Here is a 63799-nt window from a genome sequence, read left to right as displayed (position 1 = left end):
ATATATATAGCTGTCCATCACCTAGTGATATTAACTCCACAGTCTTCTTTGCTTAGAAGAAGTTCCACAAGGCAACTGGAAACCAGAGGAGACAGCAACTGGGAAGCCACGGCCCAGGAAGAAAGCACACTGGAAGCATGCTCTCGGACAGACGACGTTTAGTATCTTAATGGTTTTAGATTACCAGACGGTGACAACTAAGTACCTTAGACTTTGTGACTACCCCATGACGGAAGCTGGGAAGTTTAAGGTCAAAGGACCAGCAGATTCAGTGTTTGGTGAGGGCATGTTTCTTGGTTCTTAGATGGCCGCCTTCAAAACTTTTAAGCATTGTTTGATAGTTTAACATACTTATGTAGTGGGCTTTAGACATTGTTTGATAGTTTGACATGCTTACGAAGTCCTCTCTCTCACCTCTCTCCCTCTCCTACTGAGCCCCGCTTCCAGCAAGTCTCCCTCCTATTTTCATGCCATTTATTTATTTATTTATTTATTTATTGACTGACTGAGCTTTGAGTTCTTCCCAGAGAGAAAGTGGGAGGTTACTTGCTAGAGGACAGACACCCTTTTGGCTACACCAATAAAGAAAATGGATATCGTCTACTGTAATAGCTGCTAACTGACAAGAATCCCTCAAGGAGGGGTGTCGTTGGATCGTTCCACGACCTATGATGAAATGCTGAAGAGTCCAGTCGTGTGCAGGTCTTGTCCAGGCAATCACAGTTGTGCTGAGTTCATGTCTGGAAGAGGTCTGTTTGGATGTGTCCTTCCATAGCGGAAGGATGAAGGAACACTGGGGTTTCTTCACTGATCCAATCATAGGGTCTGTACCTGCACAGCCTAACTGCCCAGTAATATTGGGGACTAAGCTTTGACATAAAGAATTTGGGGGTGTCATAGATATCAGTTTATAGCAAAATGAAGGAAAAAAAGTGTTTATTTTGCTTAAACTGTGAAAGCTCTGTGGTTGAGACCCTAGGTCCCTGGACAGGGAGTGAGGAGCCACCTGTGTAATTCTGGCTGTGTGACAAGGAGTAATGATGCTGCAACTTGTAGCTCCACCGTCTCATAGATGGAGGTTTGGGTTTCATCTGTGTATAATAAACCTAAAACAAAGCCTGAAACTGTAATGGTGGGTCTGGAGTGTGTATGGTGATTTTCCTGAGGTTGTTAGGGCGAAGGTCTGATGGAAGTGGGTGGAGAAAGGTGTATGGAAGCTGGAGGGGGTCAGGAGCACAGAGGGACAGTTTGAAACACACAGGAGACTTGAGTCACAAAGGTGGGCAGGGAGAGATGGCTCATTGGTTGAGAGCACTGTCTGCTCTTACAGAGGACCTGAATTTGCTTCCCAGCATCGTAACTCTGCTCCCAAGGGATCCGATGCCCTTTTCTGGTCTCCACAGGCACCACACATGTATATGGCACATATACATACATATAGGAAAAGCATCCTTACACACAAAATAAAATGTGTCTTAAAAAATAGTCAGAGGTTGCCAAGAGGAAAGCTGAAAGCTTAACACTGTATCCACTGGCACTGTATCCACTGGCACTATATCCACTGACACTGTATCCACGGGCACTGTGTCCACGGACACTGTATCCACGGACACTGTGTCCATGGACATTGTGTCCACAGACACTGTATCCACGGACACTGTGTCCACGGACACTGTATCCACTGACAGTGTGTCTACTAACACTATGTCCACTGACACTGTGTCCACTGACACTGTGTCCACTGACACTGTATCCACTGACACTGTGTTCACTGTATCCACTAATCCCGTGTCCTGTAACACTGTGTCCACTAAACTCAGGAGGAAGACAAGGAGAGAAGGATCAAAATGTTGTCTACCCATTCATTTCAGGGAGTTAGTGGTAATGCCCTCGTCTTTAGTGAAATGAACAGAAGCATAAGTCGCCTTACCAAAGTGGTGGCATATGCAGAGTAAGGGAGAGGGAAGTCACTAAAGTGTCACTCCCAGGAGAGGGACTGCAGTGAGAACAGGGTGAATTTTGTAGTATAAACATCTAAATTACTTAACTTTAAAAAAGGGCATATGCATGTATGGTTTGCTAAAAAATAAAAAAGGAAGGAAGAGATAGTACCAAAGAAAGTATAAATCATTTACACCATAATAGCTGTCACATTTCCTTTCCTGTGATAAGGATGGGTTTTTTTTTTAACAATTCAAAAGGGAAGAAAAGCACGAAAAATAAGTTGAAATTGAAATCTTGGGATTTACCATCAGTGGTAAAGGGCTGTGTAAGCCCAAGAACCCGAGTTCGAGTCTCACTGAGTCTCAGCACCCATGTAAAAAGCTGGTACTCTCGTGAGAGCACATGGTGGTACTCCTGTGAGCCGAGTGCTGGGGAGATGGATGGAGGCAAACCCCCAGGGTTTGATGGCCAGCCCACCTAGTCTAACCAGCAGGCCCAGATTCCTGGAAGAGAACAGAAACAAAAGTGCACCATGCTCGAGGAGAGACAGGGCCTGAAGCTGTCCTCTGGCCCCACACGCACACAAATACAGTATCTTACACAGTCATCATTATATAATTAACACATCTATAATAATTACATATGCCAATAAAAACCCCTTAACTTGCAGCCTATAATAAGAGAGAGAGAGAGAGAGAGAAGAATCTTATCTGTTTTGCTGTTCTTCCCTTCTCCAGTGCTCACGGCAGCCTGGGAGAGGAGGCTTTTGAGAGAAAGGGAGGCAAAGGTGGTCTAACCTTGGGTCAGTTGAAGGCTTGAACACTTCCCTGAGTTTCTCGGAACTTTACTGTACAAAGCCGCCGTGAGAAGACTGGCTCCTCCGAGCAGGGTTGGGGTCCCTGCCTTGAGATGGCCAGCTTCTCCAAACAGGGTTGTGGTCCCTGCTTTTGCTGAAGATCCTTAAGGGTTCTTAGTGTCTGTCATGGCTCTCGACGTTGTTCAGAGAGCCCAGAGGGCACAGCAGAGTGTAGGCTGTTGGGTGGCACATGGATGCTGGGGAAATAAAGGCCACAGGCCCTTGAAAGTGCCAGGTCATGGCCACTTGCTGCCTCAGGAAGCTGATATGGAAGCTGTGTCAGCAGGAGGGGAACAGCTCATATATTCTGAACTTCCTTCCTTTCTTTCTTCCCCTCTTTCCCTCCCTCCCTCCCTCCCTCCCTCCCTCCCTCCTCCTCCTTCTTCTTTATTTTTATTTTATTTATTTATTTTTTTTGAGACACGAGTTTCTCTGTGTATCCCTGGCTGCTCTGGAACTCACCCTGTAGACTAGGCTGGCCTCAAACTCCGAGATCTGCCTGCTTCTGCCTCAGTGCTGGGATGGAAGCTGTGTGCCACCACTGCCAGACCTATTCTGCACTTTTCTAGTGGCGCTAAGTTCCAGGGAAGGTAAATCCACCTTTGCTTCAGTGCGGCTCAGAGCAGGTGTGAGCCCAACCGTCCTGAGCTCTGGGCAGTCAGTCTGTCCCAGCTGGGGGTCCTCTGTGGTTGCCGTCCTCGCTGGAGGTTGGCTGGTTTTATGCCACAGACATTTCCTCAGCTGGCCACAGAATCTGCAGATGGAACGCTCAGGACCGGGCATCACGGAGCTTCTCCCTGACTGGGACAGGATGGTCCAGTATTGATTCTTTCTTCACTCCTGTGGGTAATGTGTTACAATGTGAAGAATTTTCTTTAATCTTAGGAAAGTCTTGTTGTTGTTGTTGTTGTTGTTTTTCCCTTGATGGAAATACCGTTTCAGAAACTCTTCCTTTGTAATGTTTAGGAACTTCAGCATCAGTGAATGCTCTGTGTTTTTCTTATTTCTTTGTTTTGTGCCAAGGCTTGTGTTTCTCACATGGTGGAGGAAGAGTTGGGCCCGGGAGTCCCAGGCCTCCCATCACTTGTAGGAATCTTGTGGAGGCTTTAAACATACATGAGAGGTGGGGGTGGCTAGGAGTTGGGTGGAAGTGGAGGAAATGGTGGACATCCAGGTTCCTACTGAAATCCAGGTATCAAAACCTGTCACATTGGAGCAGTGTGTCTCACTAATGTGAGGAAGAACATGGCTGGGTGGGTTATGAATGAAAATGAGGTCATGACTCTTCCTAGGTGTGGTTGAGGAGAAGGATCTGTCTGTCTGTCTATCTATCTATCTATCTATCTATCTATCTATCTATCTATCTATCTATCAATCTTATTGTAGGTGTGAGGGAGAGAACACCAGATGCATCTGGAAAAGTCCAGACTGAATATGGTAAGCAAAATGAAAGGAGAGGGGCAAAGGCAAAGGGAGAGCAAGAGGGGAAGCGAAGAGAGGGGACCAGGGGAGGCACCAAGAGAGCGCTGGCCAACATGGCTGCTTTAAAGGAATAGAGAAGCTGGGAATGGGGAAGCTCAGGCTGGAGAGGTTTAGTGGGGGTGGGGGTGAGAAACACTGATTGGAGCCAGGTCTCCGGACCAGGTGCTTGCTATGCTGAGAGGACCTGGTGGCCAGAGTCAGCTTTGATAAGTTAACAGACTCCTCAGTTAGCCATTTTATTTGCTTTGAGACCTAACAATCTATGGAAGGCATTGGAAAAAAAGGTTAGGGGTTGGGGATGGGGGTAGGAGGGAGGTGGCTCAGAGGTTAAGAGCACAGGCTGCTCTTCCAGAGATCCTGAGTTCAATTCCCAGCAAACACATAGTGGCTCACAGCCATCTTAGTGAGATCTGGTGCCCTCTTCTGGTGTGCAGGCATACATGCAGACAGAACACTATACATAATAAAAAAATAACTTTAAAAAAAGAAAGCAAGCAAGGGAGGGAGGGACCTAGAATTCCTTTTTTTCTTAAAAAAAGAAAGAAAGCAAGTGAGGGAGGGACCTAGAATCCTTATACCAAGCTTAAACAGCAAGTTAACGAAGAAATGAAGTTTGAGATAAGAAGGCCACAGATCTGCAATTTAGAAATGCTACACTGTCTTCATTACATTTGCTGCTGTTGAGATGAAATGCTCCTCAAAAGCAGCTGACCAGCCACCTCAAGTTCCCGCCACCAGATGTCCTTGGCAGAAAGAACAATATTTGAAAACTGTGAGCCAAAGCAAGCCCTTTCTTCCTTATTTTGATTTGGTTAAATGAGCTGAACACTAGCGTTCAGCAGGACGCAGAGGGTGGCAAATGCTAATGTTCAGCCATTGTCACATTTTTTACTCAGTGTAGGACCCCAGCACATGGAATGGGGCCACCCACCACGGGCAGGTGTTCTCAGCTCAGTTAACCAAAGCATGGGAATGACCCACAGTATGCCAGAGGTCGGTTTCACAGGCCTTCTGGGTCTTATCAAGTTGACAATTGAAATGAAGCATCACACATCAGTGCAAAACCCAGGATGGTTCTTTCTCCCTTCCTTTCCTCCTTCTCCTTTCTCCCTTCTTTTCTTTTTTTTCTGAGACACAGTCTTATATATCCAAGGCTGACCTCAAACTTGCTCTGTAGCTGAGGGTAGCCTTGTACTCTCGATCCTCCTGCCCGTACCTCCCAAATGCTGGTATTACAGGTCATGGCACTAAATTTGGCTGTTTCTCCAAGTAAAACTACTCCATCTTCCCTTCAGGATCTCATCTGGTCCTGTGTTTGTATTTCTACATATTTAGTGTCCATTCTTTTCTTAGAGATCTAAGCAGGAGGCAGGAATTAGCCTAAGTGGCCCCTTGTGTTTTTGGGACTTACAGATGACATCTGATTTCTGGGCAGCAACAAGGAAGGGACCTGGAGATCGAGCGCTGCTACTGTCGGCCTGGAAACAAGGGGACCTTTGTGCCAGATGGGGTCTCTTTGGTTGCAAAAGATCAGAACAACGGATTCAAGGTGGGTTATAAACTAGAGGTTTATCTCCTACATCTGTCTTCAAGAGACTTGAAGGGTGATTGTATCAATCGGTCAAGCCAATTTCTTTGCAAGTATTTCCTTTCCCTTCAAGAAGCCATAAGCATGCCTCCATAATGACAAGCTATAGTGGTGTATTATTTGTGCTTTAATAAATAAAGCTTGCCTGAAGATCAGTTTAAAGCAGCCACACTAGTCAGCCATATAGGTCAGGCAGTGGTAGCACACACCTTTAATCCCAGCAGCCACACTAGCTAGCCATAGAGGCCGGGTGGTGGTGGTGCACGCCTTTAATCCCAGCACTAGAGAGGAAAGAAATATAGGAGGAGTCAGGTCTCAGCATCAGTCTGAGGATTTGTGGAGTTAGGATTGCCTATTTTCAGTTTGAGGGAGAGATAAGAGTCAGTGGCTGGTTGCTTTGCTTTTCTGATCTTCAGGTTGAATCCCAGTATCTGTCTCTGGGTTTTCATTATTTATTCTACAACAACCAGAGCAAGAAGAGAGACAGGGAACCTGTTCTTTTACACACACACACACACACACACACACACACACACACACACTTTTTTTTTTCTTGCCAAATCAGAAAACTTCCCTCTCAGTTCTTCTGAAGACGTCTTCGTCACACTAGCCAGAACTGGATCCTATCTAGAGGGCTTCTAGGTGTTAGGGTGGCTTGGAACCAAGTCTTCTGTGTTCTCAGCCTTTGTCGTGGAAGGTAGAGTTTGTCAGAAAGAACAGGCCAGAGGACTTGTGTGTGGTTGGGCCAACAGTGAGTGCTCTAAACCCAGGGACAGGAGCACGGAGCCCGAGCTGTGTGAGAAGAGCTTGGTGGGCCCAGCCTACACTCAGCTGCCGGTGCTCACGTGGGTGTCAATGGGACAAAAGCCTCAGACTTTTCACAGAGCCTGCAGCAGCCAGTGTCCGAATCACCGGGGAGATGGCACAGTGGGTAAGAGCATGAGGGCCTGAGTCTGACTCTCTACACCCACATAAAAAGCTACATGAGACTGGAATCCTGTTGTTGGGGCATGGAGACGGGAGGGTCCTAAGAGCTCACTGGATAACCAGTCCAGTTGGAATAGCAAATGTTTGGTTCAGTGAGAGACCCCTGTCTCAAGGCAACGAGGCAGAAAGTAAGAGGAAGACATTGGTATCCTGCTTTGGCCCAAACATGCTCATGCCCGGCTGTGCACACCTGGATAGCACATGCCTGAACACACACACACACACACACACACACACACACACCCTTCAAACAAACCAACAAGCATCAAAGAAAACAACAACAAACCAACCACTTTTAAGTAACAGAGGGTATCAACCGACCCCATTAAAGCTCCCACCACCTGACAGGATTTATGACTCACACTGGGAGTAACCATGGAGACTGGACCCCATCCACTCTCCAGATACTCTGCCATCTACACCATACCTGCCCAAATCACCAGGGTTCCCACTCTCGAGAGACTCGCAGGGATAGTGGACTTCTTTGTCTGTTATAGCATGCTCTGTGCACAGTATGATTCTCAACCAGAGAGGCTACAGGGAGAACACACTCCTGTGGACAGTTGAAATCAATCAATATTGCACCATACCCCAAGACACACGGTCAGGAGGAAGCCACTTACTTTCATATCAAAAGGGAAGTGTTTTCATCTCATCCCACATGCATATCTCAACACAGAGACACCAGAAATATGAAAACAGTAAAATCAAAACCAACCAAACCAACCCAAGGTGACTCCTGCCGAGGTTCATCGTCTTTAGGGAACGCTTTCCAAAGTCATCAAAGTGGAAGAAATGCCAGAAAATAAATTCAAAGGGTGATTCTGAAGAACGGCTCATGTGCTGGCTGTGGTGGCACACGTCTTAAGTCCCAGCACTTGGGAGGTAGAGGCAGGAGGATCTCTGTGAGTTCAAGTCCAGCCTGGTCTACAAAGTGAGTTCCAGGATAAATAGGGCTACTAAGAGAAACCCCGTCTGGAAAAAAAAAAAAAGGCCTGTGTGCTGGGATCCAAATCATAGCCAAGATTGTGTTTGGTGTGAGGAATTCCCTCCTATGCCCACACTGCTGCTGCTTGGTTGTGAAATCAAAGTCACCCATCTCTGTTTCCCTCCTACCTGAGCCCACCTTGAGGATGGTGCTGTGCCCTTGGACAGAATCCTTTTCTACTTCAAGGGGGAAAATTCCCTGGATGAGGTCAGGCGCTTCTGAAAGTGTGTGGAAACGAAAGCTGGGGGAAGGTGGGGACCAGACACACTTCATTTCTTGCATTTCTCTATGCGAGCACTCTGTCTGCAGCAGGAGAAGGCAGTGCGGGGTGGGGTGGAGTGGGGGACAAATGTCAGGGTCTTGTAGCTGAGGGTGCCCTTGAACTCCTGTTGCTCCTGTCTGCCCCTTTTGAGTGCTGAGGTTACATGTATGAGGTTTCATATCTGTTGGGAATTTCCACTTTTGCAAGAAGTAGCTGGACTAGGCGGCTGGAGGTCAGAGCTCACTGTGAGGGGCCTTTGGAGAAGAGGCATGGGAGTCTGGATGGGGTACTAGACAGAGGAGGGAGTACCAAGCAGGGTAGAGGCTTGAGAGTAGGATTAAAGTAAGGCCTGATTTTAGGTTGACCAACTAACTACTCCTGGGCATGAGACCTGCCCTGGAGTGTGGCCTCAAACTCACTCTGTGGCTAAGGTTGACTTCCAGATTCTCATGCCTCAGCTTCCTGAGTGTTGGAGTTATACACATGTACCCCACATCTAGCTGGAAATATCAATTTCTTTTGGTGCTTCCTGCCTCCGTTTTCTGGCTGCTAGGATTATAGATGTGAGACACTGCCTGATTTTAGAATTTATGATTGCATGTTATGTGAAATGCCATCCCATTTTTCCTCTCTGCATATTTATACCCGTACCACTTATGTACTAGGCTGTCATTTCCTACAGATCTACAGAGACTGCCCCCCACACCTACATCCTGTGCCTACCTCTCTCATGGCTTGTTTCTGTTTGTGTGTGCCTCCATTTCCAGTGTGCACACTTGTAATTCCAGCATTTCTGGCAGGTCTGCTTTGCTCTGTTTTTCTGTTTCTGTGTCGTTACACAATCTGTTGGTAGAGTGAGTTCATCGTCTTGCTAATTTTCAGAACTATCTAGACTCTTCCATATGCATTTCAGAATTAGTAATTTTGTTACATTGATTTCTCTATATTTTAATATTCTTTTGAGTTTGTTTATTTTATATGTGTGGATATTTTCCCTGTATGTATGTTTATCTGGTGCCCAAGGAGATTAGAAGGGGGAGTCAGATCCTCTGGGATTGGAGTTCAGACAGTTGTAAGCCACTGTGTAGGTGCTGGGAATCAAACTGGGTGCTCTGAACCGCCGAGCACCTCTCCAGCTCTCATTTTAATAATCTTGTCCTACAGTCAGTGACGTTCATAAAGTTTCTCTTGGTTGATGCAAATTTGCACCTGAGTCCAAGTAAATGATCGCTTTTAGGTCTCCTTAAAAGCCCCTGGTTAAGGCCAGGATGACCTTGGAGGGTCCTTGCTGTGAGGTGCAATTGTCCTGGACACCTACAACAGATGTCACTGTGCCCATGACCACTGCAGGTACTGCCAGAACCAACCCACATCAGAAACCCAGTGGGCAGCTCTCTGACTTTTCGGCTTGTTAGAATTTTAGAGCCAGCCCTCTTCTTCCTTCTTTGTGTCATAGTGGTAATTTTTCATTCCTTCCTCCCCAGTCTTTGATCTCCAAGGACTGAGAGAGCTCCGTACCCTTTCATGTACCTTCTCGAACTCTCCTGTGGTTAGAGATGGAGAGAGTCCCTAGGAAGCAGAATCAGGAAGTAGTGCCCTGCCCTTGATGAACTGTCACGTGGGTCCAGTGTTTTTTCCTGAGGACTACCAACGGTGAGGGAAGAGAGCTCTGACCTTTGGAGGGATCTAGTCTGAGCCCATGCTGAGAAGGCCAGAGATGGAGAGTGTCATTCTAGGTGACCGAGCTCTCAGCTGTGGTGGGTGCAGTTAGTGTTTGGGGTGGGAAGAGGAGCAGCAGCAGAGGTGGAAAGGGCTTGAGTAGGGCCGGGGTGAGAGATGGAGAGTGGGGAGATGAGGCCAGGACTGGGAGTGCAGTGGCACATACTGAACTTAGCCAGTAAGGACATAGAGTGCTTTTCTGCTTCGGTGCTAAGGCGCAAGTGTAAAACCCTTCACAGGCACTTTCCAAGTAAGGCCACAGCTGGGCAAGGCAGGTAGCCAAGAGGTAGCTGAGAGCTGGGGTATGAAAACTCCTGATTCCCAGAATGAGAGGGCTTAAGGGCGTGCACAGTCGGCAGTGGTTTCTCTGGTGTCTTCCTGGGCCACAATGTTGAGGATGGCGCACATCAGCTCCTAGGACCCCTCCCATCACTCCCTTCAGAGCTTCCACCCAGATCCCTCCTAGACTGTTGTCTTTCCTAGGTTCCTGTTTTAAATAGGCTGCCAATAGTGTCAGCTGCTAATTTGATGACTTAGCTATTTCAGGGGAAAGCCCCTCTGAGTTTGCTGTGGGACAAGTCTGGTGCTAGAAGCCGAGCACGTACACTTTTCAGTAACATCCCTTTCCTCCCCGAGTTCCCCAGGAGTCCTTACTGAAGCATGCACGAGCCTATTTAGGGGTTCAGGGAAGATCCTGACAGAAACCTAAACCCATGTCAGTCAAGGAGATTGAAGGTTCTGGGCATCTCCCCAGCACTGAGAAACTTTCGGGGCTGGAAGCAATCATGACACATGATGAAGGAACTGGAAGTGTTAACCATCGCAGCTGGAGAAGATGAAGCCAAGTGAGGTGAGGATTGAGGCTTTTGGCCTAACTGGAGGCCAGATCACCTACAGCTTTGGGTGGTCCAAATTTATATGCAAACAGAAATGGGAAACCCACACCCGAACTCTCTCTGATTCTCCCTCCATCACACTCTCTGCCTCTGTCTCTTTCTTTCTCTCTCTGTCATTGTGAGTGTCGTATGTGTTTATTAGTATGGGTGAGTACATGGGGGTATGTAGAGGCCAGGGATGATAGAGTGTCTTTTCTTGATCCCTTTTCACATATTTATTTATTTATACTTTATTTTTGTTTTTCTGAGACAAGATCTCACTCTGAAGCTTTGGCTGGTCTTGAACTCCCATATCCACCTGCTTCTGCCTCCCAAGTGCTGGGATTAAAGACATGTGCTACCACACATGCCTGTATATTTATATTTACCAATGGAGTCATTCTTCACCCCCTCCTTTAGTACCTTATTCTTGAAAGGTGCTTGAAAGGTAGTTAAAGATAACCAGAGGTTTAAAGAAAATGAAAGACTATTATTCTCCCAAACAAACAAACAATTGGAACTTGGAAAAGTAGTGTTCATGAAGACATGGGCAGAAAACTCATAAGCTTATATTTTTAGCGTCAAGAAAGATATTGTCTCTGAAACTAGATTTAAAAAGGAACATTCAGAGAAGAAAAAAAAACCTATTAACTACAGAACAGATTTGCTTCTGAATTTCCATCAGTGCTAGTAGGAGTAAGAAAGTAACATGAGTGCTGGAAGATGAAGGTGAATAAAGACTAGAACAAAAAACCAAGCAAACAAGCGAATATTTGGCCAGAGTAAAGCCCAACCAAGACTGAAAAGTCAGGCTTGCGTTCACACGGACGTTGGAGAAGCTGAGGAAATTCCCCTTCAATATCGTCATCATACCTGATGCTCATGTCCTCATTACCCCCGTACGCATGAAACGCGTTGGTCATGCTCATCACGACCTTCTCAGCTTCAGTGTTGTTCATTTTTACTGTCATAAGTCTGTAGGGAACAAAGACAGTGACCCTGGACCCCTCCTCACATGTGGCTAAGTGTCTGAGGACTGAGGGAAAGAACACTAAGGTAGGGTAGAAAGAGTTTATTGCTTTCAATGTCATGGAAAATTCTTGTTCGAAAATAGGAATGTAGAAATCTGCCTGGGACCTTTATTTATCTACTCAGGAACTAAGAGGACAATATTGGTGGGCCAAAGTCTAGCAGTGAACAGGATGCGAAAGCAAACAGAACTGGGGGGTTAATATAAAAAATGATTGAGCCCTAAAACAGTGTACCCAACCACACCGAATTTTTAGTAGACCCCTCTGTAGGAAGCATCAAAACCATCTCTTTCAACTTCAAGTCAAGGTTAGAGTGGTGTAAGCAGGATAATGACCTTGGTCATCTGCTCACTGACCAGCCTCTGTCGGGGATAAGACATTGAAGGTCTCCTCTTCACTATTGGCTCCAAGTGTGAGTATATACGTAAAACTGTAACTGGATATCAAAGCCCAGTCCTGGACTAGTTAGAAAAATTCCTGCAGCACCCTGGGAATAGGGAAACAAGTATTGATGGCCACAGTAGGCACCAGCTGAGCAGAAACGACTGTCTTGCTTCTTCTGCTGTTGGGTCAGGTTGTCTGTGTATAGAGGTTATTGGCATTATATATATATATTTTTTAAAGAATACGTGAGAATTTATTTATTTTTTTTAAATGTTCAAAAGATGAGATCACCCTTCTTTTATTCTTTTTGGCATTATATTTTTTGATATGGGATTCCCTTCTGTTTGCTGTGAATACTATTGGCGAATAACGAAACTGCCTTGAACCTAAAGCAGGGCAGAACTTAGGTAAGTGAGGGAAAACTAAACTGAATGCTGGAAGAAAGGAAGCAGAGTGAAAGAGAAGCCATGTAGCCCTGCCAGAGCAGAGACAGATGCCGCAACTTTACCCAGTAAGCCACTGCCATGTGACGATATATAGATTAATAGAGATGGGTTAAATTAAGATGTAAGAGTAGCCAACAAGAAGCTAGAGCTAATGGGCCAAGAAGTGGTTTAATTAATACAGTTTCTGTGTGATTATTTTGGTTCTGGGTAGCCAGGATGAACAAGTGGCCTCCTCATGGCAAATTGGTGCTCCAACATGGTTTACTAAATTCATATAAAACCTTAAAAAGCTTAAAAAGGAATCCTAGACACAAAATAACAAAGTTAAGCATGATTTGGTAGTGACATTTTCTTGGGTGGGCTCTGTTTGCTAAAAGCAAACAGAGGCATGGCTCCTTTAAGAGAAATTTTCCTGATTCAGCAGTAGCAGAAAAAAAGCCATGCTGTTTTGAAAACTGCAGCTTCCTGGACCGTACTTCTAGTACAAACTCTGACAAGGTCCTGCTATGGAACATTTAAATCGGGTTTGTGAATAGACTGCTACAACTTGCTTAATGGCAACAAAGACTGGCTTTGTGCCTAAAAATGGGGCTGTGAGCATGGCTCTCAGAGACAGAAAACATCTCTGCCATGCTGGACTGGAGGAGGTAAGCAGGCAGTGCCATATTTCCCCTAACAATGACACCACTTAAGTTCATAATAAGGGCTTAGCATTTTAAGAAACACTTCTGGTCAGAAGATAATTACAGATACACAAAAAAGACAAATTCAGATGAAAAAGACCTCTAAATGAGACACAGTGTGTCTAAAAAATGTATGTATGCTTGGGAGAGAGAAGAAAAAGAGTATAGAGAGTAGTAAATGGTTTAAAAAACTGAAACAAAGTCTTAAAAAGACAGAGTATAGACAGTCATAGAATAAAGGAGTAAATATAACAAAATAAATATCAAAAAGTAGTAGAGTAAAAATAAATAAGCCATGTAAAGATGGACTATACACACTGGATTATGTATATTATTGTGTTGTCTTTGAATTTTTTGACTTTGAATGAGCTAAGTACAGAGACATTTTCTTGTATGGGCTGCTAAGATAAACCAGCATATATATATATATATATATATATATATATATATATATATATATATATATTAAAGCTATCTTGAATTCAAAATATGGGTCTAAGGATATGTTGTTTCTTCTGTTTTCACAGAAGATGAGAACCTGTGGTTTGCTTCTGGATTAATATGATTTGACGGATCAAGATCCCCTGAAAGGTTTCTGTGAACACCCCCCAAAATTATTTCACCCAATAAACAGCAGGAAGCAGTTTGGAGGAGAACTACACCCATATTCCCTAATACTGTTCGTAAATGCTTCTTTACATTTAAAGGGTGATATGCTATAGAGATTTGCATGGGTATGGATCTTGATTTATTTATATAAATTTAAGGTCAATTTTGTTGTACTGTGTATGTGTATTTCTACTCTTGATTAAGGTATTGTGTTTGTGCATCTCATGTAAAAATGTAATGTATAATTAAGAAATCTAGGTTAATAGATAATCATCTATAATAGTCAAGCTTGTAGTCATGTTAATTAGGTTTTCTAGATATAATGAGATATATTTCATTTAGATAGGCATTCTTCAAACCTTTCAAAGACTACAGAATATGGCATTTTAAAATGCTTTAAGAACTTAGGGCTTTTCATGACAATGAGACACATCTGCTCCTGGCAGCACCGATCTACTTCAAGAGGAAGATGGGCATCAGAGAGGCTCCTTATGGAGATGGTTAGCCACTTGGACAAGAAACTGCTTTTGCCTGGACTGTTTGATGAACTGGACATGCAGGACCTGCAGCGAAATGACTGCTGAACTTGTCTAAAGGTGAGATGATCCTTAGGGGCTCCTGCTTCATGAAAGAGTCTGCTAGACATTCTGCAGGACACAGAAAAAAGTGATTGACAAATTGCCAGTATAGGTGGAACTGTCTTTGAAATTTCTTGCTTCATGGAAAAGTGTGCTGGATACTATGGGCCTATAGGCCGAAAATGAACAGAAGAACTTTGGGTGACTGTCCAGTCAGCAAGATGTCTCTGTTAATTCTGGAGTTTTGGAAGTTGCACTTCCTGATAACTTAGGCAATATTATATCCTTCTGGAGTCTTTGATGGAGTTGAAGAATTTATAGTTATAGTTTTCCTTATTTATGATAAAAGGTAAAATATACATAAATATTGCAACTGTAGTTATTGCTCGATACCTGCTTTTGTTATATGTAATTTTACTATTTTAAAGTTAAAAATCTTTTTTTTCCATTAAAACAGAAAAGGGGAGATGATCTGGAATTCCCCTCTGTATGCTATGAATACTATTGGTGAATAAAGAAACTGCCTTGGCCTGTTGTTAGGGCAGAACTTAGGTAAGTGGGGAAAACTAAACTGAATGCTGCAAGAAAGGAGGCAGAGTCAGAGAGAAGTCGTGTAGCCCACCAGAGACAGACGCCGGAACTTTACTTCGTAAGCCACTGCCACATGGCTACAAATTAATGGAGATGGGTTAAATTAAGATGTACGAGTTAGCCAATAGGAAGCTAGAGCTAATGGGCCAAGCAATGATTTAATTAATGCAGTTTCTGTATGATTATTTTCGTTCTGGACAGTCGGGATGAACAAGTGGCCTCCCTGCTACATTTTTTTTTTCTTCTTTCTTGGCTGGTGATGACAGGGCCGTGGCTAGCCTCAGGTCCCACAGGGCTTTCTATCCTGCAGGTAGCAGAATGGGCTAAGAGAAGGGCACAATGGCCCTGAGATACAAGAGGCAATTGCTGACTTTCTTGAGCCGAGGAAGGTTCTATGGAGAAGACAGGCGAGATGTATACACCTGGACACAGTTTGGGCCTTGTTGGGGGCTAGGAACCACAGGGCTACTGATGCAGTTGGCTTTCTGCAGCTTTACCCTACTTCATGTGGGTGAAACACACTTACCATGCTGTGCTAGGCATGTCCAGTGACCGGGTTCTGCACCTCCCAAGAGAACTTATTTGGAGCAGAAGTGTTGGAGCCCACAAGACTATACAGTGAATGCACAGCTAACAGACTGATAGGCAGATCCACGGGAAGTGTATACGTCCACGTCCACAGGGAGCAACCCATTTTTCAGAGCTGCAGGAACACTTGTCTTTTGGAAAAGTCACTGTCATATCTGTGGAAACCTTATGAAGCCATGATTCTTCCCTTCAAAATGGGATTCATTCCCAGAACACCTCAACAGTGTAACCTCTGCTTGGGCAGTGAAATAACCTTGCTCCACTTCCCACACCATGAGGCCTCGGAACAATGGCATTCACTCTTTGTTCTAACAGTCAAACTTACATAGAGTCAATTCCTCAGAATTACCTGCTAACTGACCACACAGAAATTTCTATTGAAGACAGGCACTGAGGCAGCGTACCCCACTTTACGAACAAACAAATACTGGAGATCCCCAAAGCTGATTATCACCAAAGAGATTAGATGAGGAGAAGGGTGAATCCAGGATTTGGGGATGTTTAGTAAGTTTATTTAATAGTTTGGAATATTAGGTACTTCCGCTTGAATGCTGGCTCTTCCGTGGGTCGGGTCACCTGTTCTGGAGTACTGCTTTGTCAGGCTCTATCTGCCCCTCTTTGTGATTTTGATATGCATATTATCATTGTCCTTGTCTGTGGAGTTTTCCAACTATGTCTGTGAAAACTGGAAACCTCGTGGAGATCAGACCTCACTCTTACTCTTCTCTTTGCGACTTCTCCTTCTTCCCCTTACTCCCTTACCCTTCTTCTTATTCTTCCCCTTACTCTTCTCTTATTCTTCCTCTCCTCCGCACCCCCTTCATAAAAATAAATAAGATGCAGAGTAACATGCTTAAGTTAATGTTTTACCCTCAGATCCTTGCCTGCCATAGACATCCAGTTCTGAACCCTGAGGGGGTACTGAGGCTGGTACTTAAGGCCCCTGACACAGAAGACTCTTGTCCCAACTTAATTTGGCACTTGGATGGCCAGCAGATGGGCAGATGAAAAAGAAACACTGGATTGCTAGGGTCTTTGAGCCTGTGAGGCAGCACTGATTGTTTGATTGTCCACCCGACCTGCTATACATTTCTACAGGTTTGTTCTCACAGCTAGCCAACCCCATGTCGATGTTCCGGGTCTCAGCTTACTTCCATTCCTTTTTAATTCTAATAATCCTAACAGCTAGGCTGTATTTTCATTTTAGCTAAAGAGCCCCTGGCATGTTCAGAGTTAGGCAAACTTCATAAGTTTACTCAGCAAACAAACAGCAGAAAATCCTACTTCAAAGCCATACTTGGGAGAAGTTCCCCAGGCTCATCAGCACCTGCTCTCTGGGAACCCATGGTCCAGGGAGAGGCAGGGTCACTTCAGTGCATCCTATGGCCAGATGCTTGCAAGGTCTTGTGAAGAGGGCAAGATGACACCGGTGCCGCTGTCCTCTGCTCCCCACTGTCTGGAGTCTGGAGCAGGGCATTAGGTAGTTCAAACCTGTGCAAAGCAGCCCTTGTAAGAGTTGGTTGTCATCCTGCTAAACCTGATGTGTCCCCACCATGCAGAAAAGGCTTCCTCCCCACCCTGGTTAGGTGGGCTTCAAGCTGTTTTTGAGGCCATTAGTATTCAGAATTATTATAGAAGGATGTGACCTGAGTGGATGGGACCAGGAAGGAAGAGCAGGTAGCATAACCTGGGTTTCTTAGTGTCTTAAGTCACTTTTGGTGCATAGAGTCCCTGCTGGGGTGGGCTGTGATCAGGGAGGGGGCAGGAGTCCCTGCTAGAGTGGCCTGTGATCAGGGAGGGGGACAGGTCAGGAGGAGGTGCTGGTCTCTGGCAAGCAACCATTTGGTTATTAGATCATCATTCCACATCTATAAGTGATATCTAGAGCTTAAACACAAATATTATAGAGTATTTGTATAAGTACCGAGAGTGTGAATTACATGATTTTAAGGTTTTCATTTACTTGTGTTTCTAAACTATAGAGACTGCAGTGGGAAATATTTTCTGAATTATTGCTTAAAGCCTCTAAAATTTCTTAGGATAAATTCCTGGGGAATGATAGATGAACCAAAGATATTTAATATTTTTTTTTTATGGTTCTAGCTTGGCACTTCCAGATAGTTGAAAAAACTGAGTTGTGTTTTTAGCATAGAAGCACTATGAGGTTGTTTTGTTAGGTTAACACAAACCGGGAGAGGCACTGGCTTAAGTCCTTCTATAACTAAGCATGCTATTGATGTCGTGGTTCTGGTGCTGGTTCTGAATCCTGGTGCTCTAGTCCACTCACCCTGTCCCGGTGAGCAATGCTGCAGCATCTCCCTTCGACGTCTGTGAAATCTTCCGAGTCTAGACGCCGAAACTGTTAGTTGCTCTTTGGCGCCACCTTCTGGGAGAAACACTCATCAGCCTGTGTGGGCCCAGGTGTGCTACAGGGGTTGAGAAGGCCCCAGAGGCTTGTACTGGGGTGTGACAGAGAGGAGAGCTCACTTGTTCCCTGAGAGATAAGTGGCACTTGTGTAGAGGCCAGCTCTAAGGGCTGGACTTCTCCGTGGAGTTACTTCCAGGTTGTAGCTGGCTGTTTTCTGGTGGTCAAACTGGTCCCTAACACTTTGCTTTGACTTCCGTATGTCACCCGGGCCACAAATGCAACCTCTCAGCTCTTCCCACACAGAAAGTCAGACTTCAGCACAGGGCCGTCACCCTTATCTGCCTGCTGCAGGGAGCTTTGGTCTTCTCAGCAATCACGACATCCTGCGAACTCCATGCCCAGAGCAGGGCATATTGCTCCACACCTCCAAGCCTTTGCCCAGGCAGTCCCCTATGCCTAGAACTCCTCCATTCCTGGAACAAATTAAAATTTCTCTTTGAGACACTACTCAAAAAGCACCTCCCTAAGTAAAACTTCCTTAATTTTTCTGGGAGAAGGCAGCTCTTGTTGAGTGTCCTGATTGCCCTATAGTTGCCCAGAGTCCGTGGTAACCATGTATAACTGTTAGCCCCGCCCCTTGAATTAGCTGACCCAGTGTCTTATTCATAGAGAATAGTAGAGGCCCTGGCATGGTACTCATGGAATAGTTGTTGAGTGAGTGGGTGAATGTGGTTCATCACTGGAGACTTGGGAGGTTCACTGTTCGGGGTAGGCTGTCCAAGGAAGATATTTTTAAGTGTGACCTTGGAGCCTGGGAGAGGGGGCGTGGTGGGGATGAGTCCTAATAGGAGGTAGTAGATGGATAATGAAACCTTTTGTGTTTCTTAGGTGTTTCAGATCCTGGAGGTAGGTCCCTAAAATCAGCTGAGTTTATCTTAGCAAGGAGTGTGATGATGTCATCCCAGGAATGCAGTTAAGGTTTGGTCCTGCTGTAGAAGAACCTGTGGAGAGTCACACACTGGCTCATAAATGAGTGGACCAGCAATGGGCAGGATGTCCTGCGCGGTGAGAGTTCCCCTGCTCAGAAGGCTGCCTTCTGTCTGATTTCCAGGATCACGCAGAGACTAAGCTGTGGATGCTGAACAGCCCAACACCAGGAGCAACAGGTCAGTTCCTCTTTCGAGAGCATCTCGGGGACGGTGTGGGCTGTGCAGGGTGTGCGCAGATCCTGGAGAGCAGAGATCCTCAGTTTGACTGTTCTGGAAACATGCAGTGTGGATGAGTATCCCAACAACGTGGTCTAGAATTTCAGAGGACAAGGACGTCTTTGGGCTTGTCCACAAAGACAAAGATTTGAGGATGAATCTAGGTGTAGTGGTTGTGTAATCTTGGTGAATTCCATAACTTCTTTGAATATCATTTTCTCTTCTGGAGAATGGGGTAGTGATGCTCAGCTCCTCAGGGCCCTGTGTGGATTAAAGGGGATAATGCAGAAGGCGCCTTGCCTGTCATCTAGCTGGCACAGAAGTGGGACGTGGGGCTGTAATGATTGCTGTTTGCACAGGGCGTATGAGGCAGCAGCTGCCTGTGATCCTGCCTCTGTAGGAAGTCTGGAGTAAGCAGCCATGGGCATCAGATGGGCAGTGCGTAGAGCTGTGGGAAGGCCCTGGGGCTACGGAGACCTTGCTGGGGACGGGGATGTCAACTCCTAGAAACCGCATGCCAGGTGTTGGTGGGGACAAAGGTGTCAATGCCTATGCTGTCTGCATACTCCAGGGAGAAAGAAAACACAAGAACAGTACAATGCCCGGCCTGATTCTCCGGTGTGGTTTAATTATTTTATACTGTACTTTATACCGGTAATTTATACTAGTGTTCCGCTGGTCCCATAAAGTGGTTTACTATAGGGGAAGGGATCTTGCCTTTTCAAGGACGTCAACATTTTCACTGAAAACAACAAAAATAGTGCCTTGCTTCAAACCATCTTTTGCTTGTTTGTTTCTTGGTTATTAGGAAGAAGGAGGCCCCTTCTGGACCCAGGAGGCCCTCGGTCCCAGTGTAGGGACTCAGTCCGAGGTCAGGCAGGAAGGTCAAGCTCACATGGGGCCAGTCAGAGCATGAGGAGCCCCCCCTTTCTGACACAGCATGGGAACGTAGGCAGGAGGGCAGACGTTGGCAGGAGGAAGAGTCCATCCTGTTCTGGACGCCTGCAGATCGGGGTCTGCCCCTTCCCCACAGACTTCACTGACCCAGTGCCTCCTCTCTGCTCTGCAGATCTGCCCACAGCCTGCTGGGCCCAGCAGTCATGCCAGACACACCGGTGGAGGACTCCCTCTTTCAAATCATACACTGCTTCCACCACTATGCCGCCCGGGAGGGGGATGTGGAGACCTTGTCCCTGGAGGAGCTGAAAGCCCTGCTCCTGGAGAGCGTACCGCGCTTCATGGACACCTTGGTATGTCAGGTCTGGGGTTGGAATGGGAGATGGGAGAGGCCCGAAGTGCCCAGGCTGTGCTGTTTGTGGGGTTGGGAGTGTGTTGAGGTGGCGGAAGGAGCTGACTCTCACAAGAATCTCCTGTTCCTGGAAGGAGGGTGGAAGAGGGAGGGTGTGAGGAGGGCAGGGTTTGCTTTATTTCCTGTCCTTACCTCTTCTGAAGTCACCTGCTTGGTTTCACCCCAGTCCATGAAGAGCCAGTCTCTGAGGCTCAGTCTGACACCACGCCTGCTGAGTCTGTCGTTGCCCGTGTCCTGTGAGCATGTGCTCAAAAGTGTTCTCTGTTCACAGCCTCTTTAGCCAGTAACAGTGCCCCAAACTCAGACTCTCTCTGTAAGCCTTGGAGCCTAAGTCCCTTTGCCAGTGTCTCTACTGGTGTCTGGTGGGCATGGGAAATATAACCTCTTGTACTTCCCATGCCTAAGACTTCTTAGAGTTGGTCAGGGCCAGCCTCAGGTCCTGGGCTTCCAGAGCCTGCTTGTCCAGGCTGTCATTCATCAGTCCTAACCCCCAGTACTGTGATCTTCGGATCTGCAGCACTGAAGAAAGCGCCATGTTGTTTTCTGAACCCTGTCGTGTCCCCTGCTCTCTGCCCTACCCTCTCTAAAGGAAATGAGACTTAGCTCGTTCCTGGGAAATAGCTTCTTCACTCACATCCTCTCGAGAACAAAATGTGAAAGACAACCTCATGCTCTCTGGAATGTTCCTCTGAGAGCTCAGAAGACAGTGGAAATTTCTTGCTATTTGTTTTTAGGAAATCCTTTCCCTTCTGGGAGCCTTCCTTGGCGGCTCTCCTGGGTTGCCCAGGTCCGCGATCATGGACCTGTGACCTGCCTTAGCTTCAGGGCTCTTGAGGATAGGGGCATAGCTGGCAGATGTGACAGGGATGGACATCGACGAGAGCTCTTGTCTTCTCTGGATGTGATGGGGTTGCAGGATGACGGGCCTGCTGCCGGGAGAGAAGCTGCTGGCCCTCCACAGGGGTTAGCAACTGCTCTCCAGGTCTGCAGCTACTTACACGTCACCTTCCTTCCCCCAAACGTTTCCCAGACGTTCCATTCTGAACTTGAGCGTGTCCACGCACACCAGGAACATCCTGCTGAAACCTGCTTTTCCTGTCACTCCCCAGTTCTCTTCCACGTCCACCTGCCCCATCCATCATTATCTTCTCTCAAAACAGAGCCCCCAGCTTTCCTCACACTTGTCTCCCGCCTCAAACAGCCCCTTCCTGTGCATTCTGATCTTCAGCCTCAGGGTCCTCTGCTCAGACATCCTGGACAGCTCCAGTGGCCGTTTCTCTGTCCTTCCCTGCTTTCTGTACCCTCTAGGTGAGCCAGTAGACTTTCATAAACAATGCCTAGGCGGGTAGCACGTGGAGATATGCCCTGCTTGGAGATGGTCCTGCAGTCACACAGGAGGTGGTGTATGCGTGCAGACAGGCTGACCTTCCCTTTAAGGAGCTCTCAGTGTGGAGAAGGAGGCAGTGTCTTGTCGGGAAGCTGGTACAGGTGTCTCTCTACGAGAGCTTGTATTGTAACTGCAAAGACAAGGCACAGCCACCGCGTGTATGAGAAGTGAACCCGGGGACGCCAGGCTGCCGAGTACTGTCCAGGAACTGCTCACGGTCCTTCCGTGAAAGGGACATTTTTGGTCTCTTGTTTGGGCCCATGCCACTCTAGGTCCAGTGACCCACGGTGGCCACCAACACCTGGGCCTCTTCAGCCTGATTTTGTAGCATGTGGTGATCTTGCTGCAGGACTTGTTTCCTGAATGCTCCTTGTAGGGGGACAGTACTGCTGGGATCTTTCCCTGTCCAGAGGGAGGAGGGGTCTGGCGGACAGGCGTGCTGGATGCTCAGTGGGTGTTGATCACCTTTGTATCCCCTCCCCCCCACCCAGGGCCGCAGGCAGCCCTACTACATCACAGAGCTGTTCCGGGCAGCCGACAAGAACAAGGACAACCAGATCTGCTTTGACGAGTTCCTGTACATCCTGGGCAAACTGGTGAAGGACTATCACCTGCAGTTCCACCGGCAGCTGTGCACACACTACTGTACCCAGCACAGCCTCTACTAGGGGAGCACAGGCAGTCTCTCACCACGAAGTCGGTCCCGGGAGGCATGGCCTGACTATGAACGGCTTACGGAGCTCAGCCACATATTTCTTCTTCGGTGTGCACACGTGTGTACAAAGAATATCACAGATATTTCTGGGAAGTACTCAGGGCATGGTTCTGTGTTTCTACTAGTATTCAGTAAAAGAAGTTTAGTCTTTACTATGTGGAACATGATTGGGTGGTCCCTTGCTTGATAGGGGAATACTGACCTTGAATCCAAAGTGCCTTTATCTGCTGCAAGAAACACAACCTTGCTAGCAGAAGTCTTATCTGAAGTGTGAAATGGCCTCTGGTCTGGCCTCAGTTTGTAGGGAAGGGAAGGGGTTCTTCTCTGGGGCAGGACACCGCCTGAGAAGGAAGTAAGTCCTCCCAGGGTTGTTATTGACCACACACTCACTGAACATGCAGGACATGGCGGGGAGCCACAGGGATAATGGTGTACAGATGGAGCCCTCCCATGTCTGCAGGCACAGGACACGGCCAAGTCCTGGAAAGGACCAAGAAGGGGGTAATTCAAGCAGATATAATAGCAGTGGAGACTCAGGTGCCATATCTGGGACTAGCAGAGAGCTGTCTGGAAAATAAATGTCCAAGGAGAACATGCAAACATCATTTACTCAGGTGGACACCAAGATTTGGATTTTATCCTTGAAAATGGGGTGGCGAAGTTTGTGTACCTTAGAGAATGCATCAGGTGGGAAGAATGTGGAGACTCAATAAGGGGAACCCTGCTCGTTGTTGAAGGGTCAGCTACACACAGGGACAGGAGGAAAGGAGGAGAGAAGGAGAGATGTGTAAACGTCAAAGTCCCAGTCCTCAAGGACAGATTGAGGGAGAGGAGGTGCCCTGCATGAGACCCAGGTATCTGTCCCTGGGGATCCTGGGGAAGAGGATGCTGGTTGTTGACCTGGGCGTGACCCGCATCAGCATGGGTGTTGCCAGTGTGCCCGGGAGCGCTGTCCACTTGGTTTTGTGTATGTTGAGGAGGGCGAGGCAAGTGCTGGCAAAGCCAGTAGTCCACAGTGGTCCAGCCCAACAGAGCAGCCACGCCTGGCCTGACACGGGAAGAGTGATGAGCAGAAGCTGGGACTTGTCAGCCAGGGAAGGCTTCCTGGAGGAGAGAGGGGCTGGGTGTGGGGATGACTGTGCTTCTCTGGATTCTGAGCTATTCGTGACTCAGTGGGCCAAGTCCTCCCGTGGCCCCTGCCCTCCTTGCTGCCTGGCTGTGTCATTTTTCCCTTTCTTCCCAGAAGCCCAGAGATCTGAGGAATATCCCAGGAAGAATTTGGTTTTTTTTTTTTTTTTTTTTTGCCTCCAGACATTTTTAGTGCCCATCTTGGTGGCCTGTCTCTGCTGAAGACTCTGGGTCCTGAGTTTTCTGAGAGCAGGGACTCATCCCATTGCTTTCCTCTTTGCAAGTGTTTGCCTCCGTGTCCCCTCAAGGTCTAGTTCTACAGAGGAACATCCTTTCCCCTCTCTGCAGCTGGCCTAGTGTCCTCCCATGATTGGTTCAGCATCTTTGAGGAAAGAAATCGGGAAGGGGACCCGTGGAACTGTAATCTAGTGACTTAGGCCCGTGGTCCTCCGGTGACAACTCTTGACTAGTTCTTGGTTATATCGAAGAGCCAGCAGTATCCTAGTTACTTAGCTGCTCTTCCTCAGGGCCCAGGCAGGTCCTGTTTGTTCCCTTGAGAGGCGGTGGGTCATATGACCTTTCAAGGTCACTAAAGCTCTGGGGCCGATCCCTCGGCAGGCCTCACCCCAGCCCTTCCTGGCAGTTTCCCCACCAGTCTTGCTTCCTCTGCCCTCATTTCTCCAGACCCTGGTATTGAGACACACACACGGGGACCCAGGCTTTTCCTGTAAACACAGCCAGGTAGCTCTCACTCGAGATTGCTCCACATTGTCAGGTAATTACAAAGTCTGCCTTTCCTTCAACACGGTTACTTCCTATTTTAATTGAACTTGGAGGTCATAACCTGTGTTCCAAGTCAGGTCTGGCCACCTATCCCCAATAAAGTCGATTAAAAGAGGAAGATCACAAGAGGAAAGCAGAAAAAGGAGATTTATTCATGTGGCCGCACTGGAAGTGCAAAGGGACTTGAGGAGCTCGCCAAGTTCCTGAAGGAGGATCAAAATTTAAATGGCGGCCCAAGGATATGCACGTGAAAGTAGCCCTAGTCTAGGTGTGGAGCTACCTACTATTGCTCTGGTCTTCAGTCTTGCAGGGTGCTCTGGGAAGTGATCGGAATGGTGTGAGACCCCTTTTCTAGAGTCAGGCCAGCTTTGGCTGGTGCCTTTGCTTCTCCTACCGTGAGCTCCTTGCATGGACTTCCCATTTTTTGGGGTCCATCATTTCAATAGTCTGATAGGTTGAGGGACAAAAAGTGTTTCTTTAGGATGTCTTCATTTCTGCCCAGCACACACATGTGACTCCTGCTGTCAACAGCCCTGCTGCCCCCTTAGAGAGATTATCATCGGGTGGTGAGAGCTCACGGACTCATTATCCTACTGGAAGCGCTGGCAGGAAGCCTTCCCTTACGGACACCTGCAGTTTCAAGGAACCCGAGAAAAGATGCTGAGCAGCACGTGTGCCTCAGTTTCCTTATGTTCATCTAGGGATAATTTTACCTATAAAGTTCACTCTACTAGGTTTCCAGGAATATCAAAGGAATCAGCAGATATAAACACACTTTGAAAAGAGATGTGTTGTTTTGGGGGTAGGTGGCGCCTGCCAAATCATCTAAAACAGCACCTGGTGGGGAAGAGGTTTGAACTGTGGGCTGATTATTGCTTGAAAACTTGTGATTTGTTGCATTGAGGTCTGCTTACCTCTTGTTATGGTGGATGTATACTAGTCTTTCTAATAAAAAAGGCGTAATGTGGTGAATGTGGTAGTTATTGCATTGGACAATGGATTAAGGCTTGGGTAGACAAAGGAAAGAGGATTACCTGTGCCGTTGGGGAGGACAGAGGGCCAGGATGGAGCAGGTGCCACTCAGCTGGGTGGTTAAAATAGGGAACTAGTCAGGACAGAGGCAGTCCAGGCTGTGGAGGATGCTGTCACATCACGTCCTAAGCCACCTCAATCCCATTGTCTCATGGAAGGTCTCAATTTCCTTCGTACAATGGGATTGTAACAGCCTGTGCCTCTTAGGATTGAGAGTTAAGTGGACTGATGGAAAGAAAGCACCGAAGAAGTCCTCACAACGGCACACACCCAGTAATTGTCGGCTATTAGCCTCCATTATTGGCTGCTATTACAGTTGTGGCTGCCGCATGTCAGTCACTGTACTGGGCTGTGGTAAGCTAACAATCCCTCAAGTGGGACAAGAAGGCCCCTCCTTGCCCTCCTAGAACAACAGGCTGACTAACCCAGGTTCCGGTATCTATGACACTAACAAGAGGTGACCAGGAGCCCTAGGAAGGACATACATCCAGATGTCAGCCACACAGCCCCTCTTCCTGCAGTATTTCCTGCAGCTCCTGATGAGCCTAAGGTGTCCCTGAGCCAGGTTCAGAGACTTGGTTCATTGATTCAGATATTAACAGTCTCACTCTGGTGGCCCACTGTCCAGTTACAGCCTCTCCTCTCCTCTCCTTTTCTCACTTCTACTTCCTTCCCCTCCCCCTCCTCTCCCCTCTCCTCTCTTTCTTCTCTTTCTCTTTCTCTTTCTCTTTCTCCTCCTCCTCCTCCTCCTCCTTCTTCTTCCTCTCTCTCTCTCTCTCTCTCTCTCTCTCTTTCTCTCTCTCTTCTCTGTTTGGGTTTTTGAAACAGTATCTCATTATACAACCCAGGATTGCCTTGAATTCATGGGAATCTGTAGTAAGGGCTGCGGGCAGGCCTGCTTTTTGTCTCACCCGGCTCCTGCACAGCTAGCTTAGCCCTGGAAATAACAACACACAAATTGTATTCATTTAAACACTGCCTGGCCCATTATCTCTAGAGAGTTAGTTACAGGCTAACTCTCACATCTTGATTAACCCATTTCTAATAATCTTTGTAGCACCACGAGGTGGTGGCTTACCAGGAAGGATTCAGCATGTCTGACCTGGTGGCTGGCTCCATGGCATCTGCCTCACTCCCTCATCCCAGCATTCTGTTCTGTTTCCTCCGCCTACCTAATTTTCTGTCCTATCAAGGGGCCAAGGCAGTCTCTTTATTGACCAATGAAAATAACACAATAGACAGATAACCCTCCTCCATCAGGAATCCTTCTGTTTCAGTCTTCCTGAATCCTGGAATCAGATACATTTGTAACTATACCAAGGTGTGTGTGTGTGTACGCGTGTGCACGTGTGCGTAAGTTTTTTGTTGAAACATAGCTCACATTAATAATAGCGTATAGTAATAACAGTAGGCTCTTCCCTGGGGCCTGTGAGCTCCCCAGTCACGGGCTTTTGACTATGGTTACAATACCAGACATGGCATTCGTTCTGTGGAGGAGGCTTCAAAATCCAGTCAGAAAATGGTTAGCCACCAATAACAGTAGTGCCCAGAGGGACTTCCTTTTGCAGAGAGCAGCAGCCAATGCAGTAGATGCTTAGCTGTCAGAATTCTGGGAATAAGAGGCTGAGTGCTTGTTACTATCAACCTCATTCCTGCCTACACTCAGGAAAAGAAGGCAGAAAGGAAGGAAATAGAGCATGTGGGCTACTTTTACGTCACTTTGTCATAGCTGGAGTAATTTTGGAAGGGAGAATTCTGAGTTGGGAGAATACTGAGCAGACTATGGGCAAACTTGAGGGTCATTCTCTCTCTCTCTCTCTCTCTCTCTCTCTCTCTCTCTCTCTCTCTCTCTCAAGATTTAAAATGATTTCTATTTTTGTGTATGTCTGGATGCCCGTGTGAGTTTACATTAACGGTGTGTAAGGTCCTTGTGGAGTCCGGAGCAGGGTGTCAGATCTCTGGACCTTGAGTTATAGGCAGTTGTGAACTACCCAGTGTGGGTGCTAAGAAAAGGACCCAGATCGTCTGCAAGGATAACAAGTTCTCTTAACCTGAGCCATCTCTTCAGTCAGGAGACAGACTTAGACATGGCAAATTAGTGGGTCCTGTTGTCTAAAGCTGAGGATCATTTCCTTGATTAGTGATTGATGTGGGAGGGTCCAGATCGCTGGGTGTCATCCTGCGGAAGGTGGTTATGGGTGCTATAAGAAAGCACGCTGAGAAGAGCATGGAGAGCAAGCCAGTAAGCAGCAATTCTCCATGGCATCTGCTTCAGTTCCTGCTTCCAGGTTCCTGCCTTGAGTTCCGGCCCCAAGTTCCCTGAATGGTGGACTGCAAGTAGTGAGACAAAATTAACCCTTTCCTTCTCCAGTTGCTTTTGCCGTGGTGTTCTTCACAGTAATAGACACCGACTGAGGCGTGAAGGGTAGAGAACCGCGCTGTGACACGCTGACTGCTAGACTTGATGTGGACGTCACATTCGTGAGCTCTCATAAGCTGTGGTCACCTCCTTAACACCCACACATTCTTGGCAGCACTGGTTGGACTTCTTCAAAAAGCTTGGAGGGAGAGGGTTTTGAGGTAGGGGGAGGTTGGAGGGGTAAAATGAAGCATGTATATGATATTTTATTGTGTATGTGTATGAAATTTCCACAGAATAAAATGGAAAGGATTTACTCTCTGGTATGTTGACCACTCACACCCATGTGTGTATGAGCAGCACTAATTGGCCTTAGTGGGTCATTATACGAAAAGGCCATGGAGCTGGGAGGAGGACACGGAAAAAATATAGGAGGAGCTAAAGTGGGAAGTAGGGAAAGGATATGGCCAACGTACATTGTATGGGTAGGTGACATTCTCCAATCAAAAGAAATCATGAGTCATATATTCATCTACTATTGATTCTCATGAAAAATTTTGCTTTATTTTTCATTTACTATTTTTAAATTAAAATTTTATACAGTATATTTTGATCATGATCATCCCCTACCTCACAACTCCTTCTTATCCACCAAATATGTGCGATTCCATCTTACACCTGTGGCAATGGCAAAGAGCAGCAATGCAAATGATGTGGAGCAAGAGGAGCACTCCTCCATTGCTGGTGGGAGCACAAACTCAGGAAACAACTATGGAAATCAATATGGTGGTTCCTCAGAAAATTGGGAATTGATTACCTTAAGACCCAGCTACACCACTCCTGAACATATACCACAAGGACACTCACTCAACTATTTTCATAGCAGCATTATTCATAATAACCAGAAACTGGAAACAGCCTAGATGTCCCTCAATTGAAGGAGGAATAAAAAAATTGTGGTATATTTACACGATGGAGTATTATTCAGCTATTGGAAAAAATAACAGGAAGCTGGAGATATGGCTCAGTGGTTAAGACTACTGACTGTTCTTCCAGAGGTCCTGGGTTCAATTCCCAGCACCTGTGTGGCAGCTAACAACTGTCTGTAACTCCAAGATTTGACACCCTCACAAGACATACATGCAGAAAAAATGTCAAACAAACAGATTGTTAAAAAACATAAAAATGACATTATGAAAATTTCAGGCAAATAGATGGAACTAAAAAAATCATTCTGAGTGAGGTAACCCAGACCCAGAAGACAAACATGTCGTGTGCTCACTTATAAGTGGATGTCAGCTGCTAAGTAAAGGATACATCATGGCTGTGCAGCTTGGTGTTTTTGTGGGACTCCTAGCTGTGGAGTAGGGGTGTCTCTGACTTGTTTACCTGATCTTGGGACCCTTTTTTTCTCCTACTGGGTGCCTCATCCAGCCTTGAGGGTTTGTTCCTAACCTTACTGCATCTTGTTCTGCCGTGTTTGGTTACTGTCCCTGGGAGGCCTGCTCTTTTCTGAAGGGAAATAGAGGGGAAGTGGATGTGGGGGAGAGGGGGTGGGGGGAGAGGATTAGGGGTAGTGGAGGGTGGGGGAACTGTATCAGGATGTGTTGTATGAGAGAAGAAAACAAACAAACAAACAACAAAACAACTTAAACAACTTAAAACCCAAAACAAAAGCAAACAAGCAAAAGGCCAGTGGGACAAACAAAAATGCCCAAATAAAGCAAAACGAGACAAAAAGTTGGCAAAAATACCAGGGAGTTCACTTTGTGTTGACCAACTCCTGGGCTATGGGGCCTGCTCTCAAGTGTGCCTGAGATACCATGGGAGAAAAACGGATTCTTCCCTTTGCTAGTAGGTGTGGACTGCCGACAGCTTCTTGGTTAGGTGTGGGAGCCTGTGTCCACGTCCCCCTCTCCCACTGCGGCCATCTGGTTTAGCCTGTGAGCTGCCGCAGTCTCTGTGAGTGTCCAGAAGACACTGTGTCTTTGGTGTCCCCATCCAATCTTTCTTACAATCTTTCTGCCTCTTCTTAGGCAGATCTTTGCAGCTCTGTTGAAGCCCTCACTTAGGACTGCATACGAAGCATAGGTGCAGGCATTTGAAAACTGGCCTGTGCTCAGTTACACGTGACAGCAGCTTTGCCACCTTTCCTTCTCCAGGTGTACACTCCAGTAAAGCTGCCGACATTCACCTTGGTGGACAGCTCATTTCTGGAAGTTTTTCCCACTTGCAACACGGACAGTGCTGCCCATTAAACCACCGTCCATTCCTCCTCTTCCCCTAGAGTGCCCATTCCACCTTGGCTCAACAAATCTGACTGCTGGAAACTTGTACAAACGGAACCACATGGCTTCTCCGTTCAGATCATCCATGTTCTGTTATGTGCCAGAGCCCCCTTCCTTTACAAAGGATCTTTATGGTACCGCGAAGCAAGCACACTGTTGACCCCTCATCTGTCGATGCACACGGTTATTGGCTCCCCTCTTTGGGTCTCCTGGATTTTTTTTTAAATTAATATTTATTGAGCTCTACCAATTTCTTGACTCCCCTCCCTGCCCCCCCTTCCCCTTTAACTCTCCCCCAAGGTCCCCATGCTCCCAATTTACTCAGGAGATCTTGTCTTTTTCTACTTTCTACTTCCCATGTAGATTAGATCTATGTAAGTCTCTCTTAGTGTCCTCATTGTTGTCTAAGTTCTCTGGGATTGTGGTTTGTAGGCTGGCTTTCTTTGCTTTATGTTTAAAAACCACCTTTTTAAAACATGATAATTGTCTTTCTGAATCTGGGTTACATCACTCAAAATGATGTTTTTGAGCTCCATCCATGGCAGGTTAGGAACTGGTCTAAGCCTTGGGAAGAAAGCTTCCCTCCTCAAGACTCCATCCACCCATCCACATACAAGCCCACAGCAGTACTCCAAACTGCACTAAAATCCAGTACCTAGGAGCAGCGTTAATGTTTCTGAGGTCTTTGGTACTTTGAGAAGCTGTCTCTCCTACGCACCCACACTCTCACAGCAACACCACCTTCAGTTCAGTTCAGAGATGGTAGACCGGACACAAAGGTGGATCAGCCATGGCAATAGAGCAGAGGGCGAAGACTGGGAATCTCTCTGAATGTGGGGATGGGATGCCAGGGACCCGTAAAAGGACTCATTGCCATGTCCCATCTTGGTTCTTCTCTGTCTCAACACTCCCACTTCCTCAGACTCAGATGCCTACTGTGCTCAGTGATTGACACATGGGCCCGGTTGGGAAACCGAGGCTGTGGCAACTCTGGAAGGGAAGAGTGCTGTCTCCATAGCCCGAGGCTGGCCAAACTTTCTGTTATAAAAGCAGCTGACACTTAGCTTCACATGTCCTCCTCTGTCAGCTCTGTCTCAGGGACGTTGGGTAAGCAGAGTTGTGGAAGTCTATCTCACACTGCAGGCTTCTCTTGGGGAGGGTGGGGAATGGAATATCCTCTGAGAGGGTGAGGAAGCTTGGGAAAGTCTGCAGCACAGATCAGATGCTTGAGGATGAAGGGAGTGGATTGAGGGTGAGGAAGAAGTAGAGCCTTCTAGCAGTGTCTAGTAGAAGAGGGCAGGGAGTGTTTGGTAGGGTAAATTCGTGTGTGTGTGTATGTGTGTGTGTGTGTGTGTGTGTGTGTGTGTGTGTGTGTACTGAAGCCCCTCCATCCTATCCTTTCTCCATCTTATCCCTTCTCATCAAAGAAAGAGACATTTTCCAGATTTAGTAATCTCGGTGGCACAGGCCAGGCCAAAGCTACTTCTTGGGTCACCAACCTTGTGACCATCCACTCAGTCTTCACTCTGCCGTGAGTAACTGCAGCACTCATCCCTTGGGGCTCTTCCTTTCAGGTGAGCAAATCTTCAGCTATCATGCTGTCTGAACTGGAGAAGGCCTTGGAAAACCTGGTTGATGTCTACCACAACTACTCCTTGGTGAAAGGGAACAAGCACGCCCTCTACAAGGACGACTTTCAGAAACTCGTCACTACTGAGTGTCCTCATTACATGGAGGTGAGGAGGTGCTGCATTCTCGGGGTTCTCTGATGATGCTGGGGTGGCTGCTCCTCCATGCCGCTTTCTACAGATGGTAGCCAGTGCTCAGCTACAGATAGCCATTGCTGAGTTTTCCCTAAAATCTTTACGGTCTGCCTTTCTCTCTCACTATTGACAGAATAAGAATGTGGAAGCCGTGTTCAAAGAGTTGGACATCAATCAGGACAATGCAGTTAACTTCGAGGAGTACCTTGTGCACTTGGTAAAGTTGGGCGTGGCAGCCCATGCAGACAGCCACAAGCAGTAGCAGAGCTTCTGGCCCGGGGCTGGGCCCCCGGACATGTCTACGGAATAATAAAGTTGTCATACCTCAGGTCTCTCGGAGTCTGTTGCCTTTACTGGGGGTGAAGGAAGGGTTGGAAAACTGGGAGGGGGAAGCCGTTGTTTTTGTCCTTACTGATTGCCAACCTTCAGTCCTTCCCAGTGACTGTCCCTTTCCCCACCATTCTCCAAACTGATATGAGTCTCTTTGGACCTCTGAAGTTTGAGCCACTGGTTCTAGAATTTAAATTTTTTTTAAAGTCTATAACTTAGACCCGATAGTTTTAGTGGTTGGTTCTAAATGGGAGATTTGGAAATAGAGGGATGCTAGGATACTATGGGACATAGCTTAGTTTCTAGCTAAATGTCTTAGATGTGACTTTTTGGGAATTAGGGTGTGTGTTTGGGAGTGGAGGAGGAGCAGAGGAGGGAGGGAAGGGGAAGGCAGGAAGGCAGGGAGGGAGGGAGGGAAGGAGAGAGGAGGGGGACTGATTTTCTGTGGCAGGTGGGTGGTCTTTAGTCAGACCTTTCGCGCTACTGGAGTCCCATCTGGCAGCACATCTCAGTGTCTTTTCATTTTCACTCCAACATCCCAACCTCAATTAAAGATATAGAAATGAGTAAGTAGGCCAATGTATTTCTAAAGCTCAAAGGACAGTTCTGGTCATCTGAGCACTGGCTAACTCCCCGTCACTACATCTGTGGATTTTGCTGGGTCTCTGGTCATCTGAGCACTGGCTAACTCCCCATCACTACATCTGTGGATTTTGCTAGGGCCTGATAAAATGAGAAAGCCAGAGACCTTTCACCAGAGCTTAGCCATTGAACTGGATTAATTTTCTTAATTCAAAAATTTATTTTTATTTTTAAAATAAAAATTTAAACTTCATATGTGTTCTGTATTTACGTCACTCCTTCTTCCTTCTCTCTTTGTCAACCTCTTCCATGTCATCCCCATACTCCCTCTCAAATTCATGGCCTCTTTTTCCTTAATTATACTTGTTAAATATGTATATGAGACTAAGTATTTAAATAAAACCTGTTAATCTAGTGCTGTTTTTAGGGGTGACCACTTGGCATTGGTAACCAGTTAAGAGGCTCATCCTTGGTAAAGACTGATTTTCCCTCCCAGCGTGACTAGCTGCCTGTCGGTCTTCATCTGGGGGCAGGGCTCTGTTCTCCTGCTCATATTGCCGTGCCAGTTGGGGTCAGAGTGTCCAGGTTTTGTTTAGGCAGTCACTGTTGAGATTTCAGGGGACGGCTTTCCTGTCCTATGTAGGAGACACAATCTCACAGCAGATGCTCTCACCCTCTGGCTCACCACAGTCTTTCTGAACCCTCTGCTGTGACGTTACAAACGTATCAGCTGTTGCTGGGCACCCAACCCCAGTTATTCTCTGTATGCATTTGACCGGGTACGGCTTCTGGAATGCTTCCTGCTTCTTTAATGAAGGGTGAGAGCTGCACTTCCCTCTGGCTATAAGGTAACGCTCTAGAATATTTGGAAATAATTTTGGTTTAGGAAAATGGCAGCTGTATGCTTTCCTCTAGGGTCCAAGAACCACAGGTAGATGGCTAGGATTGCGATATAGGCATGATTGTCCTCCTATGGGGTGGGTCAGAAGATGGTTGTTGGTTCCTGCCCCGACACTAAGAGCCACTATTGCACCTTTGGCGATATCTTGCCATACAAGTCCATGTTGGTTCACAGGCCTCACATACGGTCCCTTGCCAACTGTCATCATTCCTTCCTGTACAATGGAAGCTAGTCTTTAGAGAGGAGGCTTCTGGGTCAGGTTCAGATCAATTGCCCCAAATCTTATGTTTGGTGTTTCTGGCAGTAAGGATTTGTCTTCAAATTCTGGGAGACAGCCAAAGGCAACAGCTGCTGTTTGTGTTGCTTGGGATTAGCTTGAACTCCCATGGTCCAATAACTGAAGGAGGAATCTTAGGACTCCCAGTGCTGTGATGAAACACCACGAACAAAAGCAAGTTGGGGAGGAAAGGGTTTATTTTGTTCATACTTCCAGGTAAAAGTCCATCACTGAGAGACATCAGGGTAAACATCTAATAGTAGAAACTAATACAGAGACCGTGGGGGAGGGCTGCTTACTGGCTTGTTTCTCATGGCTTGCTCAATCTTCTTTAAACCACCCAGGGCCACCAGCCCAGGAGTGGCACTGTGTACACTGGGCTCAGCCTTTCCCAATCAACTGTCAATCAAGAAAATGGCCTACAAGTTTGCCCTCAGACCCATATCGTGGGAAAATTTCCTCAATTGTGGGTTCTTCTTCTCAAATCACTCTAACTTGTGTTAAATTGACATGAAACTAGCCAGTACAACTGACACCTTGTCAGTTCGACACACAGACACGTAACTGTTAAACCATTACCATTTCTTTCTTGTTTATCCCCACGATCTCATATTAATATGGATATCACAATATAAATCATAAATAACTTTAAAAGTCTATAGTCTTTATGAGTTTAGTCTCTTTAAATCACCCAAAGTCTTTTTCAGTGTTCAAATCCACCCTAAAATATTCAAAGTCTCTTTAAAATTCCTAAGTCTTTTAAGTGGGAGTCCCTATAAAATCAAAAAGTAAGTTAAACACTTTATTACTTTAAGAAGGAAGACCTAAGGCATAGTTGAAATCAAATCAGAGCAAACCCCAAATCCAGCAGTGTAAAGAATCACTGCCTAATGTTTGGGAGTCACTCACAAGCCCCTGGGCTCCTCAGGGCCTGAGTTACTCCTCTGGCTGTGCCCACTGTAGCACACAAAGCTCATCTCCTAGGCTCAGCCTGGCTCCACGGTTGCTGCTGTCCTTGGTGGTTGTCTCACAGTGCCAGCATCTCTAAAATGTTGGGGTCTCTATTGCAGTGAGGCTGTTTCTTCAACAGTATCCGTCTCTTGGTTCTCCTCAGGGACTATGACCCTGCCACGTGGTGCCAAGTCTCATCTTCTCTCTCTGACCCCTCTAGTCCTGGAGCTTCTACTTCAGCTGAGGCTGCATAGCTCACCAATGACCTTCCTGGCCTCTCACAGCATTCTTAGCGCTCTTTACGACCTTCCTGGCCTCTCACAGCATTCTTAGCGCTCTTTACGACCTTCCTGGCCTCTCACAGCATTCTTAGCGCTCTTTACGACCTTCCTGGCCTCTCACAGCATTCTTAGCGCTCTTTACGACCTTCCTGGCCTCTCACAGCATTCTTAGCGCTCTTTACGACCTTCCTGGCCTCTCACAGTGTCAAATCTTAGGGCTCTTCATGACCTTTCCTGGCCGCTCACAGTGTCAAGTCTTAGCACTCTTCATGACCTTTCCTGGCCGCTCACAGTGTCAAGTCTTGGCTGCTCTTCACGACCTCTTCATGCCTTCAAAACCAATACCACCCGAGAAATTCTCACAGATGACCAGGTTTGGTGCCTGCATAAGGTATAGCCTTGGCCCCTCTGGACCAGTCTGTGTGCTGACCCTGAGGAAACCCTTCCCAGAAGAGTTCACTTCAGTGATGCTGGTCTTCTCGTAATCACAGCTAACTTCTCAGCCCCAGCATCAGTTGTTCTAAGCAGAGCAAAGGTTTCCCTTTACTGGTGCTTAATTCACACTATTGAATGGTCCCAGCGGAGTTTTTAAGTGCCTCAACATTTCCTTTGTCCTCTGCACCACCGTCAGCACTAACTTCCCAGTTCCCACAACAGTTTGCTGAACTCTGGACACCCAGGGGCATTTCTAGCCCCAGATTTCAAAGTCTTTCTACAGTGCTTTTCAAAACATGGTCAGGTCTGTATAGCAACACTCCATGGCCTGGCACCAATTTCTGTTTTGCTTATGCTTCTATTGTGGTGATAAAACATCATGACCAAAAGCAACTTAGGGAGCAAAGAGTTTATTTTATAGTACGACTTGTAGTCCCTCTTTTAGGGAAGTCAGGCCAGGAACTCAAGGCAGGAACCTGAAGGCAACAAGGTCTGCCTCCCAAGCGCTGGGGTTAAAGGAATGCACCCCCACTGCCCAGCTGAACACTTTTTGAGATATTTCTTAGTCATTTTATTTTTTTCTTTTGAGAATGATTTGTTTAGATCCATAGTCCATTTTTTTAAAACGGATCTTTTGTTTTCTTAATTCTTTGATATTCTGTGTATCAAACCACTACCATACACACAGCTGGTAAAGACTCTCCACCACTCCATGCCTTCCCTTTCACTTCAGAGATTGCTTCCTCCAGGCTAGGGCAGAGCTGAAGCAAGGCCTGGGGGTTCGGGACAGTGCCGGTGGAACTGATGGAACCAGGCTGATGTACAGAATGTGCAACCTGGAATACATTTTGGGATTAGGGAGCATGCAGAAAGCCTAGCATTTGAGGAACTCACCAGACTGTGCCTGAGCACAGAGTGAGTACCCTACTTAAGGCCTAGAGGTGGTGAAGGCAGGTTATTGCCAGGTAAGCTGACCAGACTGGGCTGGCACACGGGATATGTGACCAGGGCCAAGCCCGAGGGTTGGGAAAGGTACAGGAAAGACTAAAAAGAAATAATAATAATAATAATATCATTAATAATAATAATATGTTATTATTATGTGTGTGTATGGTAACATACACGAGGTTCAGAGGCCAACTTGGTGGATCAATTCTCTCCACCTTTACATGAGACCAGGGATTAGACTCAGGTTCTCAGGCTTGAGCACCAAGCACTTTACCAGTTGAGCCCTTGGTCTGGATTTCTGATCTGTAGCTTGGGAAACTTTCTATTGTCCTTACTTGTGTGTTAGTGGTGTGGAAGATAGAGAAGTTACTAGAATCATCAAATTAGGGTTGGTGACATAGCCAGTGTTTATGGTGTATACCCCTGAAGTTGAATTGAAGAGGAACTCTGAATTTCGAATGTGGTGTATGTGTGTGTGTGTGTGTGTGTGTGTGTGTGTGTGTGTGTGTGGTGTGTAACGTTCTCCCACAGTTGTCAGCACATTCTCACAAGTGTCAAAGACAGACCTGTACCAAACCTGAGAAGCTGAACCGGACCCTCAGAAGCCATGGGAAGGTGGACGGAGAGAACAGACTTCACAGAGTTGGCCTCTACCTGCTCACAGTGGCTCATGCAGGCACACACTCTCAACAATGAAGTTAACAAAGTGTCAAAAACTTGCCAAGCTTGAGAACACCAGTCCTAACTGTTGGTTTTTTTGTCGTAGAAGGTGGACTGTTGTGGGTTGTATTTTGGATAGGTGGGTAGAGCCTTTGGGAAAAACTGTGTTCCCAAGGGTTGGATCAGTTTCCAATTGCTGCCCACAGCCTTTGATCTTGCTTTGGAAGCTTAAGGTATCCTGATCCCTGGGAAGTGGACTCCGGCTTGAAGTTTGTCTGCCCTGAAGTGGCCACCTAGCCGCTGTCTGATTGCAGCAGGGACCTTTCTTGGGCTGTTACCCTGCTCAGATTGTTACTGTACCCTGAGTCCCTGAGTGGAGCTGAAGAAAGGAGCTGACCCTGAGATGACCAGGTGAGGGCTCCTCTCCAATAGTAGTAATTAGTAATTCCTAATTACACAGGAATTCACAAGGAGCGTGCTGTTCCCTAAAGGCTGGTAAAGTACTGTTAGGTACTTCACTGGCTGCCAGTAGGATGGCTCATTTCTGAGCACCAGACTTGCTGTTTGTAGTGGACACAAAATGCAAATGGAGAGGAGCTGTGCCGCCTTCCTGTTTACCCTGGTCATTATCAGCAGCGTGTCTGTGCAGACAGTGGGCAGCCAGTCTGCAAGAGTAAAGATTGGGACTCTATAGGTACGGGAGTGTAGTCACAGAGGAGGAAGTGGGCATGCCGAGTCACACAGGTAGGGAAACAGGCCTTCCAGATAGCTAGACCCTAAACAGAGGGGCTGATGGGAACACAGCCAGCCTCTCTGCCGCCCGGGTCAGAGGCAGCCCGACTGCTGCCATGCCTCACGGTCGGGCATTGACCAGTCCTGTACACCCCACGTGCCGCATTAACCAGGCCCAGTGCCCTGTGAACACTTACTCCCAGATGTGCCCTGGACGGTCTAGGCACCTGCTGCTGCCCACATCGCAGGGCGAACAGGCTCCTTCCATCTGATTTGTCACACAAGGGACTTCGCCTGTTTCCTTGTAGCATAGTACCTGCCCTCTCTCTACTTCCTCCTTCTCTTAAGACCCTTAAAAGAAGGCACCTTGCTTTGTTTGGTGAGGTGAGGAGTTAAGATTTTTCTTCAGATTCCCTCTATACTGTTGGCATTAATAAATTCTCTTGCTTGAAGGAGGAGCCAATTAGAATCCATGCCTTTCTCTCCAACCTTCTCTCTGCTCCCTCCCTTAAAGCTAAGGGAATTCAGAGGTGTGGAGTAAAGTGCTTTCTTCAGTTTTATGAATGGATACATCCTTTCATGGTCCTCTTGGCAGGAGCTGTGAGGACAGGTGCAGTTTTATGAATGGATACATCCTTTCACCGTCCTCTCAGGCAGGAGCAGGGAAGGCACTGTGTAATGCAGAGACAAGGAGAAGCCAACCTGGAGATGGACTCCTCTTATCATGCTATGTTTTTCTCATGCATAGTTCAAAAGTGAGTAGCTAGTGTCAAAGTGGCCCAGGGAAAAGATTGGAGAGGTTCTGGGTTCACCAAGACACATCCCAGGTCCCACTTAGTACTGAGAGAGTTGAAGTATGGAGAACAGCTCTGGAATACAGAGAAGAGCACAACCTATCTACTCGGGTGGAGGAGGTGGTGGTGGTGGTGGTGGTGGTGTGTGTGTATGTGTGTGTGTATATGTGTGTGTGTTTGTATGTGTGTGTATGTGTGTGTTTGTATATGTGTTTGTGTGTGTGTGTGTGTGTGTGTGTGTGTGTGTGTGTGTGAGATGGGGTGGGAGGACTTGTCTCAGTGCTTTGGATTCCTCTTGAAATTCCCTTTTGGACTTGCAGTCACTAGATATCTGAGAGCATGTAATGATTGCCTTTAGCTGAAATTTAGTGAGTCAGCTTTCTCTGAGCACACATGAAGCATTGGGAAGGTGGTCCAGATTGCCCTGTGAATGGGGAACTGATTAGGAAGAATTAGATGAACACAAAGCTACCAACAACTGATTCCAAACTCATGGTTGAACAGGGAAAGATGAAGTAAGGGAGACATGCCCCTGATGCTCCATGAAGGAGTGGGCTGGGATTATCATAACAGAACCCATCATAGGAATGATGGGCAGAGTCAGGTAGGGCCTGTGGCCTGGAGCACGGTGACTTGGCCTCCTGTCTCCTCATTTGCAGAAGAAGAGCAAGGCAGTGGGAAGTTGAGAAAAAGTGACTTGACAGGAAACCTCATGCAACATTTGAACCACAGAGGAGACCTTGGCTCACCGATTGAGGCAGATCCGGCCACTGAGATTTCCGGGGTCTGCAATTTTCCTGTCTATCCTGGTTCTCCATCTAAGGCCAAGTTTAGCCAGGATCCCTTTGATTGTAATAATGGTGTAAAAGGGTATAGAGAGGGTCTGGAATCGGACAGCTAGTCCCCAGCAGCTGAGCACCAGAGCTTACTCTAGTGGGGCACCTCTGTACATATTCCACTTGGGAAATGAACCATTTTGGCTGGGTCCAGACCTCATCCCATTTGCTGACCTCCAAATTCGAGTGGTAAAGAGGGCTAGGCAAACGACCAGTGTCCCTTGGGTTCCAGGTGCACAGTGATGCGAAAGAAAAAAGTAACTTCCACCTGAGAAAAGACAAATGGTGGCCGCTTATTTCCTGCCGTCATCTGTCTGGAAGAAAGTGGGTCTTGTTTCTCGTCGTCCTTTGGTACTTGAGGAAAGGGTTCTGTGAGGTATGTCTGATTGCAAAGTTTCAACACATAAACAGGGATGACTTGCTATCTGCTGGCCAGGGCAGGATAGTTTGCATCTTGATCAAGATGGTAAACCCCGGACTACCATGGCCATCACCTTGTTCAAAGCTCAGTGACTCGCTTAAGAATCTGAGCATCCGTTTCTCGTCCTCACATACGTTTGAATATTTGTCCAGCCATCTTTTTAGAAGAAAGATCTTTGAAGATTCTTTTACTAAAGAATTAAAGAACATTCTGACATAGACCTACTATGCTTGTGGTAGGTTTTCTTCTTTGCTTGAGACACTAAGGCAGTGTAACTCATGTGTTTCTCACAGCCACCTTGTGAGAGAAGGAATTCTGATGTCCATTTTGCTTATGAAGAGACCAAAGCGGTCAAGAAATTTGAACAACTGCTAACTAGTCTGGCAAGTGCAGAGCGAGGCCCAGATGCATGTTCGTCCCGGGTGGAAGAGACTGTCTACCGTGTGCAGTGTTGGAGAGCATTTCCAGTTGACTGAGAGAGTCAGACTTCCATCCCTCCCTTTGTTTGCTTCTCTAGTCCTTTTCTGTCTTCTCCCTTCATTGCCTCTGCTGCCCAGGGCACCAAGCAGGTGCCAATGAACTTGTCTCTGGGGCCTTCTCTTCTGTCCAGGACTCCATCCAAGATGCCTCAGGGCCTGAAGTCCTGGTGAGTCTTTCCTAGTGTAAGCAATCTTTCAGACAAGGATAATTTCCTGCACACAGAACAAGAAAATTGGCATTTCGATTTCCCTAAATTCTTGGGGGTTTCTCCACTCTCTCCCAGGGTGAGGAACCTTCGTTCCAGTCTTCTCTGTGATCCAAAGCATTGCTGGCTTAGCCACGCTCCATTGGAGCACCTCCCACACTCCAACAGCATACACACAGCCCACCTTCAGACTGGTAGGAATTCCGACAGTGATCTACAACCTGATTGGAAAAGGGCAGCTCAGTACAGCTTACCTGGAACATAGACATAAAGTTAGACAAGTTTACACATTGTGAATGGTGTGTAAGGTAAATATGTTGCTCAGTCTTACCCCACTATCCAAACAAGGCTTTGGATCAGACACTCTTATAAATGAATATTCCCTGGCTGAAGTTCCAAGTGCTAGACTGACTTGTGTATTCTCTGTGGGGCGCCTGTCACACTCAGGTAGAGCATGTTGTTTGGGATTATTTGCATCTGGAGGCATTTGTGCGAAATGATCTGAACTAGGAAGGCTGATAGTTGGAGAAATCTAGAAGCAGGTGTCCCTCATGGTTCCAAACAATGGGATTGTTAAAAGACCCTCTTTGACTTCTTGTGGTAATTTCCTAACGGGACAGATGGGATTTTGGAAGAGGTCATCACTCTAGGCCCAGATAGTCTGTCTGTTATAGGAACTTCCTGGCCTGTGTTCTGGCCTTGGCTCCACAGTCAAGCCCTGAGAGCCCTTTGGTCCAGGTGTACGTACAGTGAATCTGAGAGACAAACCTTGGTCATCAGATCAAAGGATGTCTGAGGGCACATGGAATTAACTTGCTTTGCTTTGAGTAGAGGGATCGGTCTCCACATGACTTCCTGACCTAGTGATCTCATTGTGCTTGGTGTACAAAACACAAGGAATGCTTTTGGAGACTCTCAGTTCCTATAATCATGGTGCACATGCAGATGAAACTCCGTCTGCTTTGGGTGGTTCTGAGGGACTGGATTGCCACGAATTCCAGTTCCCATTGTTGGCTCAAGCTCTCCTTAAACCTGCATGAGAGTCATCCTGTAGGTGACAAAGTAGCTAGAGCTTCAGAGATGCCCAACAGATGTCTAGCTCCAAGTTAGTCCCAAGTTACGTGCCCATGGCTTCTCATCGATAGGTAACCCCTGACCCCAGAATGGAGCCATGCAGCTCCTTGGCTGACTTCAGCACCTTGCTCTTCTTCACCATGGTGACCTCAGTGTTATTGCAGAGAAAGGTGTGTGGCCTCATCCAGTTCTAAAGTCTCAGAGGGCAGCCATTGGACCAATTTGTTCCAGAACTTGGCATAATGGTTTTCACACAGTGCCCTATGGAATTCTCTTGTTTGGTCAGTTGATTTTGCAGTTTAAAAGTATTTCAGAGCATCACACAATTATGTGTCCTCATTTTCTGATCTGCAAGCAGATACCTTGAATGGAAATTAAAAAAATCAAATTAGGTATGTGCAAAATGCAATAATTGTGCATGCCATTTAATTTATAAGATGCAATTTGCTGGAGCATAGTCCAAGGATTTAGAATGGGCAGCCAGAAGAATTCAGAAGTCAACTCTTATACAACTACAGAGAACAAGGGCTCACGCCTGTCTAGGAGGACAGGGGTTTTAAAAGGAAAATTGGAAATTAACTGTATTAAGATAAAGACTAGGGGAGAAATAAAGACTGGGTCTGAGAGAAGAATGTCTATGTCTTACAAAAACCATTAAATAAGAAGGTTGAGCTGGTATTATTTTCTGAAATAAAAGCTTACCCTGGCTTGCGGAGTTTTGAACAGCAGAGGTTTGGACACAGGTGAGTTTGACACTTGGAAAAGTTACTCCACTTCTCCAAACTCATTCTTCATTGAGAAAGAGGCACCTGACCAGCCCCGACCCAAGGCTGACTCACGGCTGAAGAAAGCTTTTTTGCAAGGTGGTGTCTGGTGTGTTGTCAGTGCCCCAAACCGCCTTACTTCTTCTTTTTCCACATGCTTCCCACATATGATGGCACAGATATACATTCCCTTTCATAAACATAGGGAAGGGAGCACAGGGAGGAAACACTGGACCAAAGCAAGACCTAGGACCAGCTGGACAAACTCCACACTCTGCATCTCCATGTTTGATGTCAAATGCTCTTCAGATCCCCAACTCCTTTCACCCTTGTTGACGGCAGCACACTTCTTTCTCTTGGGCTGTTAGCAGTTAGCAGCTTTCTCTGGCAGGTATCCCACTGCCCTGGCATCTCCAACATCTTGGGGTCTCCAAGGCAACCCAGGTTTCAACTTCACAGCTTCATGAAATGGCCTCTCTGGGCTTCCGTTCAGGGACACCACTGACACATGCTTGCTGCAGCGGCTTTCCTTGGGCACAGAGACAACTCCATGACCCCTTTCTTCTGTCCTTGACTTTACAGTCAGAACTATGTGGGCTAAGCTGTCAAGTTCTGCTGCTTTCTGAAACTGGAACGTGGTCTTCTTTTCAATTACATCTTCACCACCTTTCTGTTTTTGATAATTTCCTTCACTGTCTAAATATGGCTGCTCTAGAAACTTGCTCGGTAGACCAGGTTGGCCTTGAACTCACAGAGATCCACCAGCGTCTGCCTCCTGAATCCAGGGATTAAAAGAGTGCACCACCACCTGGCTCTAAATTGTTACTCATTGACTTTTCACAGGTTGGGAATTGAGCTGGATGGGATCTTGTCCTGAGCTCACCACTTCTTTCATTCAATTTCTTAATCTGTTTATCTCCTTGAACATAGGATTTAGCTTTTGTTCCACTTCCTGGTGCCCTTTTATTCTCAATCTGTGATTATATATAGAGAAATATATTTTCCTATCTTTTAGTTTTTTGAGACAGGGTTGCTTTGTGTAACAGCCCTGGTTGTTCTGGAACTATGTAGACCAGATTAGTCTCAAACTCATAGAGATCTGCCTGCTTCTACCTCCCGAATTTTGGGATTAAAGGGGTGTGCCATCACTACCAGGCCCGTTTTTTTTTTTAAATATTTATTTATTATGTATACAATATTCTGTCTGTGTGTATGCCTGCAGGCCAGAAGAGGGCACCAGACCCCATTACAGATGGTTGTGAGCCACCATGTGGTTGCTGGGAATTGAACTCAGGACCTTTGGAAGAGCAGGCAATGCTCTTAACCTCTGAGCCATCTCTCCAGCCCCCAGGCCCACTTTATATTTCTCTTTGCTCAGTTTGTTCCTTTTCATTATGAATCTTCATCAGTATTACCACTAATAAACACATGAAAGAGTCTATACTAAGCTGTCTTGAGATTGCCTCTGCCAACAGAATTAATCCAAAACTCTTCCCTTTAGTCTCAGGCAGACAAGGGGAAAAAGCAGACACATTCTTCACCAAAGTATCACAGGAATGATCTTTAGGTAACACACTAAAATTCTTCCTCTCTGAACCCTCTTGCGCTAACCCCCATAGCTCAAATCACTCTCAGCTCCACTGTCCTTCATGCTTCTCCTGGTATGGCCTGGTAAGCAGCACTTGAAGCCTTCAACTGGTACCAAATGTTTTGTTGGGGGCTTCACCCCAGCTCCTGGCATCCATTTTGGAACGTTGGGTAGAAAGTTCCATCTCAAGCCTCCTTCCCTGGGAGTCCCCCTAGTTCAAACTCCACCTCTGAGAAAGCCTGCAAACAGTGGCCCCTCCCCAGAGAGGGTCAAGACCACTCCCACAAGCTATTTAAACTGCCCCCCAGAGAACAAACACAAGGCCTTTCTGGTTTTTCTTCCCCCCCCCCCCACACCTTCCTGTTGTCCTGAAGGGCCACCTGGGAGCACTGGCGTCCATTAAACCTGGGCTTTTTCTAATTCGGTTTAATTTGGCCTGATTTGAATTATTGCGTTGGTGGAGAGGCTTGTCGGTGGAAAAAACTTAACACTAAAGTTCAAATTCCTCCAAACAAAAACAAGGTCAGTCCAATCTCAACAGTACCCCAGTCCTTGGTACCAACTTCTGTCTTAGTTATGGTTTCTTTGCTGTGAAGAGACATCATGACCACAGAAACTCTTACAAATAAAATAATTTAAAAAATAAATAAATTAAAATAGTTATTTGGGTGGCTTGTTTATAGTTCAGAGGTTCAGTCCATTATCATCACGGCAGAATGTGGCGCTGTGCAGACAGACATGGTGCTGGAAAAGAAGCTGAGAGTCCTACATCTTGTTGGCGATAGGAAGTGGTCTCCCTCCTCACTTCTTAACAAGTGGGGGTTCTTGTAGATTTATACAAAAATTAAGGAGGTACCACAGACAGTTTCCACAAACCTGTGCTTGGTTTCTTGTGTCATTTAACATATATTACTGTTATGCCCAGATCCTCGAAGTCCCCCCCAAACCAACAAGGAGACCGAGTCCCATATGTAAAAACAATGAGCCTTTATTTTATGTAAGTTTACAAACTCGGTCTCTCCGCTTGTCCAATCTATTAAAATAAATGGAGAGCCCTGAGCTCAGATACAGTTAGGTTTTTATAGTAGTAAAGGTGGGGGTGACGGGTTTCTGAGCTTCAGGACTCCTGATTGGCTGACATTTGTCTAGGGGTGTCCTGGTGAGTGTGTGCTGGCAGGTGATCCTATGTACAACGGTTGGAACACATTAGGCATTTCCTTTGGATGGTCTGTTCTTGGGTGGTGCTCAGGTAATCTCAGTTTGTTGTTCTTCCTGCAGCCAGATATTGCTTCAGGGTAAACTACTGAGACTCAGGCCTCCATTAAACGTATGGATGGCTGAGTCCTACACTGGCAGGTGATAATGGTTGGAAGTAAAGAACTTCCTTTGGGTGGTCTGTTTCTAGTTAGCTTATCATGGCTGGCTCCTACAATTACATTTATTAAAACTGGTCGATCACCACTAATACATTATTTATTTATTTTTCACCCAGATTTCCTTAGGTTTCAGCTGAAGCCTCTGCCCTCCCAGGATTACAAGTTCACTTTAATTGTTTTTAATTTCATCATTATTTTTTGCTTGTTTGTTTTTTGCAATAAACATTCTGCAAGTGCCTCTTCCTGTTCTTTGCTTCCCTGCAGTGAGACTTGCTGTCTTGGCCTTTGATAGGGTGGGACTGTTGTCTGAGAACTTGGGTATAGTTGAGTGGCAGGGCATGAGGCTTCAGACAGGCACCACGGTGAGAAGTAAGTGAGTAAAACCTGGGCAGCGACTGTTTAGTTAAAGCCCCAGATTTGGAGGTTGTTCCTGAGCATTGTCCTTTAGTTGTTTGAAAATGAATCAGAGGGTGCTGGAAGTCACAGTTTGTCATTGACTTAGCAGTTCTGGGCTTACACTGTTTTTTGGGCTAAAGTAGCCCTGCTATTGCATTGCCTTCCTATCATTCTCTGTGCTGGGTTTTCGTCTCCTGCCTGTTAGGGGGACAGTTCTGGCAGGGTTTTTGTACAGTACAAGTCAAGCTGACCCACCTACCACAGCCTTGGAAGTCAGCAAAAAAATCTGGAGTCAATCGAACAGTGGCCATCGGCCCTTGATGAAAACGCTTGGAAGCCACCATCATTTTGACCTGGCCAACACCAGAAGCCTTCACAGTTGAAAAAAAGTGAGCTAAACTCTAGAAATCAGAAGACTTTGACTTCTCACACCACCTACCATGGCACCGGGCATGCAGAAATGCAGCTCCCATCCCTCCAGAACCCAGTCTGAGGAAACCACGCTTCACCTTGCCCCACCCCAGTCAAGGGGACAGAAAAGCTGTTCCTCTTGGCATTTCTGGGCTGTCTTGTGCTTACCACCCATTTCTCCTTATGTTTGCCCGCAGTCAGTGTTGAGGATGTATATTTGGCTGTTTGTCACCCCACCCCATTAGATGGAGGGCTTCTAGATGGTGGGGGTCTAGCAGTGTCTGACAAATGACCAGGCCCAGTGAGCTTCTACAATACCACCCGAAGTACTCTCCAAGTTTTTCCTCCAGCGTTCCCAAATCTGCCTGTCATGAAGCAGCCCCCATGATCACTACAAAAACCTCAAGCCATGTCACCTGCCTAGAAAAACCCTCCACCCTTCTCCAATGTATTTGAGTACATTCTCATGGAGAGAGTTCTACTCAGGTCTCACGACAATTGGTCTCTCTGTAGCAGAGTCTCACCTTGAAGTCACCCCATCCTATCGTCCTCCTTGTTTTCTTGGCAGAACTCATAATCCTCTGAAAAGATCCAGGCTACTTTTTTCTCCTCTTGGGTGACCTTTTACTTTCCCTGAGAGACAAGCTCTAGGACAGCAGGGACCTATGTGCTCTGTGGACAGCCATTGTCAATAGCAGCATCTTGCACTGGTGACTGACTGCAGAATGGGGAATGGAGTCACTGTGCCTGGCGGAAGGCAGAGACAACTGACGCCAAGCATGGGACAGATGCTGTTGGTAGTGCTGGGGAGTGTGGGAGACAGTCAGCAGGTGACTCACACCACGGGAGGGTCTGCAGGCCTCAGGATTCATTATGAACTCCCCACTTCTCCAAGTCTTTTCAGAACTTTATTATTTTCAGAATAATGCTTGATCAATGGCAGACAGCGTAGAGGACAGCGGTCCCATAAGACCACGATGGAGCTGGAAACTCATTCTTTAAAGATGAGTAGTGTGTATAAGGCACAAGGCCTCACTTGTGTGTGCTTCTGGTGATGCTGGGTTAAGCAGGATCACCACCCTGCCTGTCATATAAAAGTACAACACACCCAACTATATAGTGCACATAATACTTGGTCATTTAACAAATGACTATGTTACTGGTTTATGTATTTATTGTTACTCAGTATTTTAAACTGTGTTCCTCCTATTTATAAAAATTGTTTACTGAGGGGCTGGAGAGGCGGCTCTGTGGTTGTTCTTCCAGAAGGCACAAGTTTGACTCCCAGCATCCACACGGCAGCTCACAACTCTCTGTGACTCCAGCTACATAAGCTCTCTTCTAGTGTTCACCAGCACCAGGCACACACATGCAAGAAAACACTCATACACATAAAAAATTAGAGATTACAAAGCCCCATTTGACGGAAAGCAGCGCAGTGTTTTACCAGCAAGAACTGCACACATTTCATGTTGGGGAAGCTTCTCAGCCGCAAGACGAGGCCACATCGAGTGACTGGCATGTGCCGCCTAGCTCTGTGGCATCATGCCCTAGAAATAATCTGCCTTTCCTGTGAGAAATCACATCACACACCTAGAGATTAATACATGAGAAGCTTCTTACTTAAAAAGAAAACAAAACCATTCACAGTCGATTGGAAGAGCCAAGCCATGAGTAGAAGATATTACTAACTTATGTTCACCTGAGGTTTATGCTTTTTTAAAGCATAATTTCTTTATTTTTTGAGTATTTTACATCATGCAACCCAATCCCACTCACCTCCCAGCCCCCACACATTCTCTCCTCATTCCTGCAGCACTCCCTAAAAGAAAATTTAGAAGAAGTCAAAATAAAACAAGTGAGCAAACAAACAAGCAAACAACCCTCTTTGCCTCTCTATCCCTCTCATCCTGTGGCATCGGGAGCAATGTGTCACATAGTAAACACTTTCGTCAAATTAGCATTGCTAGCAAATGTTCATTGCAGTGAGTCACTGGTCTAGTTCAAGGCCTCTGGTTTCTGGTACACCCGAGGCTCATGCATTTTACATGTACTGCCATCTGTAAGTCTCCATTAGGCCCCAGCCCCAGGTCACACTTTGGGCAATTTGTACAGACAAAAGAGACTGCAAGTCTGGCCGCTTGGGCAGGTGAGAAATTTGCACAGCAAAGCTGTTGCTAGAATCTTCCATAAGCCCCCTGGTGTTGTTCTTTCTGGATAGTTGATATGCCGGCCCATCCCCCCCCCCCCCCCCCCCCCGGGCAGAATTATACTTTTCCTGAGGAGAGCGCAGGGAACTTAATGACAGACCAGGACTTGATGGTAGCTGTGACTCTGTGGGTGCCCACCGAGCTGCCCATGAGCAGTGTGCTCTTTGGGGATGGGTCTAATGGATGGTCAATCTGGTGGACAAATGTTTACATTCTAGCATCGTAAATTTTGCTTAACTGTAGCAGGTCTGGTGGGAAGACTATTTACCTTCAACTAAATTCTATGTTGTGTGATTTAATGTCTCCTAAGCAAATATATCATACAATTCTATTACTTTGAGTTTCTTCTATATAAAACACACTCTACAATGTTTATACAATAGCAAATCATCCAATGCTGTTAAGTGATCTCAACTGTGTTTCCCTCTGGTGATTTGTCCTTTTCTATATTATGAGGAGACTTGGGAGCTAAATGCTGTGCTTGGAGTTGCTCATGGTTAGATTTGATCATAATTCCTTTGCAAAGCTCAGACACTGGCACCCCAGCAGCTTAGGATTGTGTCTCACCAAGGAGTGTGGGAGGTCAGAGAGTAGTGAGTCAGAGAGTGTTTAGAGAAACACAGGAGGAGAAAGAGGGGAAGAGGGGTGCCATTGGAGGAGGAGGGGGAGGAAGAGAGAGAGAGACACACACACATACAGAAAGACACACACACAGAGACAGAGAGAGAGAAGAGGGGAGAGGAAGAGACACTGAGGTGGGCTGCCTTAGTGTTTGTGCTGTGTGGGTCCTGCACCTGCTCTGTCTGCCGGTGCTGCCCTGTTCTCTGAGCCCCACTGTAACGGCTACACCTGCAGTTTTCAGTTGCGAAGACAAACACTGGAGAACGTGCAATCAAAGAGGGGAAATCTGTAAGGGGTCCGTGGGTCTCTCCTGGGGACCCATGTCTCTGTTTCTTGAGGGAGTATCTCTATTAGGGCCAGGAAGCCAACCTGGTCTTGAGACAATCGTGAGCTTAAGAAATTTGAGTCGCAGTTACATCATTCCTACTATTGTCTTGGCAACTGAAATGTCAAAATTCGTAACACAGCGCTTTCTAAAATACACATTTTAGGCAACTCTGAGGCTGGGTTCTGCGGTTGTGTAAGATTGCCTCACTGGGCTGCTCGCCCCAGAGGCCTCTTCCCAGTAAGGTCTTGGCAAATGGGACAAAATGACAGTCATTTATTTATGCAGTGTATCAAACTTAGGGTTATCATCTGAGCCTGAGCCAGGTTCTGCCACTTCCCCTGGGCAAATCAACTAAAAGGGTCAAATCGATACTGGAAAGCAGCAAGCAGCGATTTGCTCAATGTGACCACATTGCAAAGAGGGATAAAGCGCCCCAGCAAACTCCCGAGTCCATGTTCTGGGCTCCGCTGTGAGACTGACATTTATATAAAGGGAGGGGGATGTGCCTATCTCAGCAGCACAGGTCTCAATGTGGTCCCACCTGGGGTTTCAGTCTCATTCTGTGAGGCAGTTTGTCACGTTGTCAGAAACCTCTTTCCTAGACACAAATCCCCCTGCGGCGGGGACAGCTTCCTTTTCCAAGCATGGGATTCCTGGAGAATCTCCCATTTTGGGGTGCATCGTTTTAGCAGTGTGACAGTCCGGCTGAGAGACACAACTGTCCTTTTGTGTCATTGCTACCAGGCTCATTACAACAGGAGTTTTGTGCTGTGCCTTCTCTAACTAGGGACATTTTATGTTCTGACCAAATCGGCGGTTTGAGTGGCACGTGGCAGGCTCTGCTGAGCTCTCAGCTAGACTATGGTGCTGCTGTCACTGCCTCCTAACAGGCTATGTGCCTGTGTCTCCTACCTCTGCTCTATCCCATAGACCTTGTCCAAAGCACAAATATGATGCTAGAGTTTCCCTTCCCGCATCCGTTGCTGTGTCTGCCTTGGCTCTTCTACCTGAAGAGTGATCTCCTTGGCTCCCTACCCGTCCATTTTGTCTCTGTAACCCTTACCCCCCCCCCCCAATATGTCCTCGCTCCTCATTCCCACGCAGCCGTGCACTCGCCACACCCAGGCCTCTTCCTGAGGCATATTTGTGTCTGTCTTGAGATGTCTGCAGTCTCAGCTTCAAGACATTTCGATTTTCACTCCTTCTAGCTAGGCTTGGTGGTTTACATGTTTAAATCCCAGTGCTCAGGAAGCTAAGGCAGGAGAATCACACCAAGCTTGAGGCTAGACTGGGTTACATAACAAGATACTTTTTTTTTTTTTTTTTAAGAAAGAAGGTAGGAAAAAGAAAAAGAAAAAAATGAAAACAGTCCTCAGATACATTCAAGTGCTCTTCACCAGCTAAGACCGACTGTCTCAGGTTGCAATTCAGAATTTTAAGGATAGTGGTAGATATATCAGCAAATTCTGATATTGGAGAAGAGCCACCTCCCTTCTGGGTAGACAGCTCTACAGATCCCAGCATCAAGGTCCCACCTAGGGTCACCTTGACTTTTCCCTTTTCATGTTAGAATGACCCAAGGACCTGTCTGGTCTTCCCTGCAGGCCTTGTGGCTCCTGACCAAGCCTCACTCAGTGCAGTGGTTCCTTGGAGCAGTCTGGAGTGCCTAGCACTTAGTAAGTACCAAATTAATGTATCCTGAAAGAAACAGTGGCCAAAAAGTAAACAAATAAGGAAATTAGTTTTTTTCCCCAAAATTCTAAAGTCTTCCTGATCCACACAGGACCTTGATCAGATTCAGACGTGGATGTTTATGACTTCCTTTGCTTTTATAAAGCTAAAGCTTCTGGGAACTGCTTCCACTTTGGAATATGGAATTTGGGGTAGCCAAAGTCTATGTTCCCAGCTGTGGCCACTTACCATGACTCCAGGACAAACTATTTCTTATTCTGTTTGATGAGAGCTGGGGTTTTGTGTTGACATACTACCATGTGTGATAGCGTGCCTAGATCCAAGAGGGACCTCTCCCTTTGCTAAGCAGACCTGTTTTTTCCTAATGGGAAGGAGGGGGCTCAGTCACCATGACTGCCTCTGTTTAGCTATTTACAGAAAATCCTGGGACTCTGCAAAACTGGATTGCTCTGAGATATTTGCCTGGATTCAGGAATGGCCACCACACTCAGGGTTCACATAGACATGAGACAAGGAGAAGTGCTCTTGACACCTGGGAGTATCCATCCTCTCTGTCCTTCACCAGAGGCCAAGTCTCTAAGTTGTTGGTGTGGCCTTAAAGCTTCCCCAACTGGTCACTTGCCTCAATGGCTCTGCCCCCCCTGCGTGTGAGCCTCTGCTTTCAACTTCTTACAGCTCTAGGATTCTCTACCTTTCTTGTTTAGCCATAACCAAGACTGTGTCTCTTAGGTGGGAATGCAGAGGCAGCATGGCGTCGGGACAGTGACAGCAGCCCCTAGGGCGGTGGAACAGGACACACAAATTGGAGCAAATGTCCTTGCTGGGCTGAGCTCTTGGCCACTGGCGAGGAACTGGAAGAGTGTCTTCTGTCCTGTGAGGTCATCCGGTCCTCGTGGCTCACGGTTCTAATCCTCAGGCTCCACAGGCTCTGTGGACAAAGTCCTACCTCTCTACAGGACCCAGGGAATTTGAGAGGCAGAGCCAAGTCAGAGCTCATCTCCTTCCCTGGGCAAGTGAGTGTGTTCACCCCACCGTCCGGCTGCAGTCATGGTGAACTTGGGGGTAACTGCCACTTCCATCCATGTGAGAACCACAGTGGCCCATCAGCATGCACATTTAGGGGTCTATGTCTTTTGGGAGATCTGCCTGCCTTCTTGCATCCTGTGTGTGCCTGTTCTCCATATACCCTCCTTACTCAGTACACCTCCCTGGGCATGGGAAAGAGAGAGAAAGAGAGAGAGAGAGAGAGAGAGAGAGAGAGAGAGAGAGAGAGAGAGAATACAAGAATAAGAGAAGTTGCACAATGCCAAGGTAGGAGACTGTGGTCTGAGAGGTGAGGCCTAACCTCAGAGATAGAAACATGGGGAAGGAGGTACGCTTAGGGACTCAGTGTGGACACAGGTTGTTAGCTTTTTTTTTATTGTTATGACTGGAATGGAAGACTCGAGCTTCAGGCTAGGGCAGGACTGTTCAGTACTCAGACCCCTAGGAAAGACAAGTGTGAAGGAGGCGGAAACAACACGCAGATCACTGGAATGGATAAAGACTTTATTTTTATCATTTCCCAGCCCCACAACCAAGAGCATTTGGTAAGACATTTCATTTTTCCTTGGTTGGGCGAAGGCAAAGTGGTTGGTCTCCTAATTACTTCCCGAAGCCGGAACCGTGGCTGTGATCATTCCCACGTGGGTGGTTCCCCTCGTGCATCTTCTCATGGGAGGCATAGACCAGCTTTGCCACCAGGATGACAAACTCCTCAAAGCTCAGCTCCTTGTCCTGGTTTGTGTCCAGGTCCTCCATGATGTCATTGATGACTTTTTCACGCCTTTTCTCCTTCTGTGGGTGAAGCAGAGGAGACTTTCAGGGCTGAGTGTAGCCAGGGAAGAGGGCTTGGAGCACAGTGAGCGGCTAGGTGGGAAATGCAAAGGAAAACCTGGCCCCTGGCGGTTGATTGAAAAATAAGAATAATGTTCCGAGTGTTCATGGTGGAGCAGATGCTAAACACGTACTAAACGCTTTCTAATTTGTTCCCCAGACAGCCCTCTGCCTCGTACACTCGGACTCTGCTCTATAGAAGGTCAAGCAGTTAGTAAGTCTAGAAGTGTCTGTCATTTATCCTTATAACTACTTGAACAGATAGAAATGGAAACTGGCCTTCTGAAAGGTCCATCATTTCTACAGGTTGTGGAGGCCGGGAGGAGGGGAGATGCACATTTGGATCTGACTTGGAGGATTATGCATCCCCTCACTCTCCTCGGCCTCTCAGTCACCCCCACTTTCCTTGGAGGTAACTAGCTGGTAAAACTTATTTAGGCTACTAAGTGTGGGGGGGCACCCAGGAAACCATGGGATCTTAAAGGAGCAAACCAAGCTCTGCTGACCCCGAAGGGTGTGGTAAAGCGTCCGGAAGACTCAGATAAAGAGGAGAGCTCTAGACATGGCAATGGCTTCATCAGCTGACTGCAAGTCTTCCACTCACTTGCTGGGACACCTTGGCTAAGCCCCACCCTGTCCCACACCCCGAGTGGTCCATGTTTGAGGTCCCAGTTTCCACTGGTTCATCACCCTGCTTCTAGCAGAGGATGTCAAGATGGCGTGTAGAACCCATGAAGGGATCCCAGAGAAGATATCTCGCAGCATAGCTTCATGTGCACCCTTGGTCTACCCTGAGTCAGTGCCTTGCTTGCCAAATATGCCCACTTATGAGGAGATGTCTGTGTCCCTAATACCTCCCATAATGACAATTCTCCAATTTTCCTATAGGAACTGGCCTTAAAATGAGCAGGCTCCTCAGTTCCCTAGGGAAAAGTTTTATACATATAAAACTTTTTATACACACACACACACACACACACACACACACACACACACACACACACATATATATATATATAAGTGAAGGTTTCCTCTGGCTCTGACACACATGCATGCTCCTCTCTCCCTTTCAGTGACCCCGCCCACACTGTCCGTGGTAGCCTTCTCTCCTTTCTTTCACTTTATGCTCTTTTCTTCAGTGTCCTCATAATGCATTTAATGCTCTCTCACCTAAAGACTGGATCGCGGCCTCCATCATCTCGAATCTCTCTCCTAATAAAGCCCATTCTGAAGGGTAACTGGTCTCAGCTCCCTTCTCTAGGAGCCAATGAACCTGCCATGCCACCACATTGCTTTAACAACCTGTGAGTCCTTTACTAGGGACTCAGCTGAAGTTCAAAGGGGAGGTCCTTTTTACTTTTTTAAACCATAGCCAGTCACCCCACCCTGCTGCAGCCAGCACAGACTACCCACAGAACTCTAATGTTCCTCCTGACTTTCAGGCCATTAAAGTTGCCTGTGTTCTTAAGGTTGTGTATCACCACCATTGGGATAATGGAGTCCTGTATCATCTCTACATCCCTCTGCCCAGAATAGGGTACCACACATTTGCAGGTGTTCAACGAAACAATTTTCCGACTCATGTCTAACTTTGAGTACCTCTAGTGACAGAACCCCACTGTCCCTGATGGAAGGTGCTGGGGTTGTCTTCCTGAATCCTACAGACTGCACCTCTTCCCTTACTAATCAAGCCTCACCTTCATAAAGTTTGCCAGATCTTTCTTCACCATCTGTTTGAATTCCTTCTGGCTCAGAGTGTCTGTGTTTCCTTCCACCGCAGTGTTCTTGTGGAAGACGTCGATGATGGTGTTTATGCTGCGTTCCATCGCAGAGGGGGTTCTGGTGGCCATCTTCTTGCTCCTCTTTGAAAACAGGGCAAACAAAGGTTACAAATGAACGGATAGGATGCTGAGCATCCCTGGCCTGGTCTGTGGCCACCGTTAGGCAGGAAAGGGAGGAGAAACACAAAGCAAAAAGAGTGACGGAATGTAAAAAAGCAAACTGTTTTACAGCACAACACTTGGAGAAAGTGAAGGAAGATGTCAAGAGGACATGGCCAACCAAGGAGCCCTCCTTCTAGAGGAGGACTTGGGAGAAAGTTGGCTAGGGGAAGGAATGAAAGATCTGGCAGGCGGGCTCCCCGCCAGAGAAGACGAAGCTCACTTACCAAAGCTAAAGAGCTACCAAGTATTTGGCAGGAGCAGCACAAGTCCCACTTTTATAGGCGGCCCCCTGCTAGACACATGGTTGTCCCTGGGAAAGATTGCTTCAGAGGTGAGCAGTGTGGTAACCCTGCCAGGGAGGGAGCCGGGTGGAGCAGGAAATGGTCACACAACTCCTTTTGCTTTTTTTTTTTTTTTGTGAAATTCCTAGCCTTGGACTTGGAGCTTGTTTGGGAGGAAACTGGTTAGTTGGCCCACTTCCTTTCCATCCAACACCCCTCACCCCCATCTTAAGCAAGACAGCCTGCCTGCCACACCTCTGATACCCTTTGTTTTCCTGTCCCAACTTGTAATATACAAAGGGTGTCGGGGATCCATAGTGACCATCTCATTCCGTCTTTGTTTGTTATATGTACACTCTGTCCTCTGAGTTTACAGACTGAGCTTTTTCCAGCGTTTTCCTGGTTCCTTTGGGAAGAGTGAGGGGTTGTCACAGAGTTCTTGAGTGGAATTAGTGTTAGGAGGATCCTCAGAGGTGACAGCTCTTTCCCACGATACATGAATCTGATGTCCAGAAGGGGACCTGAGCAAGATCTCTTTTAGCTGGTGTGTGACCTAGCAGGGACTGAACTCAGACACCCCAGTCCTTGATTAAGGGCATTTATTGCTCACTACATTCCCCTCTTGTATCTGAGTGAGGATCTGTCTTTGGTACAAATGCAACTCCAGTGGCTTTCAGCGTCCCTCTTCCAAGTCCTGTTCCCAGCTCTCATTCCTGTCCTCTAGGAGCTTCTGTCCCAGAAGACAGCTGTTTAAAAATGACTGTTGGCCTGTATTCATTATACAAAGCAGCGGGTTTCATTTTAACATTTTCATACATAATGTTAGGTATGAAATGTACCTTCATCAAAAATTTTCCTTCTATTATCTTATCATTTCCCCCTTTCTCTATTTCCTTTCCCTCCTTCTACCTTTCTGATAGTCCTCTTTCATATTCTTTTCTGGGGGCAGTGGTTAATCAAGTCATTCTTTAGACACGAGTCAGAAAACAAGGTTTATTTTTAGTAGTCTGCCAGGGGCATCAGACTGGGCAGCAGCAAGGGTTCCACCCACAGTCCTTTGCTTTGCTTTCATGTCTTGTTTCTCTCACCCTTAATTCTCATATGTGAGAGAACACGCAACACTCGTCTTGTGAGTCTGGGTTGCTTAGCATGGCAATTTCTATTCCAACCATCTTCCTTGCAAATGGTACAATTCTTTATGGCTGAATAGAGCTTACTTGTGTGTGTATAGCACATTCTTTTATCCATTTATCTCAAGGGGCACCCAGCCTTCTTGCATGTGTTGGCTCTAGTGAATAGTTCCACAGTGAGCATAGATGTGCAGGTATGCTATTGTGCGATGACTTTGATTCCTCCATGCTGACTTCTATAGTGACTGGATTAAGTTACATTCCCAACAAGTTCCCTTTTGTTCATAGTCATTCCAGCATTTTTTGCTTCTTTCCTTTTCTATTTATTTATTTATTTGTTTGTTTGTTTATTTATTTATTTATTTATCGAGACAGGGTTTTTCTCTGTAACTTTGGCTGGCCTGAAACTTGCTACTTAGACCAGACTGACATTGAACTCTCAGAGATCCACCTGCCTCTGCCTCCAGAGAGCTGGACTAAAGGTGTGCACCACCATGCCTGGCTGTTGCTTGTTTTCTTGATGGTATCTATTGTGACTAGGGTGAGGTGGAATTATGAGTTTTGATTTACATTTCTGAGATGGCAGTGATGTGAATATCTGCCATACATTTGCTGCCTATTTGTATTTGCTCAAACGGAAAAATGTCTGGTCAGTGAATGTGCCCAGCTTATGGCTGGATTATCTGTTCTTTTGATATTTAATTGTTCTACTCTTTTGTATAGATGAAAAGCTGACAAACGTTTTCTCTCATTACGCAGACTGTTCTTTCACCTGTCTCCTTTGCTGCTCAGGAGCATGCTAATTTAGTGTAATCTCACTGATATTTCCTCAGCCTTTGACATTCTATTACATTAAGGCATTTGATTAATGTTGATTAATCAAACTGATATTTGTAAACGTTGAAGAGAGGAATCTAATTTTTGTTTTTGATGTTGTTTGTTTGAGAAAAGTCTCACCTAGCCGAGGCTGGCCGTGAACTTGCTGTGTAGCTGAGGGTGATCATGGGCCTCTGATCCTCTTGACTCTGCATCCCAAGTTCTGGCATTACAGGCAAGTGCCACGATTCCAAGTTTATGTGAAGCTGGGGTACGGCTGTGTGAGTGCCGGGTAAGCGTTCTCCCAAGCGAACCCTGTCCCGGGGATTCGATCATCTCCATGTGCCGTCCAGTTTTCCTGATGCCATCGTTATAAAGGCTATTGTCCCCCCCCCCCATATCTCTGTTGAGAGTCAGTTAGATGGCTGTAACGGTGACACACCCATGTCACATGTGTTCCATAGCCTCTCTCCAATTCCTCGACACCTCTTCCCCCTTTTCATGGCCCCCTTTCCAGCTTCCAGACCTACCCCTGCATTTTCACCCTCATCTGTACATCTGTGTGTTTATCCATCCGCCGCTCTGTACAGGAATATTGGAAGCTAGGATCTCCATTGTGTGCGTGCCACACTTTCATTATCCTTTCACTGGTGGATGGAAATCTAGGCTGTTCCCACTTCCTTGCTACTGTGACCGAGGCAAGACTCTTGGCTGTGTAGGTGTCTCTATCTAGAATATGGACTTCTTTGAGTACATGCCCAGGAGTGGCCTAGCTGAGTCATACAGAGCACTAAGTTTTAACTTTTGACCAAACCTCCAGGATGATTATTTCCATAATGATTGTACCAGTTTACAGTCCCACAACAGTGACTTACACAATCCTTGCCATTATAGCTATAGTGTAAGTTGAGGCCGGGTATCAAGATACCTCCAGCAGTGTTTGTTAAGCTCAGAACTGCTTTGACTGTCTGTGGTCTTTGTGTGCACATAAATTTTTGGATTGCTCTTTCTAATTCTGTAAAGAATGTCATTGGGCTTTTGGTGGCAATTGCATTGAATTTATAAACCTCTTTCGATAATATGACATATTCACAATTTAATTGTGTCAGAGCAGGAACACTGCTTCTTTCTATTATTTAGCATCTTCTTTTTTTTCCTTCTTTCCTTTTTTTTCCCTCACTGTAGAGAGATTTCACCCTCTTGCTTAGGTTTACGTCTAGGTTTCTTCCCAACTTTGAGGTACAGCGAGTGTGATATAATTTCATTCTCAGAAAGCTGACGCTTGGTGTGTGTAGAGAAGCTATTTATTTTATATGATGATTTTATATACTGCAGCCCTTGTAACTTCACTGGAAGTGTTTATCAGATCTAAAGGTTTTCTGGTGGAGGGCTGTGTGAGTGTGTGTGCATATGTGTATGTGTGCTTAGGTGTGTGTGCATGTGCACCTGTGTGTGTATGTGTGCTTGTGTGTGTATGTGTGTGTATGTGTGTCTCTGTGTGTGTATGTGTGTCTCTGTGTGTGTATGTGTGTCTCTGTGTGTGTTGGTTAGAGATCGATGCCAGGTGTCTTTCTTTATAGCTCTCCACCTTACATTTTGAGTCAGAGTCTTTCCTGGGTTCAGGTAGGCTGGGCAGCCAAAGCCTGAGGTCTCTGAGGACTGTCTCCGCCTTTCCAGTACTGGGATTGCCGACATGCAGATCATTTGGTATGTATGTGAGTGTGGAGGATCTAAATTCAGGTCTGCATGCTTTCATGGCAAGCACTTTACCAGCTAGGCCATCTTTCCAGCCCTCGGGACCTTTTATTCTGTTTTATAGTGTCTTCTTCTGTGTTAGCACCACGGTGGTTTTGTGGCTACTGTGGTTTAGTCTGAAGTTAGGTGTTGTGATTCCTCCAGCATCATTCATTTTGCTTAGGTCTTCCTTACATCCTGCAGAGAAGGGTAGGTGAGCCAGTAGGATTGGTTCGGCTCATTGCGGTCTTTTGTGCCTCCATAGGGATTTTAGGATTGGTGATAACTGTTCTTCTATAGCTTCCTCATGGGTAGCATGTGTCCTTCCCCTAAAATAGGTGCTGCCCATTGTCCACAGAAGCCAAGGTGGCATAGCCCAGTGCATAAGCTCTCTCTCTATACACAGACCCCACCTTTTTCTCAAGCTTCTTTTTCACTGCAGCCTCAGAAGACCCATCTCTTATCCCCTCACCTCAGGAGTGCCCTTCCTTAACCCTCGGTGTGGACTCCTACCTGGATCTCATGGTTCAGTTCAAATGTTGCTCCAGCCTTCCCACTAGCAGAGAATCTCCTCCTTGGGGACCTTTCCCTACAACACTCTGGCTTTCAACGTGTACTTTCTTGAAGTAAAGTTATATGAATATTTGCATCTGACTAATAATTGCTTATAGATTTTCTTGTTAATGGTCTTCTCTCATGCATTTAGCTCAGGTGTGACTCTCAGAAAACCCTTGCATTTGCTGAATCATCCTGCTTCCTTATAGGCAGCCCTCACCCTCTCAGAACCCAGGAAGGAACTACTTTCTTTGGGCAATTCCTTGATACTCTTGTTTGTCCTGGACCCTACTTGCCATCAGGAAAAACATCTCCCTTTCCTGTATCTGAAGACTGTTTGTTTTCCAGCTGCTCAGACCCGAAATAATCACACTGAAACTATATTAATTACAATACTGTTTGACTAATAGCTTATGCATATTTCTAGCTAACTCTTACATTTTAAATTAACCCATTTCTTTTAATCTGTGAATCACCATGAGGCTGTGGCCTACAGGTAAGGTTCTGGCTGGCGGCTGGTGTCTTTCTCTTTTAGTAGTTAAATGACTGCTCGCTGACTTCGCCTTCTTTCTCCCAGCATTCAGTTTAGTTTTCTTGCTTAGCTCTATTCTGCCCTGCCACAGGCCAAAGTATTCTCTTTACTAACAAATAATAATAAAAACATATTCGCTGCATAGGAAGGGGAATCCCACATTACCCTTCCCATCTCCACTAGCCCTTTATCCTGCCTTCTTAAGGACTTATCTCACTGTCCACAGTCCTCTTGCCTGCTCTCCCACCTGAAGACCCAGATGGGCTCCTGTAGGTGCTAATCCTTGGCCCTGAGAACTCCTGCTCTGCACAACTCAGACAGCATATGTAGTTGTGGTTAAGAGCTCAGAGCTTCTACCTGAAAGGTTTTTTTTAAAATTAATATTTCAATCTCCTCATTTGTTGTGATCTGTTTAGGTTGTTGACTCTTCTTGTTTTAATTTTGGTGGCTTGGCTGAAACTAGAGATTCATCCATTTATTTTAGATTTTTCCAGATTAATGGGGGTACAAGTTTTAAAAATATTCCTTTATAATCTGAATTTCTTTGGTGTCTTTGGCAATGTTTCCCTGTTCAGTTATGATTTTGATAGTTTGAATCCTCTCCTTCCTTCTCTTGTTTAACTGGGCCAAAGATCTGTCCATCTTGTTCATCTTCTCAAAATCCAGCTCTTGGGTTCAACCGAATCTTCTGCTGTCTTCTATCTTACGTTCTATTGCACTATATTCAGATAGGATACAAGGAGAGATTTTGTCCTTTTGAATTTATAAATATTTATTTTGAGAACCAGGATGTGGTATATTTTCGAAAAGCTTCCTGTGTTGTTGAGTGGGTTGTGTATTTGGCATTGGGAGGAATACTCTGTAGATATCTGTTAAGTCCATTTGGTGCAAGGTGTCAACTAATTCTGATGATTCTCTGTTAATTTTTCCCAGACCTGTCTATTAAAGAAAGTGGGATACTGAAATCACCTACTATTATTGAATTGATGCTAATCTGTGTCTTTAAATTCAGTAGTACATTTTATTAAATTGGGTGCTCCAGAGTTTGATACATGTGTGCTTAGGACAGTAATTTCTTCGTTAAGTGATCCCTTCATTAGAATGAAGTGTCCCTTTATCTCTTCTGATTAGTTTTAGTTTGCAGTCCTTTGTCAGACAGTAGGACAGTGATCCCTGCTTGCTTCATGGTTCCATTTGATTAGAGGACTTTCATTCATCCTTTTACTCTATGGTGGCATTTATCTTCAAAGCCTTAGCTGAATATGTTTCTTGTAGATTACAGGCAGATGGGTGTTGTTTCTGATCCATTTAGTCAGCTTGTGTGTTTTGACTGAAGAATTGAAACCATTGATATTAAAGCTATTATTTATATTAAGGTTATTATTTGATATGTTTATTAATGGTGGTCTTCTTGCTGCTGAGGTTTGGTTTTGTTGTTTGTGTCCTCAGTGCTGCTTTGGGTTGTAATAATAATGGGCTCATATTTCCTTCCTCAGTTTTTCTGCTGTGCTCAGTCCTCTCTTCCACCCAAAATATCATTTCCTGTGTTTTCTGATTTATAGGGTATAAATTTTTAAAGGTTGTTAATACTGTAGAAAATTTTCTTTTTTCCTTCAATTATGGTGGATACTTTTGCTTGGTATGTTAGTCTAGGCTGGCTGACTTGTCTTTTAGTACTTAGAATGTTCCAGGCTTTTGGGACATTCAAAATTTCCATTGGAAAATCAACTCTCACTTCGATGGGGTTTTCTTTATATGTGACTTGCAGTTTTTTTCTTGCAACTTTCAATACACCTTCCTTTTTTTTAAAAAAAAATATGTAAGTGACAAATACACTCCTCTTTATTGTTATTAAAGTTTCTCCAATGTCTTTCAGTAACAGAGCACTTATCTTACTAAATTCCACTATTGGCCATGGTTTGGGCCCTGCAAACTCCCATCCCCTTCATCTCAAATGGAGCCCTTTGTGTGTTGTGTGACCACACAGTCAGCACTGGTGTGTGGGCCAGGCTGGATTTACTCCCAGATCTTCTTCTTAGGTTCAGCTCCTTGCCAGGCTCTCCAGGGAAAGCATGGAAGGCAGTTCCATCTTCAGGAACAGACCCATTGGGAGGGGCCAGAATTTCCACCTTCCCTGGTGAACGCTCACACATCTCCAGGACTTAAGACAGTACTGCCTGCAGTTTTGCTGGCTTCAGATTGAATGGTCAAATCACCACCTGATTTGCATCTGCCCTAGAGAAGCATGATTCACCAGTCCACCAACAGCTGTCTTTGGGGCTGCTCCTCCCACATCTACTTCTACATACAACGCCTCTGCACCTTTCTGTTATAGCAGCGTTGGTTGCCATCTTTGCCCCGAACCAGCAGAAAATCATGCAGCAGCCAAGCACTGCTCTGGAGTTGCCCCAGCAGGCGCCAATACACTGTCTTGGCTATGTCTACTTAATGCTTTAAATATGATATGCGGCAGGGACTTTCTTTTCTGGTGTTGACTATGTTCTGTGTGCCTTTTGTACCTGTATGGGTGTGGAAGTTATCTGCTATGATCTTGTTGATCATCTGACGTATGCCATTGACTTGGGATGCTTCTCTTTCATCAAGGCCCATACTTTGAAGGTTTGGCTTACTCCATGGTGTTCTACATTTCCTGTGTGTCCCTTTTATGCATGTTTAATGTTTACCATAGTCCTTGTTTACATGACTTAGATCTCCTACTTTGTCTTTGAGTCCTGATACCCTGTCTTCAGCTTGACTCATTTGCCTTTGAGTTTTCTGGCTGAGTTATCAGGGTTTTCAATTTAATCTTCACTTCAGCTCGAGTGCTTTTCTCACTGAATTCCATCTTCAAGTTCTGTGCTGTCTTTGTCATTTGCTTCTGTTTCACATTTGTGTTTTCTTGGGCATCACTTAGGTGATGCCTCCCTAAATTCTTTCTCCCTAATTCCACTGAGCTGTTTCTTTGGGTCTTCTTTAAACTCCTCGGATTCTTTGATGAAAATTATGATTGTTCTTTTAGATTCTGTGTCCTGACATTCATGTGGGCATTTTCGTTGGTGAACATTTTGACAGGACTGGCAGGTTCTGGAGAGAAGGCATGAGCGTGTTGTTTCACATTGCTGGTAGTTTTGCTACGCGAACTGGGTCTGTGGATTTCTTTAGTTCTAAGTCTGATATGGTCAGAGCAGGTTGGGACAGAAGAGTGGTTGTTGGGGAAGGCTGGGCCAAGAGGTTGGAAAATGGCTTGAGTGGGATGAAGTCAGTGGACAGAGGGCTGGTGTACAGAATGTGTCTCTTGTACCAAGCTTGGAGTGCTGGGGTAGATCCGGTTGGTGGAAGGTTTTGATGTGGCACATGAAGGACCTGGGCATTGGGAAAATAGGCAAGACAAGTCCTGGCAGAAGTCCAGAGATCAGTTGTGGTATAGATAGTGGAGGACAAACTAGATGGGAGCCCTGGACATGGAACCTGGGGGCTACTTCTGGCAGGCATGGATGGGGGCGGTCAGAAAGACTCACTGGTCAGATCCTGGAGAAGGATCTGGCTGGGTGGACAGGCTGGATGTGGTGCAGAAGGGACCTGGAAGGTGCTCCAGGACCTTTGTGGCTTCTGGTTTACTTCTCTTGTAGAGGAAGTTAACATCTCCTCTCCAGTGTTGCCCTTCAGGCCCAACCCCACCCAGGCTGCACCCT

The 63799-nt window shown here is 46.3% G+C and overlaps 3 protein-coding genes across 7 annotated transcripts; 2 read left to right on the top strand and 1 right to left on the bottom strand.

Moving 5' to 3' along the window:
• The first annotated feature begins 3229 nt into the window (after nt 1-3229).
• LOC125414482 (protein S100-A15A) lies at nt 3230-22747 on the top strand. Of its 5 annotated transcripts, XM_087897301.1 has the most exons (7): nt 3230-3390; nt 5696-5831; nt 13773-13924; nt 14890-14984; nt 19091-19145; nt 20254-20434; nt 22372-22747. In XM_087897301.1, the coding sequence occupies exons 6-7, from the start codon at nt 20285-20287 to the stop codon at nt 22546-22548; spliced, it is 327 nt and encodes a 108-aa protein (XP_087753427.1). In that variant the 5' UTR covers nt 3230-3390; nt 5696-5831; nt 13773-13924; nt 14890-14984; nt 19091-19145; nt 20254-20284; the 3' UTR covers nt 22549-22747. The 5 variants fall into 5 exon arrangements, with proteins under 5 accessions (XP_087753427.1, XP_087753428.1, XP_085534372.1 ...); XM_085678246.2 differs by lacking the exons at nt 3230-3390; nt 5696-5831 and adding an exon at nt 9941-10676; XM_087897302.1 differs by lacking the exons at nt 13773-13924; nt 14890-14984.
• An 8392-nt stretch (nt 22748-31139) lies between these two features.
• S100a8 (S100 calcium binding protein A8) lies at nt 31140-32276 on the top strand. The gene is made up of 3 exons (XM_087897446.1): nt 31140-31292; nt 31760-31921; nt 32082-32276. Exons 2-3 carry the CDS (start codon nt 31781-31783, stop codon nt 32208-32210), a joined length of 270 nt encoding a protein of 89 aa, XP_087753572.1. The 5' UTR covers nt 31140-31292; nt 31760-31780; the 3' UTR covers nt 32211-32276.
• Nucleotides 32277-52772: 20496 nt separating this feature from the next.
• LOC148119501 (protein S100-A9-like) lies at nt 52773-55420 on the bottom strand. Its single transcript, XM_087897299.1, has 3 exons — nt 55284-55420; nt 54814-54978; nt 52773-53077 (listed from the first exon to the last, which is right to left on the bottom strand). The coding sequence occupies exons 2-3, from the start codon at nt 54964-54966 to the stop codon at nt 52886-52888; spliced, it is 345 nt and encodes a 114-aa protein (XP_087753425.1). The 5' UTR covers nt 54967-54978; nt 55284-55420; the 3' UTR covers nt 52773-52885.
• Nucleotides 55421-63799: the final 8379 nt, after the last annotated feature.

The sequence above is a fragment of the Myodes glareolus genome, chromosome 17, assembly GCF_982192425.1.
Source record: "Myodes glareolus chromosome 17, mMyoGla1.1, whole genome shotgun sequence".
Lineage (NCBI taxonomy): Eukaryota > Metazoa > Chordata > Mammalia > Rodentia > Cricetidae > Myodes > Myodes glareolus.
Note: the sequence above shows the minus strand (reverse complement) of the source record. Positions and strands in the feature narration are given on the sequence as shown.

Coding starts and splice junctions, on each gene's coding strand:
- LOC125414482 (XM_087897302.1), top strand. CDS start 20,285: ATGCCAGACACACCGGTGGAGGACTCCCTCTTTCAAATCATACACTGC. Junction 20,435..22,371: donor CGCGCTTCATGGACACCTTG/GTATGTCAGGTC, acceptor CCCCCCACCCAG/GGCCGCAGGCAGCCCTACTA.
- S100a8 (XM_087897446.1), top strand. CDS start 31,781: ATGCTGTCTGAACTGGAGAAGGCCTTGGAAAACCTGGTTGATGTCTAC. Junction 31,922..32,081: donor AGTGTCCTCATTACATGGAG/GTGAGGAGGTGC, acceptor CACTATTGACAG/AATAAGAATGTGGAAGCCGT.
- LOC148119501 (XM_087897299.1), bottom strand. CDS start 54,966: ATGGCCACCAGAACCCCCTCTGCGATGGAACGCAGCATAAACACCATC. Junction 53,078..54,813: donor ATCTGGCAAACTTTATGAAG/GTGAGGCTTGAT, acceptor CTTCACCCACAG/AAGGAGAAAAGGCGTGAAAA.